Genomic DNA, 72,089 nt, shown 5'->3' with positions numbered 1-72,089 from the left:
TATCTGTAGTAACACAATGTAGACCTCAAATGTTTTATAAATTCCTTTCCCGCAGTCAAAAAGAGTCCTTCATTTCTAACAGCTTGCTGTAGACAATACCCCCAATATGCTGAATAAAATGTCTCAGAAACACATAATCAATATATATATGAAAACACAATACAACATTTTCTTATCCTAGATTCTCCTTAGAACTTTGCTTCTAGAAATAGCAGATATGAGTTTGGCAACTTTGTAGGTAGCTTTGATTTGATTGTCACTTGTATGTCATTGCACTCTGTCCATCTTGTTTGACATCTTAGATATATTGTGGAGTTATATTAACTCCTTCATGAAATATGATTGCTATAGCTGTGAATGTTCTTTTTGAGATAGAAATGTGTGCAGTTTTAAAGTTTGTGATTTCAGTTCCTAATTGAGTACCATCCAGTCTGCATCATTGTAGCATGACATATTTTCCATACCTTTGTAGAAACAACATTGACCTAAGTTCTGATCTGCAGTTTTTGACAGGTCATATCTTGATGGGCATTTGTAGTTAAATTATCAAATGGCACAGCGTTACAATCTGGTAATGTTAAGTAGAGGAATCGTTCTGTATTGATTTCAATGCTAGGCATAAATTCACAATATTCACAGTTATGGGTCGATTTATAAGTTAAACAAAATAATTCATTGATATTCAGATCTCTTCATCTAATAGTCCTAGAATTTCCATTAAAAATTCTTGAGCATCCTGCCAAAGATTTTGAGAGAACACTACTGCTTCAGTACAGTCATCTGTGAGTTTTATTATTTCAGTAGCAGAATGTTTAATACTTCTGTCACTTTTTAATGCTTTAAGTAAACTACATAGTTGTGAAGATATTCTTGTATCTACATTTTCTCTAATAGAATTAGTAAAATGCGGTAAATTATATAGTTCATTTAGCACTACATTTACTCAACATTCACTCCAGATTTATTATCAACGTGACAGCCTTGTATTTCCTCATTATACTGTAGTTTTCTTTCCTTCCTGTTGATTTACTTTTTGTTAATTTTTTGTTCAAATCTGATAGACTGCTTTGATATTTTCTGCTTTGGACACAGTATATCTTTTCTAACCACAGGATACTGGCCTAAATCAGGAGCATATTGAGCTCTTAACCGATTATACTCCATTATACAGCTCACATCTGAAATTACTTTCTTCTCATCAGAATCAATCACAAATAAGCCAGAACATTTTCTAATTTGTGACAAAACAACATAATACATTCCTTCTTTGAATACACTGCTACCAATATTAACAAGACCTGTATCTACGCTTAAACCTTGTGATTTGTGAATTGTTATTACATACGCTAAAGACACTGGGAATTGCTTTCGCTGGACATACAAGTCTGTCAAAAGTAGGAAACACACAACGCATCTACCAATCTGCTTAACTTCAGCACTATCATCAAATTTTATGGCTAAGCATTCTGCATCATTTCTGTTTGGATAATTAATACATTTCTTAATTTCACCCATTGCTCCATTCACTAGCTCTTCTTCAACATTTAAATTATGATGTAAGATTACACAATAACTTTTACAGATACGTTATTGTTTTTCTAATCCTGTAGTGTTCGACACAGACTTTTTTAACTATCCAATTTCAATTGCAGTTTTTCTAGTTGTAGCACTGTAACTCCTTGATATACCATTTTGTCATTTGCTCTAATTTTGACAACCTTTTCTTTTTTGAGTTGCAATAATTAATTGAATTTACTGCACTCCTCGAGAGTTGGCATCGAACAAACAATATACTTCTCTTCCGTAACAACATTATACATTACTTCAGCAGCTGAAAAATTACTTGGAAACACATTTTTGATAAGGCAGGTTTGTAATACTGTCTTTCCCTCTTTTGTGAGAACTCCCACTCTAGTATCCTTTAGTACATTTGCATAATGCATATCTGATGCTTGGCGCATTTTTTGGATTAACTCTTTGTATTGAAGGTTTTCCCAAATGTTTACGTTTCCAATACTTCCTAGTGAATTCCTTGTTTCATTATGTAGTAGTTTCTTGAATATAGGTTGTTCTTTTATGGGAGTTAGTTGTAGCAGGTGTCCAAAGACTATTAAGTGTTTTCCTCCAAAAAGTACATCAAAGTCAGTTTTTAACATTTGCTGTATTCTTAAATGTATAAAAGCTAGCATTAGGTTAGCCACCATACTGACTACATCAATATGTCATAGCTTCAATTTCTTTAATACTCTCCTCACTTCATGACAAACATCACCAGATAATTTGTTGCATTGCAATTTGTTGTCATGTTAAACAGGCAGCATTAATAATCGATGAAGGGTAACTCTTTTAACAGTATGTGCAGCTAAGCATATTGGTGCACCGACTACACACGACAAAGTGAAATCTGTTTTCTTCTGTAGGTAACTTGTCAGTGCTTTAATGAAGAAGCTTTTTCCAGTTCCAGCGTGACCACTTAGAACTGGTTTGCATGTAGAAAATGCATACTTTTTTTTCATGGAGAAATCCAAGTTCTACTATACCTTTTACCGCTAAAAACATTTCTTTCTGACCTGCCTTCAATTTGCTGTAGTAGTCCTAGAACCACAGTTTTCCACTGCATTTTTAGTTATTACAGCTTCATTTTCAATGAATGGCTGTCCAAGAGGATCTTGACTTCCAGGTGCTGCACTTTGACTGCTCTGAGAACTCTATCCTGCTATCTCAGCAGCAATTATTACTTCTTATTCAATCTCAACTCTCAACATTTGGATATACACTGGAAACACATCACCCAATGATTTCTTTCAATGCATTGAATGAGGAGTGCTCATAACAGTCAAATTCTCTAAGTAGCTCACTTTTAGTTTGCCATGGCTTAAACAACTGTAACAAGGCTAAATAGAAACACTCTCTTTTGTCTCGAGTTTGGCAACTTAGCTTTTGATGATTGATTACATTTCCTTTGCTATGTCTCACATGCATCCTTTACATCCGACCACAGCAACTTTACCTTCATCTATGTTTCACTGACATTACTTCTGAAAGTATTTCATAGAGACACATCCTTTCCAGATGCGATTCCTTAAATGGTAGGTGCACCAGAAATGAATATGAAATAGCAATTTTAGTCCATCATCTTCCTTTATTTGTAAATGAATTAAAATCAGCCATCAGCCAATGTGTTTCGTTCCTATTACATTAGGAACTTCACCATGGCTAAAACAATCACATAAAACACAGTATAAATTGTCACACATAAAAACTTATAAAAGACATGACATATTAACATATATACATATGCACAGATTACTAGTCCTTATCCGTCACATTGAAATTTGCTCTATTAGGATAGAAGTATGGAGCACATGAGGTTCTGTATCAGAGGGTCACACTAAATGTAGTTAAGTCGCTAGACAGCCCACAATACATATACATATACAATATTTATAATAAAAACACACAAGGGAAAAACACATTCATATAAAAACACGTATATTAATAGTACATAAGGAGAAGTGCGAAAGAGAATAATGTGGATTTATTTAAACACCTACGGAAAAACTTTCTTCTTAGGTTGTATGTATTTTTCTGTGAATTCCTTGTAAGTGTATGTCTCACTGCAGACAAAAAGCTGTTAACTCTTCATTGTGAGATGACAGGTCCTGGGACTCTGAAACAACAACTTGTATAAAATGTCCCTTTTGCTCTGGAATTTTGCAGACAGTTTTTTTCACATCTATGATTTTGGAATCGTAGAACTTGTTGTTTTAATATGTAGTCTACTCTCCTTTGGGATAGAGAATGTTACATACTTCTCAAAGACAACACAGACTCTTCACTGTCTGTTCCCAATTTTGAGGCATCTTTTACCCACAAAAGCATGTGAATATGGGGAGCACCTCTGGCTTGGTACTCTTACACCAACAACAATCAATCGCTCCACCAGTAGGAAGTTTGTTTTGTTCAAGATGAAAGACATCCTAGCTTGAAATCTGTGATTTAAAATATCTGCAAAGATTTGCAGGGTCTAGTGAGCACAGTTGTCATGGGATATTCAGATGAATGTCTTTTGTATTTGAATTTGCATTCTGCAAGAATTCTAGCACGTCATCCTACGCATGTTCATCACAACTTAGAGTCAGGAACCAAGTAGGTGCTCCAAGGTTCCTCAACATGCACTTAAGTTCAGCAGGACGCTAGGTTTATCAAATTCTATTCCAAGTGCTCATCTTTTCCTTCAACTTTCTTCAAAAGTTATCTTGCTGATAATATTATGTAAATTAATTCTTGAGGTCTGACAAGTCACTCTCAAATAATAGGTGAACTATATATAAAATACACTGACGAAATCTCGGGTCTTCTGAATAAATTCTTCTACATCTATACTTAGCTGCAGGTATTTGCACAGGCCGCTCATAATACCTGCCACCTACTTCAGTAGGAAAAGGTTGTGGGAAACAACAAGCTTCTAAACCTTTTTCCCACACTCTTAATGAACTTCCTTTTGCTTCCTTCATCGAAATAGATCAATGACATTACCAATGACCTCTTTAGAATGCAAAGGGTGGATGCTATAATGTTCATACATTTCTTCTGTTCTGGACTGACCCACCTTCTCAATCTGACCTATTGATGGAAATGTGTGATCCTCCCTATGTGTGATATCTTGCAGGTTTTCCACATTTCTATAGTAAACATTGTTTTGTACCAGACATAAAGTTGCTTTTCATTTAACTTTGGTAACATCTACTAATTCCTGCCATATCTTCTTGTTCTGGCTAGGCACACCATTTAAAAGAATTACTAGTCCTTCCTATAAATCTCTATCTACCTCTAAGGTTTCAATTTTTTTTTAACATCTAATGGCAAATACACTATTCTGCCTTTTAGACTTTACTGCAACCCTTTTGGGCTTACTTCCCTATCTTTGGCTCCATACATACTGTAGCCTGAAATGGCTGTTTGGTTTGGATAAGAATGGACTCATAAATATTTAAACCTTGAAGTGCTTCTGGAATGGGAACTAGTTCTAACTTTATATGCACAGGCATTTTATTGTTCTATAATTTATTGTGGTACAAATGGGGGTGGTGATGGACGGAGCATCTGAACCAATCAAACACTCACACCCAGTCAAGAGATCTGGGTTTAATCCATCACCGTTTTTTAGCCCACTCTGCTACCCCAGTTCAGACATGGCCATATGATACATAATTTATTGTAGCAGTACTAAAATGTAACTTGTTGTTTGGACAAGTCAAATTTGTATGCTTTCTCAGCTTTCAATGATCCAAACCTTGTAAAGCACTTATTATGTGCATTTAACTTTGCCTTGGAAATTTACCTAGAAATGTCATTAATATATCAATGTATTGCTGGCTAATACTAAAAATAGTACTACAATTCCCTTTGTTTACAGGGGCCTGGCTCCTCCTTCCTTGTACCGCTTCTGTAATAACTTCTTCTACATTACTAGGTATCATCATCTCTTTTGTTATAGGACTACTAATCTTTATTCCATAACATTGTCCTCTTTCCTCAATGCATGAGCTAATCCGTTATCCTGGAGATAGCTTTCTTCAATAAAGAAAGGCTCTTTATTAGAAGTATGTATCCATTCTCCAGTAAAAACTGCACAAAAGTTATTTCTATTCATTAATCATTTCTTCTGGTTTTGTCTCCTTATGCACAACACTATTTTGTCAGGAGTCTTTATTCTATTTAGAATAAAAATGAAAAGAGTCCTCTTCAAAGCAAAGGCCTTATCACCTATTCTCACAACTCTTTCTTTCTTCTTCAGTGCATCTCTCCTTCTTCTATACTTTTTCAAATTGTCAGTAGATTAACAGCCACTCTACTATGAAACATCCTGACTCTTATTTCTTTAAACTGCTTCTGTCTCCTGGTTAAGGTTTCTTTATTTTATAATCTTTTTAAATGCGCATATATATTTTTAACAAATGGCTTTGTCCTCTTACTTGAAGCTTTTTTTTTCCTTCACCACTTTTTCTGCATTTTGCTCCTTTTGTAACTCATTTCTGCAAACATACTGCAGTTGCTTCTGTTGTTTTTTCATCCAAGCTTTTGTAGGCATTCTGTGCATAGTTATGTAGATATTGTTCTGTAAAAGAAAATCATATTTAGATTTTCAACCTAGCCAATGTACCACCTACTTTACTTCTGACTTGCACATAATACAAAAACAGTTTTCATGTTATGTTGCCGTTTTAAATCTACAGACCAACCTAGACATATTTAGGGGTGGGCGGAAGTCACGGAAGGGACTATCGTGGAGAGGCACGGAAATTGAAGCAATCTCCGTGCCTCTCCGTGATATTTCCGTTTCGCGAACCCGCCCGCTGCCCGCCCGCCTCCCGCTTCCCGTCTGCCGCCCGCCCGCCTCCCGCTTCGCACCCGCCTGCCTCTCGCATTAATAAATTAAATTGAAAGGCAAAATATAAGTTTAAAGCAAACTTACCTTATTGCGCCCCATCTTCCCGATCCCGGCTTCATTTTTGTAAACTGCGCATGCGCGGGAGCCTGCGCTTGCGCAGTGTAGCATAAAAATCATTAGCTGGGCCCAGTCGCAGACGTCCACTCAGAGCAAATTTCCAGTTGAAGGGGGCAACCATTTAGAATACCAGCTTGTTAATAAAGTTCCGGGAAGGAAGGAAATCTCTTTCTGGTATCATGCTATATTGAAAGAGGTAGATGGTGAATTTCAACTGGCCAATAATCTCTGGGGCCACTCCCTTTTGGACCATGATAGTGAACGTCTGTGGATAAACTCCTGTAAGACCTTGTGGGAGGTAGTTAAACCAGCATGGCTCCAAAGGAACCATCTCTTCACCATATACAGGGCCTATTATTCACCTCAGAGACTATCAAAATTCTCAAAGGGCCCCCCTGTGTCTTGCATGAGGTGCGGGACAATAGCTGCTTCCGACATCCATATGTTCTTTGATTGCCCAGTTCTGTCTTCCTACTGGGACTCTATTGGCAAAATACTGACAACATCTCTTGGCTGCCCCATCATAATCAATCTTCCGTTGGTTATATTTGGCTTGGTGGAGGGCGTGACAGGCCCCGCTAAACAACTTCTTTTTTATGCCATTCTGTTGGCCAGAAGAGAAATATGTAAAAAATGGAAGGGACCCTCATCTCCCTCCTTTTTGGATTAGCAGGCATTGGTATTACAGGTTTCCAGATTGGACTTTATGAGATCAGGCAATCAAAACAAGCGAGCCTTCTGGAATCTTTTGAAATGGGGGCATTTACAGAGACAGTGGAAACAGGTTTTTTTCCCCTGTCCTATGATTACGCTGCCCTACTACTCTGTAGACACTTCCGGAGCCATCAGGTTGCGCCCTGATACGACTACGTTGGTAAAGCCCGGTAAGGCGGCTCCCCATAGGTCTCCATATAAGCCCCTGAGTATCCTTTAACACTGGTAGGCGAGGGTCGTCACCTCCAGATGCCTACATGTCCAGTATGCTGAGGCAGTGTGTGGATTTCTCTAGGGTAGATTGGAGCTAGTTGGGTAGAGAATGAGGACAAAAAAAGAAGAAAAAAACCCGTAATCGGACGATAAGAGTTTGGTTCCTCGCTGTTTTTACCTTTTTTAAAAAAACTAACTATATTGCCTTGTCTAAAGGACTCTGGTATCACCCCACCTTCTAACATAAAATTTACTAACTGAAGGAAAAAGTCTGAAACTGAACTATAAAAAACTTTTACAAATTCAGCCGGGAAACCTTCTTGACCACAGGCCTTACCATTTGGTAGATTCTTAATAACCCCGTCCAACTCATCCTTTGTGAAAGGCCTTGCCATGATTGATTTTTCAATATCAGAAAGTGTCGGTAATTCGTTTTTCTTCAGGAAGCCTCTCAGAGATGTAATATCAACAGTCTGTTGCTGAACATATATAGACCCATAATGCTGTAGCATTATATCACTCATTTTTACTGGGTCATCCGTGCGATAGGCAGTTAAGGGGCATTTTAATGCATTAATCTGATTAGAAGCAGCCTGCTCCCTAGCCTGCCAGGCCAAAAACCTACCCGTAAAATTGCTTTCTTCGTATGTTTTTTGCCTATAATGTTGAAAAGAGGATTCACTTTGAGTGTAATATTTTGTGCTCAGATCACATTTAGCCTGATCCAGATGGCGCTGGTTAAACACAGTAGGATTGTTAAAAAATACATAGTAGGACCTTTGTACCTTCTGCTCCAGGATTCGCTTATTTTCCTTAACTTTCTTTAAATTTTCTGCATCTTTTCCAATAATTAGTCCCCGGATAAAAGCTTTAAGTGTATCCCAAACCACAATTAAGGGTGCAGAGTCGTGATTTCATAAGAGAAATTCCCTGATCTCTATCTCAATAAAACCCACCCAATCTTCTTCATTTAAATATTGCCTATTTAACGTCCAACTTTTAGGGGTCCTAGCACGATCCCCTAGTTGTAGGTCAATTACCAACATAGCATGGTCTGAGAATCCGTTATGCAGGATTCTCTGATGACTAAAACGTAATCTCCGAGAGCCCAAAAAAAAGTTGATACGTGATGAGGTGTGGAATCTACCTGATCAACAAGTATAAGCTATTTTTGTTGTAAAAGCCATACGCCATGGATCCTGTAGCTCCAGTGTTGCCCCATAATGTTGTATGGTTCTTAAGGTTTTGGGTTTCAATTGTTTTATAGCCAGCTCTGAGGAGTCGATTTTAGGATTCATGAGAAAATTAAAATCTCCCCCCAGAATCAGCTCCCCGGGTGTTTGAATTAGAGATGAAAAGAGATTCTCATATACTTTTGGGTTATCATCTACTGGGGCATATATACTGGCGAAGGTTATCGGTCTCTGTCTAAGTCCAGCAATGCAGGTAACCCAGCACCAACAACCATACTGATCTTTATCAAAATTGACGACCTCCGCCTGAAATCTTTTACTTAAAAATATTGCTGTCCCTCTATGGGAAGATGAAGAAAATCCCCTATAGGCTGCCCAAGACCTAAACATAGAAAGGTCTGACAGCTTCACCACCGGTATAGGGGTCTCCTGCAATAAAATCACCTCTGGATTTTCTGTTTTAATCTACAATTCAATTGCCCGCATTTTCTTTTTGTTATTGAGACTATTGACGTTAAAAGAGACCACTTTCAAAATCTACTTTCTAGCCATAATTAAAAAAAAGCAAAAACAAATTTAACCACCTAAACAGCATCCCACGCTTTATCTGACAGAGTATCAATCTAAAAAATGTATGTATAAAACCGGAATGAACTTGAAAAAAAGGACTTTGTTTTTCCCTTATGCTCCCATTCCAACCCTTGTGACCCCTCCCCCTGAAATGTGGAAAGACCCCTACCAACCACGCTAACCACATTTCGCCCCTCCCATCTAACCTGGGTGTCATGTGATTACACCAGAGTGACACTATCCCCGGCCCCCCAACAATACCTTGATACTATCAACCATTAACGTGCAAGCAGGCGCAATAAAGGAGGAAGACCCCTTTCATTACCATTTAACAAATCAACATTAAGATGTGGCTTTCGGGCGAAAGAGGCCTTACCCTGCTATCTTCCCCTTTCACGACTAATACATTTTCATTGAAATAATTATTTTCCTTCTAAGCCCGGGAGCCCTGCAAGATCTCTTTCAATAGTTCCTGGGCTTCATCAAAGTCAGAAAACATAAAGAATTTACCCTTGACTAAAACTCTAAGTTTTGACTGCTGAGCGATAGATGCTTGAGCACCATTGGCTTTAAACTAATGAATGATCTTCACGAACTCCTTTCTCCTACGTGCCGCCACAGCAGTCCTATCGGGAAAAAATACGACATTTAACAGTTTCATTCACTAAAAACTGTCTCTGTTGGATTGTTTTTGTCAGAATTCTTTCTTTTACTCGATAGTCTGCAACATTTAACAGTATTGTCCGCGGCATCGTAGTGTTGGGGAACTGACGGGCAGGAACGAGGTGAGCCCTGGTGATGGTGAGATCTCCTTCAAACTCTGGAAGGACCCTTTGTTTGATAAACGAGTTAACCCATTGCAGTGTTTGGGAGCCTTCGATGCCTTCGAGAACTCCCACTATCCGGGGATTGGACCTCCGGGAATGATTTTCAAGAACCTCGAGTTTGTTTTCCAGATAGCTCTTGTTTTTGGCCGCCTCTTTAGCGTCCCCTATTACCATGGTCATCTGGTCCTAAAGAACTGAGATCCTGGCTTCCGCCTCCTGGAGTTTGATAGGAAAACATGACATTGTCTCTTCGATTTTCCCCAATCGCTGATGGAGAGAGGCAATTTCAATTTTCTGGGTTCTCTTCATCTCACAGACTTCCTCCAAAATTAGGTTCAGCTTATCTTTAATGCTCAGCTGATGTTCACCTGCTAACTTCGTATTTGGGCTAGAGATATTTTAAGGTGAATCAGCACCAGGAGACGTATTTCTGACCATTATTCTTTCAGGAGACATCAGGCCATTTGATGCTTCCAAATCCTGCAGTAGTACCGGAGGTTGTATCTGTACACCGGCTTGGGAGATCATCGAAATTCCAGAGATGGTGGAGGCGGTCTGATCAGTTTTTTCTGATGTTTCTTGTTGCTGAGATTGTCTCACAATTTGAGTAGTTGGTGCCTTTAAAGTAGTTAAGGAGGTCATCCCACCGTGGTTTAGGTCTTGACCCATGCATGTCTCCACGATTGTGAGGTGATCGGGCTTCAGATTGCATTGCGATTTTTCCTAACTGTTGAAAACCAGATCTATTACTGGTGCTGGCGACACTGAGATTCCTGAGGGCTCTTTGCATAGGTTTCTGGGCTGGGCTGGAGCCTGGAGAGGGGGATTGCAAGGTAGCTTTCTTCAGGAATAGTGCAAATTGTTTTGCCTCTTTCGCCTTTTTAGGACCCTCTGTCACAGGGTTATCCTGTTGAGATGTAGCTGGCATAGCTGCAGTTGTGCTCTTATTTGCCTCGTCCACCTGGTCCGGAGACAATGCAGAGGGCAGATCTTCCTCCGAGCTCTCAAGAGTGCTGTCAAGTCCATACAAATTCGAGGTGAGCTCCTTACTAGCCAGTCGTGCTGCCTCTTTTACCTCCTTAGCCTGAGCTCGGCGGGTTTTAACCTTAAGTGGGGCAGCAGAGTCGATTTTGCCAATAGCATTCCCGTGCTTAAGAAGTTTACCCATTTTGGCCACTTCAATTTCTTCTAACTTTCTCCAACGGCGATCTGTCCTTTTTCATGACCTCGCAGCCTCGCCTTTGCCTTGATTCACCTTTAACTACCTCTATTCACTATTTTCTATGCCGTCACAAGAGGGTCTCCAAAGTGCTTCAGGAAACACTCTAATTTATTTATTTATTTATTTTGTTTATTCTCCGCTGTAATGATTGAAGACTTTATTTGCTCCCCATTAATGCCTCATATATCTGATGCGTCTTAAAATAGATTAGGGAGCTTCGCCAGCAGTGTGGATCCGGCTGCTACTTGATTGATACTCCTTAATTGATGCCCCCGTCTCAGGTCGCACAGAAATCCAGCCACCCCTTAGGAGAGCCGCCTCCTCCTCACCTTCACCTTTACGTCTGCAGCTGTAGCAAATGGCCTCCGACAGCTACTCACACCTTGGAATCACCTTGGAGTCACGGGGTTCCCAGCCGTCGCCGCTGCTTGGGAAAGCCACCTCCCTCTCAGTGTCGAGCCGGAGCTGGAGTTAAATTAACACAGTGCGGGGAGACTCGCTCCACACCTTGCCTGGTCCTGATATCGAGATAAGGCCTTGAGATGATGCCTTTCCTCTCGAAGGAGAAACCCGCCTTCACGCCGCGGAATTCACCGGGAGTGCCGTAAACGCCGAGAGCGCCAGCCTGCAGCAGAAGCAAACCACCATTGCTAGGGATGGGGCAGCGATCACATGTGGCTATTCGGAGGCGTGGTTCTCCGTAGCCATCCCCCCATTTAGCGGTCCTGTAGAATATATTGTTGTTATTTTAGCTCTTTCTGGATAGTTTTCAACTGTTAGGATTTGTAAAAACTAAGCACAAGAATGGTACACCACTCTCATACAAAGCAACCATGAAATGGCAAACTCCTCAACTTTGCGCTCTGTGATCATGAGAAAGGCAACAAATGAAATCATGTCTTTCATTTTAGACTACACTATTTCCACTTGTGAATGGTTAGTATCTGTTAACCCTTTACCTATCTTTCAAAAAGAGATTCCTATGGGTGTTTGCAATGTATTCAAGATGATGGCAGTGAAATCTAAAAAAAAACAAGAGTTCAAACCTATATCTAGCTTAATTAAAAGACTACACAACAGTGTTTTACATAGTTCTGAGTTGGACATTAAAGCTTGCCATCACTTAAACAGTGTCATCACTCCTCAACTTAAAAAAAATGTTCTGTCTCTTTAACACCCTCCACCTCAAATACACTCTTAGCTCAGTGTACCTAGCAACCCGGTGGGACCAGTAGGTCACACGTTCACAGCAAATTCTAGAAGGAACAGGCTGCTTCCCAATAAGATATAGCAGGTGTGCTTTACTCCACAGTTCCGAAAGCATATCTATGTCTGCATTACATTTCTTTTCTTAAACAACAGCCAATAATAAGACTTCTTACTAAGGCATCTAGCACACAACCTAATTTTATTCACTTTCATGCTGACAGCATCCAATGAAATATATCCTTTGAAAAAAAGAAACAAACACCTCAATTTTACAGGCTTTTCCTTTGGAAAACTACCTCATTCAGCTCCAGCCTTCTTCTGACTATTATTGCTTCTTCACTTCAAAATTCTTAGAGTATGGATTGTAGGCCACAGCTATATCTATTAGGCTAAAGAGGCCACAAAAAAGAAATTTATTAACAAGGACTTGGGCTTGCCAAATGTGCAGATTACTTGGTTTGGCCAGAGAGGGTTAAAGTATCATCAGTTGATGGCTTTGGTTAAATCCATTGTAGATTCCCAAGATCCCCACCTCATGATAGTGCACTGTGTTGCCAATGACCAAGGCACATTGACTGGGGTAGGGCTGGTAATCCTAATGAAAGAAACTTTTGCAGAACGGTTGTCACTTTTCCTTAACACTGTCTTGGTGTACTCTAATATAAGCCAAAGACAGAAATGGGAGTGGTCAAATCAATTCTGTCCACAGATTGACAAAGCCAAGAAACATGTTAATACAGCTTCAGAATTCCTCAGACCATCGCATGGGGTGTATCGCATGGGCTATATCTATAACAACAATATACGTTTTGACATGCAAAGAAATTATAGAAATGATGGAGTGCACTTTACAGATGAAGTCAACAGGGTGTAACCTGAAACTCTGCATCCGGTGTTATGTGCAGCAAGCCATTTACACACAACCAATGCAACAGCTCTTGTCAGAGCCACCCTGGTACCCAAGATATTGTGTAGTTTTTTTCTTTAGTTTTTTTTTTCTTTAGTTTTTTGGGATCTTCGCGATGATGTTGCGATGCCCGCGGACATTCAATGACCACCAACACATCCAAAAATAATGTGTAAAAAAATCCATTCTGAACATTGCACTGCACATATTACTATATACATACTGGCGGATGATTCTGAGCGTACTTTATCGGAATTTCCACCTTTATCGATCACTGCGTCGCTTGATTTGCTTTTTCAGCTTAAATCAGGTTCACCTGCTGACCCGTGTCCTGCCAGGTTTTTGGCAAGGATGGCGGAGGTGGTCAATCCACTTGTGAATCCTGTGCTGAATTGTTCTTTGACCAGTGGCGTTGTTTCTGGTGTCTGGAAAGAGGAGAGGGTGGTTCCGCTTCTCAAAAAACCGGGCCTCGATCCTGACCTTCATGCTAACTATCGCCCGATCTCTATCCTTCCTGCTTTTGCTAAAATCGTCGAGAAGCATGTCCATAAGGTCCTCTCTGCCTTTCTTGAGTCACATAGCCTGTTGCATGCCTCCCAGTCTGGCTTCCGTACCAACTTTAGCACGAAACGGCGCTTCTCGAAGTCAGTGAGGCTATCAAGGATGTGCTGGACTCAGGGGGTAGGGCCATGTTGGTCATGTTAGATCTGTCGGCGGCTTTCGACACCGTCCCTCATGAAGGTCTTCTCCGCAGACTGTATGAGATAGGTCTGCGTGGGACGGTGTTGAGGTGGTTTCAATCTTACCTGGTTGGTCGCCGGCAGGTGGTCTGGGCCCCCCTTTACTCAGCCGAAGTGCCGCCGCTGGAGGTTGGAGTACCGCAGGGCTCCGTGCTGAGCCCGACACTCTTTAATATCTTTCTGACCCCTTTGGCGGTGCTGGCTGAGTCCTTTGGGGCCCAGATAATATCATACGCCGACGACACCCAGCTCCTTTTCACGTGTGCAAAGGGGGCTGAGTTCGATGGAGAGAGTATCCGTGGCTGTTTGGGAGCTGTATTTGAATGGTTTCAGGGTAATAGTCTTAAGTGCAACCCTGGAAAATCTGAGGTGCTCTTCTTTGGGTGCCAATCTGACCCGAGTTGGCAGGAATGGTGGCCGCATGATATGTTTCCTCCGGCATCTTCCTCCACGGTGGCGAAAAACCTGGGGGTCAAAATTGATAACGGCCTGACTATGAAAGCCCAAGTTCTTGGCCTTGTGGACGTCTGCTTTGGCTTGCTTAGGATGCTGCGGAGGTTTCTCCCGCTGCTCTCATTTGACCATCGAAAGATTACCGTCCATGCCCTCATTGGCTCAAGGCTGGACTATTCCAATGTTCTCTACCTGGGTTTGCCCGACTACCTGCTGCAGCGTCTTCAGGTAGTCCAGAACTCGGCGGCCCGAGCCATTTATGGTCTCCCCCGCCGTGCCAGTGCTTCTGACCTTTTATCCACCCTGCACTGGCTCCCTGTCAGAAAGCGAATTGCCTTTAAGGCCCTTACTTTGGCCCACAAGGCCCTCTATTCTACTGGTGCGACCTATATCCGGAAAAGGCTAGCCTTTTATAAACCTACCAGGGCTTTGAGATCAGAAACTCTCTCTCTTGCGGTGGTGCCAGTGGTTAAGAAGGCCCGGACTGGGGGACGCTCCTTCAAACGTCTTGCTCCCCAGCTCTGGAATACTCTCCCCTTATCTCTCCGCAGCACTGCCAATTTGCTTGCTTTTAGAAAGGGACTTAAAACCTGGTTGTTTTGTCTCTAGTCTTCTGTTTTCCTTTTCCTCTGGTCCTATTTCCTGTTGTGTTATGTGTTAGTTGCTGACCTGTAGGTCTGAAAGCGCCGGGACACTCTTTCTGAGTAGCTGAGCGCTATATAAAACCCCCCCATAACATAACATAACATACTATTTCAAAGCATGTTTAAACTCATGTTTTTGTACTAAGTTTCTTTAAAAACCATCTTTCAGACCTATTTCCCATTTCCACGGTTATTCAGAACATAGCAATGACGTTGTTAACCTCAACGATCTTTCCTTTTCCAAAAAGTGAAAACCCATATATGCACACATATTACAGTATTTTACACACTAGAGTTTTTTTTTACAGTATTCTCTTAAGGCATGTTTTTCTAGAGAGTTTCTATATAAACTTGCTCTATGTTTCTACTAAGATTCTTTAAAAGCCATCCTTCAGTTTCTGTTTTCAAGGTTATTTGAGATGTCGTGATGCCACCGTTAACTGCAGCGATTGCGCCTTTTCCATAAAGTGAAAACACATATATGCACACATATTACAGTATTTAACACACTGAGGGTTTAATATTGTACAATTCAAACTCATGTTTTTCTGGTGTATTTCTAGAACAACCATCTCTAAAACCTATTTTCGTTTTTTGCTGTGAGGCTGAAGATTGCGATGACGTTGTTAATCACGATCCCCGTAGTTACGTCGTGAAGGTGGAAAGCAAAAGCAGGAATTTAATAGCCACCACCCCATTAAAAAATGAGAACTATATAATTAATTCTAACCATCAAAGTGCATAACTCACTATATCAATAACTCTGTTATAACATTTATCAAAATTTCATTATCTCTATAACAATGTATATTAATGATTCACTGATATATTTTTCTATATTTCCACCAATATTCGCTACAAGGTTGACGGTCGCGATATCCCCGCGATGATACATGGTGGGGGCATGCTGGTGGTCGTAGCATCTTCACGAATATTGCATGCGATAAAAAAAATCTATTTTGGGCACATAACTTGTGTCACTAACACCCCCGTTCCTCAAACAGGGGGTCAGAGTTCTTCTACTCTGACCCCTTATGTTAGCTTTTTCAGAAATTTTCAGCCCTGGGAGCCATTCCTGAGCAAGAAAATGGTGGCTGCAACTTTCTGCTCATGTTCCGTCCAGCCAATCAGAGCATTCCCGTTGGTGCGTGCATTCACGAATAATCCCGAAACCACTGTGAAATATGCGTGGCCAGAGATATCACTATAATTTTAAACTTACATTTCTCAACAACTACTGAATGGATTAACTCCAAATAAGCAAAAGGCACTTCCTTGAACTCCCTCCAAAATTTCTTGTAAGTTCTTTCAGCGGTTCAGGCTGTAGAGGTGTCTAAAGGCTCCTATGGGGATTAACATTACAAATGTACCCTTATTTCACACCTCAAATTCTTGGTCCCGGTGCGTGGCTTGGACGGCAAGCATGGCGGACGCAGCCTAGTTGAGCTCCGTCCCCGCCAGCCGACCATCCGTCGAAATATCCTGTTCCTCCCCATCAGACTACGGCCCCGAGAGCAGAGCTTGGTGCGAGGGGCCGCAGGGCTCACATCGGCGCACTCCGAGCCGGTTCGGCGCAGCAGGAGACGAGTGCGGGCAGACAGACGCGGTGCGGCCTAGGCGGCCTCCAGAAGCCGGGGAGCTCGAGTTTGGCGACCCCGGGGTACATCACGCGGAGGCGGCCGGGACTCGGCCGGAAGGCGGCAGATCTGCAGCGGCGGAGGGTCGCGCCTGGCCATATGCATCTGGGGACGCCTCGGCCTTGAACCGGGGGAGTGCCGGACTTGATATAGTGGCCCCGCAGGAGGCGGCGGAGCACAGTGGCCCGGCCGGGGGGCGGAGAACATGCCGGTGCGGAGCGGCCCAGCGAGTACCCCTCTTTCTTCTTCGGCCCCCTCCCGGGCAGGGAAGGGGCAGAGTACTGGAGTGGTGGTGACCCCGGGAAGTCCATCGGCGGAGCACAGGCCTGGAGCGGCGGCAGCAGCCGGGGACCTCGATTCTTGTGCGGCCCAGCAGTGCGTCAGTGAAGCAGCCCAGGGCCTGGCAGTGGAGGACGCCGGCCGGATACCATCGTGGGGCCCGACTGGCCCAGCCACCAACATCGAGAGCCCCTGCAGAGCGGATGAGGAGTGGGAGACCCGACGGCCCTGCATTGAGGTACATGACAAGGGGCCCCCTAGGCAGCAGCGGGAGGATCAGCGACACACCAGATGAAGGTCGGCGGTGGTTGAGGTCTGGTTGAGGGACACAGGGACCCAAGTTATGCACACCACTGCCGGACCAAGACCTTGAGGGGCGCAGTTGGGGCCAGTGAACGCCGTGGTGAGGTGCCGGGCCCGACTACTCGGCGGTCGGTTCGGACCGCGGTGGGTCCCCTGTTCGGTGGCATAGTGGGCGGAGATCCGACGGTGCCCGCTCGGCGGCCTTGGACATTAGCGCAGAACACTAATCATGACCCGTGGGGCAGGGGGAGGCGGAGGAGGCCCTAAGCAGGGACCCATCGACAAGTTCATGGGGCCGGGGGACAGCGCGGGGGCCTCCGGTGGATCCCAAGCGGCCGGGCCAGACAATGCGGCACTAATGGCAGCCATCACCCAGTCTCGGGACGCGTTGGAAGCCAAAATTGGAGAGGTGGGGTCAGATGTAACGCTCCTTCGCCAGGACTTGCGGAATGCGGTCTCCCGCATCACAGAAGCCGAAACTCGGATATCTGGGGTGTAAGACGACGTGGTGACTCTCAAACGCAAAGTAGCTACCCTGGAATCCGCACACAAGGGCCTGGCGCTTCGAGTGGAAGACGCAGAAGGGCGCGCCAGGCGCAACAACCTTCGCTTTGTAGGACTGCCCGAAGGCTGTGAGAAGGGGGATATGGAGGGCTTCCTGAAGCGGTGGCTTGAAAGCTGGGTCTCACCTGAAGCCCTGTCCAGTTGCTTTGTAATAGAAAGGGCGCACCGGGCCCTGATGCAAAAACCGTCGGAGGGAGCGAGGCCGCGGCCGGTGATTGCGAAGCTTCTCAATTACCATGACAGAGACGTAATCCTCAAACAGGCCAGAGCGAAAGAACCCCTGCGGTATGAAAATCGCACCATCTGGATCTTTCCAGACTATACCCGCTTGGTACAACAGCAGCACCAGTCCTTCACGGCGGCCAAGGCCCGTCTGCGAGACCTGAAGATACAATATGCACTTCTTTATCCAGCCCGCCTGAGAGTTATATTTCAATCTCGTACACACTTTTTTGATTCCCCGGAGGATGTGTTTCTATGGACAGACGAAATTAGACCGGCGAAAGTGCACACTCCCCCGGGGCGAGATTCCGACTCTTCACATGATGATGCGCAGACGAGATCCTCCCGACGTAAGGACAATTGGAGATCCCGACAGCGGTCAGTGTCAAGTACTGCTTCGGAGACGGCGACTGGAGTGGCCGAGAAACAGAAGTAGGGCACGTGAGGGCGCCTGGAGTCATATTGCGGACAGATTGACTTAATTCCCTGCTTATCTGGGGACAGTGCTCCCGAGGAGAGCGAGGTGTTTGTGCCATGCGTGAGACCAAGTGAGCGGATGAGGGGTGATTGTGGATGGGGGGGAGTACATGGGCGGGGGGGTTCCTCTCAGGTGAGGGTGGGAGGGAGTAGGTGTTGGGCAAGTTAACTGCAGTTATGGGGATCCATTGGTGGGGTGGGTTGTCGGTCTCATGTTGGAGGCGGAAGCTGCGCTGCACCGCAACAGATACTTCATCGTTCTTTGAGGTATGGGGTGGGGATGGGGGGGGAGTTCTGAGGAGTTGGGGGTGTTGCCATGGGGGGGGACTGCACGGCTCTGATGCGATCGAGATGGTGGCTGGAAGCACACACAGGTGGTGAGTGTCATGGTTCTTGGCTGCGAAGGGTCCTTGATGTCGAGCCTGGATAGAGGGGCCGTTGGGCCTGGGGCCACACTCCGGGTCCTTAGCAGGAACGTGAGAGCGGTGCTAGACAAGATCAAATGGGGAGCGGTCCTGAAACAGGCTAAAAGAGTGGGGGCAGATGTTGTTATGCTGCAGGAAATGCATCTTTTGGGGACTAAGACACTATGCCTCCACCGCTTTGGCTACAGTCAGGTTTTCCATGCCGGTATTGCCAGGGGATCCAGAGGCGTGGCCATACTGGTGCACCGCAAGGTCCCATATGTACACTCCACTCACTGGATCGACCCACAAGGTCGATACGTTTTTGTTCAAGGTACACTTGGGGACGAAGAGGTAGTGTTTGGCTGTGTGTATGCCCCACCCCCCTTGCAGTGGTCCCTGGTGGAAAAAATCTTGACGGTGTGGACGGATATCCCGAATGTGTTGGCTATCATTGGGGGTGACTGGAATGATGTGATGGATCAGGCGCGTGACAGATACAGGCCTGGAGGGGGGACAGTAGCATCCGGACATACCAAATTGCATGATATGACCAGGAATACGGGGTGGGTGGACACATGGAGGTATATACATGGCACACAGCGAGAATACACTTTCCTCTCGGCAGTCCATCACTCATTGTATAGGCTGGACTATATCTTTGTCCCCCTGGCGGCTCAGGGTAGGATAGAGGCCGTGGATATTTTGCCACAGGGGCTGTCGGACCATTCTCCGGTGGCAGTTACTATTAGATTAGACCGGAGGAAACAGCAGTTTCGTTGGCGCCTTTCGGTTTGGCATTTACAGCTGGGGGATTACCAGGCCCACATGCGGAAAGCCATTGCGCAGTATCTGGCTGAGAATGCTGGAACTGTGGTGACTAAGACGACTCTCTGGGAGGCCATGAAGCCTACACTGAGGGGCATAGATATAGCGTGGTGTGTGGCGGCCAAGAGGCGGCGTAGGGAGACTCTTGATCAGGCAGAGGCGGCCATACGGGACTTAGAGCGGCGTAGTGGTTCAGGGGAGGAGGACCGGGCGCTGGAGCAACTGCTGCTAGCGCAACAATCCTATGCTTCATTGCGCGGCAGATGTGGCTGGCGACCCACAGCTGGGTGTACCAATGGGGGGACAAATCTGGGACGATGCTGCATAGGTTGTGTCAGGGCCAGTTCCAAACCCAGACCCCACCGAGAATCCTTGATGAGTCCGGCGCCCTGATAACCGATCCCATGTTGCTGTCGGAGGGCTTCGCGACTTATTATGCCGACCTGTACTCCCCGCATGAATGCATTGACGAGGAGTTGATTGACAAGTTTATAGCGGATCTACCGCCGCGGGCGCTTTCAGATGAAGCCCGTGATGGCCTGGATAGACCATTGACGGAGGATGAGCTAGGAACCGCTCTTGGGGAACTAAATACAGGGAAGGCCCCCGGCCCCAATGGCTTCCCCAGTGAATTCTTTAAGAAATTTCATCTCCAGCTAGGAACCCAGTACAGAGCAGTGGTAGAGGAGGCACAGGAACTCGGTTACATGCCCCAGGACTGGAGACACGCAGAGGTGGTGGTCTTTCACAAACCTGGTCGCCACCCCCAGCAGTACGCGTCGTATCGCCCGATCTCCTTATTAAATGTGGAGGCCAAAGTCTTAGCTAAGGCATTGGCCAATAGATTGTTGCCATACATTTCCGATCTCGTACATCCGGACCAAGCCGGCTTTATGCCCAAACGGGCGATGCGGCACAATATTAGGCGGGCCAACATTGGGGTCGCGGCGATCCAGTCATCTGGGGTACAGGCGGCGCTGTTTTTGGCAGACATGGCGTTCGACTCACTCAGCTGGACGTACCTCTTTTCGCTACTACCGCGGCTGAATTTAGGGCCGGTCTTTCTGTCATATGTGAAACTCCTTTATACTGACCTCACAGCCTCTGTTCGGGTGGCGGGGGCGGTTTCACCGACTTTTCCCATCCAGAGGGGCACCAGGCAGGGTTGTCCCCTCTCGCCTTACTTATTCACCTTAGCCATGGAACCCCTAGCCGCCTGGGTCCGAATTGACGCACAGATGAGGGGCATTGAGTGGACTGGTGACCTGTCGTACCGCATCGCACTTTATGCGGACGACATTCTGTTTTTCCTCACAGAACTCAATAAGTCCGGGCCACGCCTCATGCGCATCTTACAGATCTTTGGTGAGACGTCGGGCCTATACATGAATCCACGTAAATCCCCTCTCTGGGTGTTGGGGAGAGGTCTGCCGATTGGAGACTGGGCAGCAGAGCTTCAGAAGGCCACAGGAGGGATTAAATATCTAGGGGTGTTCCTTACCGAGATCCCAGCTGTTGCTTGGGAGCGCAATGTGGTGCAGGTTTGGGATCGGACTCAGGCAGACATTAAGGTGTGGTCCCGTATGCCGTTGACCATCTATGGCAGATCGGCCATATTTAAGATGGTAGCCCTGCCCAGGCTGCTGTATCAATTGTAGAACCATCCATACCCGATCCCACCCTCGTGGATTAAGCGAGTGAACACGGTCCTGGGACAGTTCCTCTGGGAGGGCGGCTCCATCAGGGTGGCGCTGCGCACATGCTTTCGATCCACATATGGAGGGGGGCTGGCGACCTCAGACGTTCTTTCCTATTACCAGGCGTCCCATCTCCTCGTTCTGAATGAGTGGTGGTATGGGGACAGGGGAGACCCGGCCTATGCGCTGGAGAGACATCTAATGGAGCCACACACACTACACACGCTGCTTTATGTGCCAAAGGAACGCAGGGCCTTGCCGACGGTGACGCAGGTTGTTTTTGACATCTGGCGGCGAGCACTGAGGCGGATGGGATGGTGGCAAACCTTGACCGAGGAGACCCCCCTATGGTGCAACGGCCGCCTCCCGGGCCTGGCAACCCTGGAGGGATTCGCGGGATATGACGCCATCGGCATCTCCAGGCTGGGGGATGTTATGGCTGGGACGATGCTTAAATCATTTCAGGAGCTGAGAGTAGAGTATGACATGCCCCATACGCAGTTCTTCCGTTACTTACAATTTCGAATCTTTATCGGGGGGAGTTGGATACTAAAAAAATTCTCGTATTTAGCAATCGTTGATCATACATTGCTCCTCTGATTTATGCTCCCTTAAGGAGAAATGGGAGGAGGATGTTGGGCCGCTGGAGGAGGAGGATTGGTACGAGGCGCTGGTGAGTCCTAGAGGCGCAGCCATCTCGATCCGCCTCCGGCTGATTCAATTTAAATACTTTCACACAGTATACTATACACGGCAGAGGCTGTGGAGGGCAGGACTCATTGCATCCCCAGAGTGTGCTAGATGTGGGAGTGAGGAGGGTACTTTCCTTCATACAGTGTGGAGTTGTGGGCGCCTGGATAGGTTCTGGAGTGGTGTTTGGAATGGTCTGGATGAGGCACTGGGCTGGGTGCTCCCGCGCACGCTGCGCTTGGGCCTGCTGCATGTATTGGAAGGAGTGGGGGGCAATCTGTACAAGAGACATTTGCTACTACTGGGTCTTACGATAGCCAAGCGAGACATAGCTAGGGCCTGGAAGGACCTGCAGCCCCGTCACTTCTAGTTTGGAAGAGAGGCCTGGATTTCTGTATGGGGATGGAGAGGCCCATATTTTTGGCCCGCGGATGCCCCAGCAAACACTACAAGATATGGAAGAGGTGGGCTGAATATAGGGGTCTTTGGCTAGAGTCTCCGATAGAGCAGGATCCCGATCCAGACGTATAAGTGAGTTCGATGATTGGATGGATGTGTGCGAGTGGCTTGATCGATCGAACGTCGTGCGGGGGGGAGGGATCAGGGTGGGATGGGAGGGGGGCTAGTTGGGAGGGGTTCAGGGGGACGGGTGGGGGGACTTGTTCACTGTAATTGTTCCCATTGATTCGACTGCGAATGTAATGACGGATTGCGTTATTGTATAAATATATAGATACCTTGCAGATACCTCTGGGATACAGAGATCTGTGGCTACATATGTGATCTGTCAATAAAATCTGTTTTGAAAAAAAAATATATTAATTCTTGGTTCCAACTGCATAGATCACCCCCGAACTTTCCATGACAACCAGACACTACCTTGACATATTGTGGGAAACAGTTGATGATGATTGGTCAAATGATACCAAAGTTATAGGCTAGCCAAAAAATGCTTTTCCTGTGGAAAGTATGTTCAAAAAAGAAAATATATATATAATAACCAGTTGAATGTTTAGTACAATGGGCAATTGTTAACTTGGGAGGAGATACAATTTTTGAAAACTGATTTCCCTGTCCTACCAACATTATATCTGCTTCTGAAAATTCACAAATATAAAACCTGTCCACCAGTTCGACCTATAATTTCCTCTAAAAACAGTCTGAGAATACCTTGGTATATGTGGATCATTTCCTTGCCCCTTTTGTGAAAGATTTAACATCTTATGTAAGAGACACAAGAATTTCTAACAAAAATTGAGAATCTACAATGGGAAGAATCATACATAATAGTGTGCTTTGATATTGATCGTCTATATTTAAGTATCTGCCACGAAGAGAGTTTGACTGCATGTCATTATTTTCTAAGGGCAAGAGAGCTCAATCTTTTGGCACATACACATATGCTGGTGGACATGATTAACATTTGTCTGAATTAAAACATTTTTATATTTGATAAGGTCTTTTATTAACAAATACAAGAAAACAGCCATGGGGCACGCAACTTCATGACGCTAAATTCATTAGAGGTATTATACTGATAATGTAGAGCAGAACCGCACTCGTTTTTTTCCCATTTGGTAAAATGATTATTATTTCAAAAACAAACAATCACCCTTCCGTTTTTTGTCATAATTGATTATAAACACATTATGTGGAAATAGAGCTGCTAGTTTTGGCTCTAAGTGGCGGTCTCTATATTTTCCTTTCTGCCTATTTCGTAACATTAGCGCTAATGCTACCAGAGACCAGCCTTTTTCTCTTTCTTAACCAAATACCCGATGACATACTTCCAATATGGCCGCCATGCCCGGACGGGTCTAGTTTCTGAGGGCGTTTCCGTCTCAATGCCGAGACGGAAACAAACAAAACTAACGCGCCGGCTTTGGCCAGGTAAGATGCGGTCCGGGGAGGTGCCGAGTAGGTAGCAAAGCGCGATTTCACAAGACAGGATGTAAGTACATTAACCCTGTGTAAATGGACATCGTAAGTCCAAGCAACAAAGTGATCATTTTTCGAACTTAATGATCGGAGCGTTTTTCGACCTAATGAGCACTGTATATATTTACCGTCTTTTACAGCAGTGTATCCCATAAGTGAAATTGACCCCCCAGCGTGACCATGAAGCGTCACTTTTCGCTTCTATAAGTAACTATTGGAATTCCTTCTGTGTACCTATTACATGTTGTGTATGTCTATTGTTTGGTCACAAAAGTCCTGTCTTGTTTATATGTGTGAATTCACGAACATTTTTTCACGACTATTTGGACTAATGGTTTGGTAAGCATGCACGCGCCAGTATGGCGCCAATCATCCTTCTGAACACAGTATGCAAGTGGCATGCAGATGTACTATGTGTACCTTCCCTCAGGGAAGGTTTGTTATTAATATTATGCTTTATTTTACAGAACCTACTATTTGAGAGGAACGTATGTATTTTTTAAAATAAATGCATGCATGAATTCACTTTAATATTGTTACAAGATTCACGATCCCCACGATTGGGATTTAGGCGTGGCATATGCAGGGCTGGTCCCTGCATGGTCCCGATGAAATGCTAGGGGTAGCATGAAACATGTCGACCATATTGATCACTGAGTCAACCACATTACAGGTTGCCCTACAGTGACATTAACCCCACTTTTAATATACCTGCATAGGAGCTCAATAAAACAGTTAGGCCCACTAAGTATGGTATTTTTAACACACACACACCCACTCCACTTATTCTATTTGCACCACACATAGTCATTCACACTAACAGTGCTCCTGCGTAGTTCGTGAGTCGCAGCACGCCCCTTTTCGTAGAGAACTGGGATGGCCCCAATGATGAAGCATGTCACCGTGGGGAAACCCCGGTGAGTGAGGGGACACTAGAAAGATATTTTTCTTTCTTTAAGGCGTAGGGTTTTAAATCAGCCTTACACCTGAACTGAGCTAGGCCCCAGGGTCCCACGACTGGGATCCACACTGTTGTTTGCACGGACCTGTTTGGCCCCCAGTTATACCAATCAGTTGGATGGCTGGTGGGAGGAACAGGTTCTCTGGGAAACAGAGATGTCTCGGTCGTCTGACCAGATAGTTGCCTAGCTCAGGTACATTGATGTTGTTTTTTGTACTTGGAATGGTCAGGAAAGTAAATTGCAAGATTTTGTATATGACCTAAATTCCAACAGTGTAAATTGATGCTTAAAATGACCCAAAGCAAAAACAGTGTGGAGTTTCCCTATTTGAAACTAACAGTAATCAACAATTCTTTACAGTTAAAACTGTTTAAAAAAACACCACAGGGAATTCTATTCTTCATCCCTGTAGTAGTCAAGCTCCAAAGTTTACGTAGAGTATCCCCTTTGGAGAGTTTCTCTAAGCAAAATTAAATTGCAGCTCAGATAAGGAATACTTAACAGTCTGTGATCAAATGATTACCAGGCTTAAAGTGAGAGGGTACTCCAAGAAACATCTTGATATTGCAAAAAAGAAAGCTGACTCAGTAACTAGGAAAAAATTCTATTTGAACAACCAAAAGCCAACATCAGTGAAAAAAGTGGAATACATTTCATCACAAAATACTCTGAAGGAGCACAAGACTTACAGAAAATTCTAATGAATAGATTGGGTATTTTGGAACAGGATGCTATTCTGAAGATTAATCTAAGCGAGCACCCCATGATTACTTATCAAAGTAACACCCCACTTTATTCTGGAACACTGGCAGGCCATTACAAACAATGATGAAACATACAGTTCAGCAAGGCACTTCAATCAATGTCATGCAGGTGATTGCAAAGTTGCTAAATTCTTTGGGTTAGATACAATACCTAAACATCTCAGAGAGGGAAATAGGCAAGTCATCTTGAGGAGATTGTAATAACGGATGATTTTAGAGGCAGGCAGTTTGAGTCCGGTGGGGATGAATGCAGATGCAGAATTATCAGTACATTTATGAGATTAATTGGGGAGTACAAAACCTTGTTTCACCTCAGCAGAGGTATTTGTAACAGTAGATGGATTTTAGATTAGCATTATTCTAGGTGCTTTTTTAGGGTTTGTCTTTCTAGATTAAGAACTCGTTTTATTATTTATTTTTCCTTTTGTAGGGGATTCATTATTTTATCCTCTTTGAAGTTTCCCAAAAAGCATGTGGGGATCACAGTGGAATAATCTTGAACTGTTACATCAGCTACTATAGCACGACTTGTGAAAATTAGAATGTAGAATTTGTTTTTGTTGGATACACTTCACTTTTAATAAAATACCACATCCTACATGGAGGGATCTTAGAAAAATTATAAATGTCTAACTCAGACACTGCGGTTTGATTGTTGTAATTTAACTTGTTAGTACTATACAATAATTCAGTAGTTGATGAATTGCGCTATTTGAGAAGAAAATACAAGCCCACATGGAGTGACTGGAGAGAAAAAAGATGAATGTTAAAATTAGCTACTGCAGCTTGATTTTATATTAATTATAACACAATCAGTGAATGTCATCCATAGCGTAACTAAAGCTGAACTAACATGTGATGAATCTCACTGTGTGGAATAATTTGAATCCAAAACAATTATTTCTTCGTTATCTATCATAAATGTATCTCATGAGAATTCCATTTGAGCTACCTCCTGAAATTAAGTGTCTAAATGTGTAAGAAGAGGTTTAGATTTAATTTAAATTGATAGTGTTGCTTTTGCATTGTTTAGATATTTTGAGGCACTGAAATGCACAGTTTTGACGAGTATATCTTTAATTTCTATTACAAAGTACGGATACCTTTGAAAATACTTAATGGCAGCTAGCTGTCACATGATCAAGACCGAGTGCGTTCAAAACTCATTGTCCTTCTGTGCGTTACTGACTGTGGCTTGTTTTTCTGAAACAAAAGAATTACTGTTGGGATGACAGATAATATATATATATATATATATATATACATATATATATATATATATATATATATATATATATATATATATATATATATATATATATATATATATATATATATATATAATATATATATTCATTGAAAAAACCATAGGTTTCACACCAGTTATAGTTAGCTAAACATTTTACTCATACAAAACCATTGAAATTCCCACGTTATAGTTAGTTGGACTCACTATAACTCGTGCGCCCGCAATCCACTGCTGATGATGTCACATATTACATCAATCATGACATGGTCAGTGACATTACTGCGTAGCCGCGTGATGCGTCTTATGATGCACGGTGTAAGCGCACCCGGAAGCGCCTGAGCGCATACCGTCGCGCAACGTAAGCGCCGCAGGGCGCGCCGCGGGGCGCGTAGCGGGGCGCGTAGCGCCATCGCGTCGGGTCATGTGACCTGAAAATAACACTTTTCATTGGTTGCTAACAGTTTTTTTTTTAGAAAGAATGAAATCCCCACCCATTTCCTTCACTTCTTCTTTCACTTTTGTGACTGCAAGACCTCTCTTTTTGCTGTCGGCTCTTTGCTAAATTAATATCTTGCATTACCATGGCTGCCAGAGCATCCAGCAGTGAAGATGAGTTAGAGGGATTTCTGGATGAAGAGGTTCCTCAGCCGAAAATAAAAGAACACTTCATATGGAAGTTTTTTCCATTCCACCTGATCAAAAAAAAGTAAATGCTCCAAAGGTGGAGTGCAGGATTTGTAAAACTGTCCTGTCACGGGGTGACCCCAGAAAGAAATATTCATTTGGAAACTCGACGATGATTCGACATGTCGAGAGGAGGCACCCCCAGAACTTTGCCCGGGAGAGTGTCAGGGCTCTGGCACGAGAGGCTCCCAGTGCTGGGGCCTCTACTTCAACCGGAGGACAAACTGCATCAGGGAGGGAGCAATCACAAGAACAGATTCCCAACATCCAGCCTGCTTTTAATAAAGGCGTTATTAAATGCAGATATTGCGATAAGTTACTTTGCTATGGGGAACAAAGTGTTCTGCTCATGGTTCGAGCATTGGATAACCATCGCTGCCGTTCCCAGACCTAATTTTGTTTTGTTTTTTTGCTCCTGTTGAGCAGTTTCCCATTTACTGTTTTTGTTTTTGTTCTAAAAAAAGAAAAAAAGAAGCAAAAAAAAGTTCTTTTCAGAACTACCTCCAATTCTCATCAAAGAGCTGTGTTCTTAACAAAATTAAAAAGAGTAAGTGAAGTGGAGTGCATTGATAAACGAGAAGAAAATGAGTGAGAAAGCACAGAAAGGGACGAGAGGAGAAGGGAAGTGAACTAGGGGGACTGAAAGAAGGTGAGTGTGAGGAAGGAGAGTGAGGAGAAGGAGAGTGAACATGGGGAATGTGGATATGCGAAGAAAATGTAGTAAAGGAACGGGGGTGTGGAAGGGTAAGAAAAGAGCAGTGGCTTAAATTATTATTTTACTGTTTCACTGGGTTTTCCCCATGGTACGCTCCCCGGTGCGCGTACCGGGCGATCCCCCGTGAAAATCAAAAAAAATAAAACATTTTTTTTCCCCCGCGGGGCCCTTTTATGGCCCCCACATCAAACCTAGGGGGGCAGGGGGGGTCTACCCTGCCCCCTTTTGGTAATTTCCCCCTTTGTTTTTGCCACCTCTTGTGTCTCGATCCTACCGAGACACAAGATGGCGGCCGCTCCGGACTGTTTGGAATGTTGACAGTACACCCGAGAGCCAATCAGCTTTCCGCTCGCATACTCGCGTAGCGCTCCCGGTGCGCTCCCCGATGCGCGTACCGGGGCGCGCTTATAGATATATATATTTTTTTTAACCTAAATTACTCCAAATCCTCTGGAGCACATATCTTGAGACATAGCAAAGGCACATCGGGCTACCAGTCCCTACAATTTTGCCAAGTTTGGTGGGAATCCATTCAGCCGTTCGGGCTAAAAGTGAGTCCAACCGCCCTATGGAAATTAACATGGAGAAAACACGTTTTGGGACCCCCCTTTTATCTCGGCCCCCGCTTGACGAATCCCCCCCAAACTTTCAGGGAAGGAGCAGAGCGGAGCGGGCCATCTAATTTGAGAAATTCGTGAAAATTCGTCCACCAGCGCCAAAGTTATTCCTAATAGAATGTTGCGGATTTCCTATGGAAACTAGGTCCTAACTATAACTACCTACTGGCGACCGCCAGTAAGTAATATATATATATATATATATTTTTCTCCACCAAAAGCTCTTGCGCTTCGGGAGGTCACTCGCGCTGTCTCTGCTCTCACGCTTAGTTGCCTCTTAACAGCTTCCTTCCTCTCTCCAATTACATTCACAGAATCCCGACGCGTTTCGAGGCCACACCGCCTCTTCATCCAGGGGACAAAGTAGAAGCACACAAAACAGCTCACCTCCGTGTTTCCTCTTTTTATTAATTGAAAACTGCCGCCCTCAGTGGGCGTGGCTCATCACTGGCACCATCAGGCATGATGGTATTTGTAGTCCGTGAGGTGAGTATCACACTCCCTATAGTAGGTTGTATGCTCTTACAATGTTTTTATAGTCCTTCAATCAGCTTGGGATAGGAAGCCGTGCTTATTTGTTGAGACATCGCACACAGCAGTTTTCAATTAATAAAAAGAGGAAACATGGAGGTGAGCTGTTTTGTGTGCTTCTACTTTGTCCCCTGGATGAAGAGGCGGTGTGGCCTCGAAACGCGTCGGGATTCTGTGAATGTAATTGGAGAGAGGAAGGAAGCTGTTAAGAGGCAACTAAGCGTGAGAGCAGAGACAGCGCGAGTGACCTCCCGAAGCGCAAGAGCTTTTGGTGGAGAAAATTACAGACGGCTTGCCTTAGCCGTTGGGAGGAGCACCGCTCTGCCCACAGATACTGCAACTGTGAAGCAGAGATGCCGTGGTGAAGAACGGCTCTTCACCCCCTGGTGCGATGTCTCAACAAATAAGCACGGCTTCCTATCCCAAGTCTCCCTTCCTACTAAAGGTGATTGAAGGACTATAAAAACATTGTAAGAGCATACAACCTACTATAGGGAGTGTGATACTCACCTCATGGACTACAAATACCATCATGCCTGATGGTGCCAGTGATGAGCCACGCCCACTGAGGGCGGCAGTTTTCAATTAATAAAAAGAGGAAACACGGAGGTGAGCTGTTTTGTGTGCTTCTACTTTGTCCCCTGGATGAAGAGGCAGTGTGGCCTCGAAACGCGTCGGGATTCTGTGAATGTAATTGGAGAGAGGAAGGAAGCTGTTAAGAGGCAACTAAGCGTGAGAGCAGAGACAGCGCGAGTGACCTCCCGAAGCGCAAGAGCTTTTGGTGGAGAAAATTACAGACGGCTTGCCTTAGCCGTTGGGAGGAGCACCGCTCTGCCCACAGATACTGCAACTGTGAAGCAGAGATGCCGTGGTGAAGAACGGCTCTTCACCCCCTTGTGCGATGTCTCAACAAATAAGCACGGCTTCCTATCCCAAGTCTCCCTTCCTACTAAAGGTGATTGAAGGACTATAAAAACATTGTAAGAGCATACAACCTACTATAGGGAGTGTGATACTCACCTCATGGACTACAAATACCATCATGCCTGATGGTGCCAGTGATGAGCCACGCCCACTGAGGGCGGCAGTTTTCAATTAATAAAAAGAGGAAACACGGAGGTGAGCTGTTTTGTGTGCTTCTACTTTGTCCCCTGGATGAAGAGGCGGTGTGGCCTCGAAACGCGTCGGGATTATGTGAATGTAATTGGAGAGAGGAAGGAAGCTGTTAAGAGGCAACTAAGTGTGAGAGCAGAGACAGCGCGAGTGACCTCCCGAAGCGCAAGAGCTTTTGGTGGAGAAAATTACAGACGGCTTGCCTTAGCCGTTGGGAGGAGCACCGCTCTGCCCACAGATACTGCAACTGTGAAGCAGAGATGCCGTGGTGAAGAACGGCTCTTCACCCCCTGGTGCGATGTCTCAACAAATAAGCATGGCTTCCTATCCCAAGTCTCCCTTCCCACTAAAGGTGATTGAAGGACTATAAAAACATTGTAAGAGCATACAACCTACTATAGGGAGTGTGATACTCACCTCACGGACTACAAATACCATCATGCCTGATGGTGCCAGTGATGAGCCACGCCCACTGAGGGCAGCAGTTTTCAATTAATAAAAAGAGGAAACACGGAGGTGAGCTGTTTTGTGTGCTTCTACTTTGTCCCCTGGATGAAGAGGCGGTGTGGCCTCGAAACGCGTCGGGATTCTGTGAATGTAATTGGAGAGAGGAAGGAAGCTGTTAAGAGGCAACTAAGCGTGAGAGCAGAGACAGCGCGAGTGACCTCCGGAAGCGCAAGAGCTTTTGGTGGAGAAAAATATATATATATATATACATATATATAATATATATTTATATATATATATATATATATATATATATATATATATATATATATATATATATATATATATATATATATATATATATATATATATATCATAGTAGACCCCATTGTTTCGCACTTTTATTTCTTATAAATTGAATCTTTTTTTATCATGTTTTTAACTGATCGTCTTTACTTTGCATATTTACACCGTTATCTTTGCATTGTTTTTCTGAAACAAAGGAATAACTGTTGGGAAGACAGAGAATATATCAGAGTAGACCCCATTGTTTCATACTTTTATTTCTAATAAATTGAATCTTTTTTATCATGTTTTTAACTGATTGTCTTTACTTTGCATATGTACACCGTTATCTTTGCATTGAATGCTCCAGTCATCTGTTCTGACAGTATTCCTTCACGATTTATTCTTTTTTTAAACTCAGTATTTCTTGTCTTGTTTTTATTAGATTGCTGCACCTTTTTTCGTGAACTGTTTTTTGCATCATTTTCTGTGGACCTTTTGTTTTTCTTTCACCAGTTGTTAGTTATAAGTATTTTGGTATACTTTGTATTTTAGGCTAAGCGTTTGCATCCAGCGCTTTACAACCCATACCCTTATATCTTCTGATTCACCCTGTTATATACATTATTTTTTGCTCTGTATGTTGTGCTCTGTGTTTCTCAAATTTTTAGATATTGTATGCTGGTTTGTACTTTGTACGCCGTGCTGGCTTAACACATAGCTGAGCGCCTATATTTCTTGCATGTGAGGTGTCTAAAGTTCTAACATATGACTCCTAATTTCTGAGTTACTGTTTGATCTGTAAACAAAACAAGCCATCAATAGTGAGAAGCCCTTGATTGTTCCTCTCTGGTTCATACATTTACTCATAGAAATTCCGGGTTATATGTTTACACCTTAGACTCCACGCATGCAAAAAAAAACCACAAAAAAAAATAGGTCGTCAGCTCTGCACTGAATCAGCACAGCCCAGCATTACAAAGGCATCTATGTTTTTTTTTGCAGTTTTAGCGCAAACTCAACCTGAAGGTATTGGAGCGCTTTACATGAGCACCAGTTACAGATGGACACATTTATTTTTGGTAGAATGGGGAGATTGAGGGCCATATGTATCATTAACAATTGCGATCACAAATGCCGAAATTCGCAGAATTTCGCCGTTTGCGATCGCAATTTAGCTGAGTGGTATGTATGAAAGAAAAACTGCCTCGCAAAGTAAGGAATCGCACATTTGCAATTCCCTATTTTGCTATTGCATTTAAGGAATCGCAAATTGCGAATCCTTAAATGCAATGTATGAGGCCCAGAAAAAGTGTAATTTGGCCATGAGGAATCGCAAATTACCACCAACTTCAAGTTGGTGGTAATTTGCGATTTCTTTGAAAAATTCACTTTTTGGCATTTTTCAAAGTGCCATGAGGCGCACATACATGCCCTTAGAGCATGTATGTGTGCCACATGTGCACACATGCACATTTCAGGGGTACAACAGGGTGTCCTTTTGATACCCTGGCACCCTTGAAATTGCATTTTCAATTTGCGATTCTTTAATTGAGAATCGCAAATTGAGAATGTCTTCCCATTCATTCCTATGGGCCTCTAGGCCCATAGGAATGAATGGGGAGGTATTCCTTAATTGCGAATTGCAATTTGCGATTCGCAATTAAGGAATATGTAGGATTCGCAAAATTATTTGCAAATCCTATATACATAGCATTTTGCGATTCTCAAATAGCGATTCTCACAAAATGAAAGTTTCATACATATGGCCCATAGTGATTTGCCCAGAATCACAAGATGTTCCACAAATCCACTGTCGGCAGCTCTAACGTTACACCGCGTACTTTATATTTGCTCTCTCTTAAACTGCTGTTTAAAGATACTCCTGTAAAATATGTCATTAATCTTTCCCCCTACATTTGTCTCAATCACAACCACAGACACGGAAATGGCTACCCATCCTGCCCAAGTCACCACCCCGAGTGCCGCCGCTCCCCCTGCTCCGACATATGTCCCAACCACAGGCATGGATTTCACTACCCATTCCATGTCGACACCCAAGAACACTCACTCCATTGAAAAAGATGGGCAAAGGATAACCATAGAGCCAACAAATTATGCAACCAACGAGACCACAAATGATGAATTCAAAGGTGAGTGTTTGGACACATAGACTTATTTTGGGGAGAAGGAGGGGATAGAGAATGAACACAATATAAGGAGGAAGCTAGTGCCCTTGTCTATTAATGAGAACTCTGCTCATTCATTTTTGTTATAGAAAAGTCAACTGGATACCTTTTTGGTATCTATATTAGGCCCCTCTTTATCTGGGGCGTCCCCTGTGTCAGTTCAATATGTATTCCCATGTACAGTTAACTTTGACAGCACCTCTTATCTACAAATATCTTTCATCACACCTCCCTTGCTCAGATGTATTCAATAGCATTTCTTAATAAGAGATTTCTTCCGTAGCACCTCATCCATACTAGTTTTTAAATTGTTTTGCCTAAAAGCCATGCAGTGTAAAACAAACACAAAATACATTTAAAATCGGTGCATCAGATTCAAATTTACAGCAGAAACAATACAAACAAGCATTGGCGTAGCCAATCGGTCTTAACTTTGGGACTTTAAAAGTATTTAGCCATGCAGCACATTATCCTGGGTGGTACAACATCTACTGTTCTTTAACGTGGAAGCTTTGGAACTAATGAAGAAAAAAAAGTGTTTTCGTGAAATAAATAACGGCGTCGGCTCCTCTGCTAAGCCAGAGGGGCGTCACCCTACTGCCATCAGCGCTGCAAAAAAAGGAAAAATAAAATGATAATAACGCAATGTTTTTTAATCGGGAAACAACCATTGCAATGCAGTCATTATAATGCGCTACTTTTACAATGCAGCTGTTACAATACAGATGCCTTTACATTGCATGCCATTACAGCGCATGCCATTACAACACATGTCACTACAATGCATGCCATTACAACGCATTATAAGGCAAGTAATCGGGATATTTTTAATTTTAGGGTGGGTATGGGTTTTGGGGTACATGGGGATAGTATTTGTACCCCTACACTATCCAGCACTTACCCTACTGTTGCACTCACTGGAGTAAGAATAGTCATTTTTATCCCTACACTATCCTATACTTAGCCCACTATTACCCCAAAAATATTAAGCGTTGTAATGGTATGCGTTGTAAGGGTAGTTTCTAAAAATGCATTGTAATGGAAGGCGTTGTAAAATCGTGCATTGTAAAGCCATGCATTGTAATTGTTTGCATTGTAACATCATGTATATAATTTTATTTTTCCATGCTGCTGCAGCTTTGTGGGTGGCGGGGTGCTGCTCTGCTCACAGAACAGGGGAGGAGTGGTTTGCCCTCTCCAAGTGAGCATGAATGTTTGGCTGGCCCTCTTGGGTCAGCCAAACACTCATGCTGAATGTGCATGTTCTCCATCTAGGCTACATTACAGCCTGGGTGGAAAACATGCCCCAGATTTCCATTCCCTGGCTGAGCTCTGAACTACGGCTTTCAGACCAAGTACAATGCTGCAATGGAGTGTTATGATTGGTCAGGGGAGCCTGGGTGGGTGCTTCCTGTTCCTGCTTCCTGTTAGGCAGAAAGAAGGAAGAGGACACAGAGGACCGAGGAGAGGCAGGCAGGTAAGAGTTTTTTTTAACCCCCCTGTCCACTAATGCTATTTTGGAGCATCCACCACTGATAAATAATTTGCCTGATAATACAATTTAATGGAGGAGGTGACAATGCGGCCAGATTTTCTGGTTTCACTTAGTACAAATCAGCCAGTGAATAGGTATTAATGTTTCTTTCCCTACACTAAGGTTTGTTTTGATTTTAGTACACTTTTCAAAATAAAGTGCAAACTCAAAAAGAAGGTTATTGGAGCATTTTACACGAGCACCCATATCATCACATACACTCCATTTGCAACTCTCAAGCAATGCACTCAATCAATCAATAAGGATTTGTAGAGCTGAGCTGCTTTTCCCGTGAGGGTCACAAGGCACTGTCGGATAATTCTGCCTGTTCTCCAATCGGTTGAACATCCATGTCTTGAGGTCCTTACCTGAATTCCTGATCTTTCTGCTTTCTTCCCTTGAGTTATGATGCGATCCATTTGAGGGCTGCTCCTTGGATTCTGATCTGGTGGAGTTTGTTATTAGTGTGTGTTGGGATACGGTGTTGAAAGCTACTGAGAGGTTGTGGAGGATGAGGGCCACTGTTTCTCCCTGGTCTATCAGCATTCAGATGTCATCTGTAGCTGTGGTTAGATCTGTCTCAGTAGACACGTTTCTCCTGATGGCTAGGGAGCTGGATGTTGATGGCCTTCTTGATGACCTTCACTGGGAAGGGGAGAAAGAGAAGGGACGGAAGTTATCCTGAGTACGCTGATGTCCTCTTCAGCAAAGGGTTCACGTCAGCATGTTTCTAATTCCGGGGAAAGTGGGCAGGTTCGGTAGGAAGCGTCTTACACAGGCACGATGGGACGATCTTCGGGACGGCGACGATCTGAGGTGCGGCGGTGATGCACGGCACAGTGTCGAACTTCTCCTCTTGTGTCCCCTCGATGCGATGGCTCTGCGACGATGTTCATTGCAACGTGATCGTCCGCAAGTAAGCAGTGCGACAAACTCACCCAGCGACGACAGGCTCTGTGACGATACTCGCAGCAACAGGAATCTTCCCGCACTGGGGCGATTCGCTCCGCAAGCAAATGATGCGTTGGTTCTTGCAGTGGCAACAGGCACTGCGACAATCTTCGCGGGGACAGGGATTTTCTCGCGCTGTCGACAAGGCGCTCCTCAAGCGAGCGATGCATGAAAATTGTGGATCTTCTTCTTTTTTTCTTGTCCAGCTTCCCAAACAGCAGGCACAACGTCCAGAGGCCCCACAATTGGATCAAGCACTCTAGGAAGGGCAGAACTCACTCAGCAAAGTTCAGGGGGGAAGCTGGGGGTGAAGTCCTTTTGTTCCTGGGACTTCTTAACAGGAGGCCAGCTCTCTTCAGGCCCTTGGAGATCTCTTCATGCAAGGTGACACAGCAAAGTCCTTCCCCTCTCCTTGGCAGCAGAGCAACTGCAGGTCAGCCCACAAACACACAGCAGGACAGTTCTTCTTCTTCAGTCTTCCAGCTTTCTCATTGGCAGAGGTTACTTCTTGATTCCAGGACGATCTAAAGTTCTGGGGTTTGGGTATCCCTTTTTATACCAATGCTTCCTTTGTTCTCTGAAGGCAGAGAGGCCTTTGCCTTGTCCAAACTAGTTCTGGTCAGTCCTGGAGCACTTTGTTTACCTGACTCCTTCCTTCCTTTGAGAGAGAGGGGCAGGGTCGTCAGCCGCCCAGCAGGGGTGGAGCCAACATTGTGGAAGGCAGGCACAGCCCTATTCAGGCCCAAGTGCTATCCCCTCCCACCACTCAAGATGCAAATGGAGCTATTCCGCCCTGGGCTGACCCAGCCAGCCTCCTGGAGCCACCACAGCCCCTGTCACTCACAAACCTGACAGTCAATTCACAAACAGGCAAAGGCACGCAGAAAGGCTAGACAAGGAAACAGCTACTTTCTAAAAGTGCTGTTTTCAAACACTGGATTTGAAAACCATCCTTTTTAAAAGATGGGTTATTAAATTCTGAGTTCAGGGATACCAAACTTTAATTTCCTATCTTGCTCCTATGGTAAGATATGCAGGTAACATTATACACAGCATTCCCCATTACAGCCTATGGGCAAGATAGCCCTCTCAATAGTGAAAAACGAAAATGGCTGTAATTCACTACCAGAGCATGTCACACACACTAGTACATGCTCTACCTTTCATATACACTGCACCCTGCTCAGGGGGGTACTAGGGCCTTCTATAGGGGTGTCCAATGTGTATAGAAAGGGAAGGGTTAGGCCTGGCCAGTGTGGACACTGGTCAGGTCAGCATGACAGTTAGCAACTGCACCCAGGCACCGCGGTGGCAGGCCTGAGACACCATTTTAGGGCTACTCATGTGGGTGGCACAATCAGTGCTGCAGGCCCACTAGTAGCATTTAAATCACCAGCCCTGGCACACTCAGTGCACTTTACTAGGGACTTCCTGGTAACACAAATATGCCAGTCATGGATAACCAATCATAACAACAATTTATACAGAGAGCATATGCACTTTAGCACTGATCAGCAGTGGTAAAGTGCCCAGAGTCCTGTTGCCAACAACCACAGGACAGGAAAAATAAAGAAGGAAGAAGCAAAAGGTTTGGGGATAACCCTGGAGGTGCCGGGTGCACGTGCCTGTACCACAAATTATCTCATTGTATACGTGTGATCACTATGTATTCACGAGGGCCCTGGGCCATACCACATCACATCATGCTATGTACAGCATGCGCAACATTGCCACCTCAGGCAGTGGTGTAGACCTTTGGCATGTAGCTGTGCAGACCCCCCTGTGAGCGTAAGTGAGTTGGCCGGCGGACAGCAGTATGGTGTGGGGTGTGGTCTTTCGACACATGGCTCTGGACGTGGTTGAGATTAGGCTTTGAGAAAGAGGCAACTGATGTGTGTGTGTCTGGTGTGGTGTCGGCACCACCCGTCACGCATTGTGCGATGTTTGCTTCGTGGCATGCCCATGGCGTACGGCCTCGTCCAAGGGGTACAAGAGGGTGAGCAAGAATGGGGTCTGGGAACATACATGCCAACTGTTGTGTGTGTCGCTATTTCCGCAGCATGGGCCAGAGGGCTACACTCAAGCGCAGGGCGAGTTCGTCTAGGCATGTTCCCTACATCTGTGTCTGCCCTGTCCTTAACCATAGGCTTACACACACGTGACCGCACACCTTCAGCAAACTACATCACTGTGTCAGTGTCAGGCTTGTGGACATGCGCAGACGGGCATGGCAATGGTGTGCTGTGGGGTGCAGGTGATGCAACCGCGCTGCGCACACTGGTGAATAGGCTGGGGGGAGGGAGGAGCAGCAGTTAGGCTATGTAAAACACGTTGATGTTGCTCATGTGCAACAGGCAGTACATGTCATACAGGAATCACATAGTCACACATATTACACACCATTGACACAGTGATTCTGCCAACACATCATGCTGAACCAACTGTTAACTCGTGTCTCTCTGCGCTGTCTCAGGTAACCAGGGATATGCACTCTGCGCTTGGATGATGACACCCCTCCATGACTCGAACACACAGTCCCAGAGGCAGGACAATGCAGCCCACAAACGCACCGGGGCATCGTGGAATGCCCATTTGGCGTATTGAAGTCACGTGTCAGGTGCCTGGATGTCGCTGGTGGACGGCTCCTGTACAGGAGAAACATTGTGTGCAAGATAATTGTTGCATGTTGTGTGTTGCACAACATATGTGTATGCAGCAAGGCACCATGGATACCAGTCCCAGAGGCACCGTATGATGAGGATGAGGCTGAGGCAGGTGGACCACGCACCACTGCAGCAGAAGCAGGAATAGCCTGCAGGGACGACATCATTACAAATTTCTTTAGATGATCAAGTCACATTGTGACTGTCCTTGGTATTCATGGGACATCACAGAGTGACCACAGGCACAGAATTTGCAAATAAATGCCTTACAAACCTACATTCACTAAGTGCATGTCATTCATCTGTACCGGCACATCAGTCAGGTGTGAGTGTGACATGTGTTGATGGCGAGTTTGTGATGTGTTCATGAATGCTGGGTGTGTCACCTCTGTGCAGTGGTGCTGTTTGGGGTGTCACATATTCTAACTGCCAGTCCTGTATGTCACAGTTGGTAGTGTATTCCACTCTTCGGCATTTCACATGTGTCTAGAGTCATTCCATTTGGCTGCCATTTCTGGCCTACAGGTGACATCAGGGCTCATTGTGGGGTCAGTTATGTACCACCGTGATGCAGGGATGCCCCCTGTGACTTAAATCCCACAACATATGCAACATGTACGAAATAGAGAAATGGATGAACTATACTCATACCTTGGCTACGACTTTCTCCGCCCCAATCAAATCTAATTCAAAGCAGGGACATGCTAACTTTACCATGCAACAAAATAGTAAGATAAAATCCATAAAAAAGGCGTCAATCACTCTTTGCGGCAGGTGTGCCAGTATCCAACTGACATCACAAAACTTGTTGAATTGTGACAACAGAAACCATGCTTAAAGCGAGCGCTCTGGGAAGCCAGGCACAACAACGAGGATACCCTGTGGGCGAAATTGCATGCGGACACTAAACTAAAAAACAGTGCGAGATTTTGGGAAGCTATAAATCAATCAATCAATCAATCAAGACATTTGTTAAGCGCGCTACATACCCGTGAGGGTCTCAAGGCGCTGGGGGGTGTGGGGGGGGGGGATGGTGCTGCTACTGATCAAAGAGTCAAGTTTTGAGAAGACGTCTGAAGGCCAGGAGATCTTGGGTCTGTCGTAGGTTGGTGGGGAGGGTGCTCCAGGTCTTGGCGGCGAGGAGGGAGAAGGATCTGCCGCCGGCGGTTGTTCTTCGGATGCGCAGCACTCTAGCGAGGGCAAGGTCGGCAGAACAGAGCTTGCGGGTAGGGGTGTAGAAGCTGAGGCGTTTGTTGAGGTGCGCTGGGCCGGCGTTGTGGAGGGCCTTGTGTGGGTGTAAAAAGATTTACTCACCCGACGCACAAGGGCCTGTCTTCAAATATATCTGAAGAGGACTAGGCCACTTTCCTTAGAAACCACTTTAAGCAAGGAAGAACTGTTTCGCATGCTGAAACTAGCATAGACTCTACAAAGCGGCATATGACCTTAAAGCATCAAGCCAATGAGCGAAATGTAATTTCTGAGGAACTGTAATGAAGGAGAATCACCGGGTCTTATTCCTTTAAATGATTATGCAAAATCAATTAATAAGTACATCAAGAAGGGAAGGCAAGCAGGGGCTCCGGGGCCTAACGAAATCCCACCCGTGCTCTACAAACAAAATATAGAATACTGGGCAAAGGCTCTTAGTCCTTTGTTCTGGGAAATAAGAACAACAGGCCGACTACCTCCATCTTGGCGGATCTTGATAATTTCACCAATCTTTAAATCAGGTGACAAGTCCCATCCCATCCCAAAAGTTATCGGTTAGTCGCCCTCTTGGACAACAATGCAAAATACTTTGCTGGGACACTGCTGGACGAGCTGCAACTTTGGGCGGAAGATAACTCAATCATTCCCCTAAATCAAACAGGCTGCTCTAAATCTGTGGGGACCTCGACAAATATAATAACAATGGCTTTGTTAATTGATAAGGCTGAGGCCACAAGAATGCCACTACATTTATGCTTTATTGATTACCGGGCAGCCTTTGACCATGTGAACCGACAGAAACTCTGGTTGAAACTAGCAGGCTGGGGCATCCCCCAGGTTTTACTGAACCTGTTAATCAACTTGCACACTGAAACTTGGGTGCAAGTAAAGCTCGGCAACGGGTCAACGCTATCCAGGAAAATTCCAACAACAAAAGGCCTCAAGCAAGGCTGTGTACTGGCCCCAATGTTATTCAATCTGCTTCTTGCAGATCTGATTCCGCTATTAAATGCCTGCAACACACACTCCCCAAAGATTGGGAATCTAGTACTTCCATGCCTGCTTTACGCTGATGACCTAGATTTGATTCGTCAAACGAAGGTGGGTCTGCAGCGTCTTCTAGACATCACGTTCCAATTCTCGGAGGCTAATGATTTAACCATCAACCTGGAGAAAACCAAAACCTTGACAATCAAAAAGAACCTTAAGGAAAATACCTGTCTGGTTTTGGAATAAGATTCAAATAGATTCACTGTCAGAGTATAAATACCTGGGGGTGACCATTGATAAAGGTGGGCATTTTGTAACCCAAAGAAATGTAATTAAAAGGAAAGGCATAGCCTTAGCCGTCTCAATCAGAAACCTAAACTCCAGATTAACGGGCCCCTCACTCCCCCCTTTGGCTGAAGTTATACGAGCACAACTTCGTACCCACAATAACCTACGGGAGTGAGGCACAGAGATGAAGGGATTCGAAGCTCTTGGACACCGTGGTTGCTAAAGTATATAGAATGGTCTTAGGTCTCCCTACACGAGTCTCTCCAGCACAAATCAGGCTTGAGTTTGACGTGCAAAAACCGACCATTGCAAGGAAAGGTGCAACAGTTATTTTCTGGGACAGACTAAGGAAATCTAAACCAGGTACCTTAAACTGGCACTTATGGACTGAGCTACAACAGAAACAGTCATCTCCAGCAGCAAAATATTTAGCTACTAATGTGCCAATCCTGGGCCTTACTGATCTTTCGGCAACTCCGACAAGTCACTGTCTTCTCAAAAAAGCTACAAAGAAAATTGTAAAACTGGAATCTTCGATTGAAGATAAGGCAGCCCCAACAAAGAGGTTGCATGGCTGGATGACCCTGGGCACCTATTCTTCTCAGGCTGCAAAAAAGTACTTAGCTTTCGGCTTCGCCAAACATATAAAAATCACATTTTTAAAATACAGATTAGGTTTGTTGCCATGCACAAAGCACTTTCCACATTGTCTGAAAAAACAATCTGATTCTAACTGCCGTCTGTGTGGGACAGCACAAGAAGATATGCTGCATCTCATCTGTACGTGCAAAGATCTAACAGAGGAAAGGAGACAGCTTTTAAAACCACTTTTCAATCAGAGAGGCATCTGTACACGGAGACAGGCCGTGTTAGCGTGCTTTGCACCTGGGGACATGCAGCTCAACTGCAGGTTTGTGAAATTTTTAGGAAAAGTGGAGAAGAAAATGCTACATCAGATCAGCATTGCAGCTGACAAGGAAAGAGACTGACGCTGCTAGAATAATTACTTGCTTTTTTTAATGGACTGTAAATATTATAATGTCTTTTAATCGATTTTAACTTTTTATGTTGCAATGACTTATTTGTAGCAATGGTTTTAAGTAACTGCTAAATAAAATAAACTTGAAACTTGAAATTTGCACATAAGCGGGAGTCACTGCCTCTACATTCGTCCACGCTGGAATGATTGGTTGCTCATGGTCATGACAACTCTGTGTGCAGGAGGGGTTGCTTGTCTCTCTGCAATGCCGTGGGAAAATTCGGTTTCACTGCGTGTTCCAAGCATGTGTTTGCATTGGCGCAGTTTACATGCAGACTGCGTGTCATTGTACATTATGACTGTGTGGATATGCCTATGTGATGTGGGACGATAGTCATTTGTACTACGTCACAGATGTGGGAGTGTGCTCGTACATTGTCATTGTGCCGTTTTTGTGCTCTGCTTTTATGTTGCGTTTTTCCCGCATGAGGAGTGGGAATTGCAGGCCTGTCACTGGTTATCGCTGATTTTTGTATCGGGGTTGGCTTCATCGCTACTTTTGTGGCGTTGGTGTTTTGCATTGCTATATGTAAGTTGGCTCTAGCTTAAATGTGTGGAACTATATGACTTTTGTGTTAGTTTGACATTATGGAAGCTATTTATGTTTGTATTGTTTAATATGTCTTATCTTCTTGTTTATGTTTTTATGTAATTGTTTACAGTTTGCTATTGGCCTAAAAAATATATAATAATAAATAAATAATTAAAAATATTTGAAACATAGCAGAACTACAATGGGAAAACGCCAGTAAAATAGAAAGGATCATTTAGAACTAGAATAGAGAATAGACAGTCAGATGAAAATGATCATTAAGTAGCTTAACCACTCCCCTGTCACGCGAAGGCAGATCAAAGCTGAGGTGAGCACCCATCCAACAGTACTGGACTCAAACCCTCACTATTCTTGTAAAAAAAATCTTTTTTACCTAACAAAGAATGTTTCATAACATGTTTAAAAATTTGGGAAGGATGATCATTTTGAACAAACAGATATGGCAGGGGTGGCTCCTCCTAATCTGTTCATGTTCTCTGAAGTGGAGAAGTAACCCATTGCAGTTCCATTCCCAGAACCCCTTACTGCCTCCAGGGAATATTGCTCCCACATTACTTAACACATTGCATGCTTTTTGGAAGGGACAATTAGTAATTAGCACTGTCTCTCACCTGTAAATTGGTAAGAGAACCCATTCGCTCCAATCATTACAGATTCATGATTGACACTGAAAATGTCCCCTGTATGGTCAATGTTTACATGTGACTAAATATCAAAGGGACAGACTGTGGTCATTCCAGAGTGGGGACCTCGGCAGAAAGTGGTGAACATCCACAAGGGTGCAAATTTGTGGTTATTCACAAACCTCATGCAGGTAGTTTCCCCACCCTAAATAATCAGACATTTTAATAAAACCGTTTTTAGGATGAGAGAGAGGAGGAAATAGCTCCAAAATGTTCTGAGGTATATATAGCAGAATGGGGTTTCTACACAAACGTTAGTCACAATGCAATTGCAACTTCTGTGTTATGTTTAAGCATACAAACATATAATATAAACACATTTCTATTTTATATATGGAATTTATATTGCCTTGGGACAGATTAAATATCACTTAAAATGTTAGAGGCAGAAAATCAAAGTCGGGGGAATGAAAATTCTCTTTAAAGCAAACGTTTCAGTAAAGAAGAATCAATAATCATGAAGTCAACACCAGCCTTGGTCTATCTTGGCTGTTCAGGCTGGAATGTTCCTATTGAAGCAGGGTAAAAACTGATTTGCATATCACTGGGTCAAATATGAGGCGGCATGCTGAGCAAAAGAACAATGGGTTATAATGCTGCTTCCCGAATGATTGCCAGTGGCTAGACTTATTGTAGATTTCCACCCATCCCCCCACCAGCAGTGCGCTGGGAGGCACATTTGCAGAGTGGTGAAGAAAGGGGGCTTGGCCTCAGACCACCTCTCAGCAATCCCAATGTGTGGGGCTTACTGGAGGTCTTGTTGACCCCTAAGTACCCTCAGCAGCCAACCAATCCATCAATCAATCAGGTGTCTGTTAAGCGCGACTACTCACCCGTAAGGGTTTCAAGGCGCTGCATCAACGGTGGGTGCAGGTTCCAGTCCATGAAGGAAGGGGTCTGTCAAAGAGCCAGGTCTTGAGGTCTCTTACGAAGATGGGAAGTGATGTTGTCTGTATGAGGTGGAGTGAAGGGCGTTCCAGGCCTTGGTCACAAGGAAGGAGTAGGAGCGGCCTTCTGATCTGGTTTTTCTGGTGCGTTTGACCACGGCATAGGAGAGCTGGGCTGATCGTGGGGTCCTTTGGGGTGCGTGGAAATTGAGTCGGCTGTTCAGGTATGCTGATCTGGTGTGGTGGAGGGTCTTGTGTGCGTGGGTGAGCATCTTGAAGGTGACTCTTGCCTCGATGGGGAGTCAGTGGAGTATGTGCAGGTGCTGGGAGATGTGGCAGTGTTTTGGCAGGTTGAGGACCAGTCTTGCGGCGCGTTCTGGATGTTCTGTAGCTTGCGAGTGAGGTTTTCGTTTATTCCAGTGTAGAGTGCGTTGCCGTAGTCGAGTCTGCTGGTGTCCAGGGCTGTGAGTGACAGGCTTTCTGTGTTCAAGGGGATCCATTTGAAGGTCTTACGTAGGAGGCAGAGGGTGTGGAAGCAGGAGGATGAGACGGAGTTGATCTGGTGGTCCATTTTGAGGTCAGAGTTCAGTATGATTCCCAGGTTGCGCGCGTGGTCCGTGGAGGTAGGCGGGTTTCCGAGGGCGGGCGGCCACCAGGTGTCATTCCAGGCATCGGGGTTTGGGCCCATGATGAGTACATCCGTCTTGTTGGTGTTTAGTTGAAGTCAGCTGTTTTTCATCCATTTGGCGACGGCTTTGATTGCTTTCTCAAAAGTTTTGTCTGGTGGTGTTGTGTTCGTTGGATAGGGAGAGGGTGAGTTGGGTGTTGTCTGCATATGACACAATGTTGAGTCTGTAGGTTCTGACAATGGGGGCGAGCGGAGCCATGTAGACGTTGAAGTGCGTCGGGCTGAGGGAGGACCCCTGAGGGACTCCGCAGGTGGTCGGTGTAGGGTCCAAGAGGAAAGGGGGGAGTCTGACCCACTGTGTTCTGCCGGAGAGGAAGGAGCTAATCCAGTCGAGGGCCTTGTCCTGGATCCCTGCTTCGTGAAGTCTGCGTATTAGGGTGCGGTGGGAAACTGTCAGATGGCGCTGAGAGGTCGAGGAGAATGAGGACTACTGTTTCTCCTTTGTCGAGTAGGGTGTGCATGTTGTCTGTTGCAGCGAGGAGTGCAGTTTCCGCACTGTGGTTTTTCCTGAAGCCGGAATGGGAGAAGTCGAGGATGTTGTGCTCATCGATGAATGTGGCGAGTTGGCTGTTTGATGGCTTTCTCAATGACTTTGGCAGAGAACAGGAGCAGGGAGATGGGTCTGTAGTTTTTGAGGGCGTTAGGGTCTGCAAGGGTTTCTTCAGGAGAGGGATTTTGCCTCCCTCCCAGCAGCGCCCAAGAAGGTGCATTTGCAGAGTGGTCGAGAAAAGGGGCGGGCCTCAGCGATTTGCATGGCTCCCCTTCCCTGGACCATTTTGAGCCTCATGGACCCCATTTCCCTGGCCATGGCTTATTTTTTCTGATGCTGAAAAAAAGGAAGGGGCAGTGCAGCACCCCTCCCCAGACCAATGTCAGCCTCGGGACCTCATTCCCCAGGGCCAGGTCTTCGTATGTATTTTCTTTTATTTTTAGAGAGGAGGGTCCAGTGCGGTTCCACTCCCCCGGCTGATTTTGGCCCTGGGGACACCATCCCCAGGGGCCAAGCCTTCATGGTTTTTTCTTCCGTAGCCAGCTCGTTGGGATCCCTGCTGGATTCCCACCTTCTGTGGGAGCCGGCATTGCTTTTGGACAAAGGGTGCTGCAAACATGCAACTCTCTCTGTCCAAAATGTATTCTGCTCCCCTTCATGGAAGCAAGAGCATTTTCCATGCTATTGCTTCCTTGAAGCGGACCAGGATTCCCTATGGCTTGGCAGTAGTCCGCTCTCGTCAAGCCGTAGCAAACTGCAATGTCCAAGAGGTGGGCACCCCGCAACATTGCTGCGGCCCTGCCCTGGGGGGTGGCAGTCCCTAGGGCCATTTACGGTGCCACAAGGGGTGCTGTGCGGCCACCCTCCAACAATTATTAAGGTCCAGGTGTTGGTGGTCCCTGGGGCTGTGTTGGGGGGTCTTGAAGCCCCCCTACACATTATTTATAAATATAGCCTCCGGGAGGTGGCGTTCCTGGGGCTGAGGGTGGGCTTATGGCACTAAACCCATAACCTTCCACTCTAGTGTAAAGGAGCCATTCAGTGAACTATGTCACAATAGTCCACACAGGCGAACCAGGGATTTTTAAACAAAGGGACACTGTAGAGCCCTATTGTTGATGATTGACATGTGTCAAGGGTAGGGGGACAAGTTCTGTTTTCTTTTCATTGGATTGCCCCTTTAATGTATTTGCTATTCTACTCATCTTTACTGCCTTTTCTCTTTATAAAAACAATCAAAAGCAGTGACGTGAGGGCTATGGAAAAATTTAAATAAACGAAAATCAAATATTACCTTGTAATTCTGATGACAGTTGATGAATTTTTAAGCTGTTACAAAATTAATGTTGAAATCTACACTCCTTTTCAAATTGTCTTTTAGGGTCTGGTTTGCAATTCATCCTGCCCAAGGTTGTGCTCACTGCCTGCGCCATTGCAATCGGGTATGCAATCATTTACGGTGACTTGTTGAGTCAGATAAATGTCTACCTCTGGTGGCTTATAGAAGAGATCCTCTTACCTTCTTTGGTAATTGAAACTTTCGTGATGTGCCTTTTTAAAAGAATCATCTTTTATCATCTGTTGTACTTCGTAGTGGATATTACAGTTGGGTCAATAAAGGGATACTTGACTGTGTGCATTGTATTGGCCCTGCATCGGCTTCAGATAAACGTCTCCCACCAGATGTTCCTACAAAAGATCCTTGGAGGTGCTTTGGAAAAAGGAGCTGTTCTGGCAAGAATTTTGGGAATAATCATCTTCTATCATCTGTTGTCCGGGGTCATTTATTTGATTTGTGGGGCCATCTTTGTATGCTGGCTTGTGACCATCCTACTCTCCATGTGTCAGCATTAGATAAATGTTTATCTCCAGTTGTTCCTCAAAGAGATCCTAAGCCATGTTTTAGTATTAGCCATTCTCATTGCATGTGGTTTGGAAGGAATCATCATTAATCATCCTGTTCGCAGAACATCAATGCTGACCAAGAAACTGCTACTTTTGGTGAGAAGCCTAATTTTAGTTTTGTTCGGATCATTTGAATGGCTTGTGATAGGCGCGTCATCTTGGGGTTTACTATATCCATCTCATGCATGTCATGCTGTATCTCTGTCTCTGAGACAGTGGGTCCTCATCAACAAGGCATGCTGGGGTCACTTCTTGAGACTGGGAGTATGACGATTGATATTTTACACATATGCATTGATTTTTTACTTATGGGATGTAAAGGAGGGCTAGAAATATGTTTGGATTGGCTTTTGTGGCAAGCCCTATTCAGCTTTTCAGTATTCTGTTCCTACCATCTCATCCTCCAAAATTAAACATGCAGTACCAAAAACCCCATAAGGGAGTTATTCCATTAGAACACTGAAGAAACCGAGGAGCTTAACCCTGAAATCAATTGTGAGTGCCAATATTAATTTATTGATCTCTTTTGCTCAAGGGACAACATGAGGATGAGAACTTTGGTTGACCTTGGTTTAGACCTCCTTCAGCAGCTAATTGGCCAACCCAATGTCCTTTACTGCTATGCATCAGTGAGATTTGGCTCTGTGGGTTTCCAGCGTAATTCTTCTGCCATTTTGACCCCCATTGGGCTTGGTGTGATGAAGTTTGTTCCCACCGTGGTTGCCATGGGCTGAGCGGACAAAGCTGGAGGTAGAGTCCTGCAGCTTGCCGGATGTGCTGTGACGTCAGTATCGGTCACTGGAATTGGCTGAGCAAGTTTCTGAATCTCACTGGAGTCCCGCAACAGCAGCATCAGAACATCAAACCTTTCACTGTACATGTTGAGTGGTTCACTAGTTTCCAGTGACTCCCAGGGCAGACCACTACTGACATTCTAGAGGTCAGGAGAGACTCCATCAATCTGACTGTTTCAGTGGCTTGATCACGAGCCCTAACATAGACTTGATCAGCACTGCAAGCTTAAGGTTGTTTGCATTTTTTTTATTATGCTCATAATGTGGGAGACCTCATCCAGCCACAGGAAATAATGCTACAAAAGAAGCATATGGTTTGTAATAGCACACACTTTCCCGAGCTCTGAGCTCAATCAATGGCACTTGTGAGTGCGTTTTCAATTGGGTTTGGGCCAAGTAAGTTCAAAGTTTGAAGACCTTGTGTTTTAAGCAGCTAAACCTTGTAGTAGAGAGGATGTCTAGCCATCAAATAACATGCCACTATGTGCCAGTCTCATGCATTACAAAATGACGTTCGTTTCGGATCTTGTTCGCGCTATATAAAACTTTATCAAATAAAATAAATAAATAAATGTATGGCCTTTAATAGAGTGTGTTTTTATTCAAATCATCATGAGCGTGAGAAAAATATGGCCTTTTTTTACGTTTAATGTTCATAACATTGAAAAGAATTTGTACAATTATTGTTACTGTATATGAAAATGTCAATATCGAGTGTGGTCAGAGGAAAACAACTTGGAGGCATGGTTGCTCGTCTCATTAGATCTTGCCTATAAGGCAGCGCAAGTAGTCTGGTTGCGAAAGACCTATTGTGGGCTTTCTTACACCTTACAGGGGGCTCATGGCTTTCCTATTGCTTGCGATTTGTTGTTTTTATTTTCACACCTATTTGCTTGCATCTAACTTGCTTGCAGTGGCTTTCCTGTCCCCTTCTGGTCCATCTTGTGTTTTTCTCTTTCTCATAGCATTGCCACTTTTCTATGCTTTTGCTCGGTTGCCTTCTATTGGTCTATTGCTCACTTATGGTGAACTCCTTTTTACTTTTTGGTTAACCACTGCATTGAAAGCGCATGTGTTTTCCGGTGTGTTTTTCCTCTTGCTAGAACGCAAGCCCCTGTGCTGCATGTTGATCTCTCTCTCAGGTGTTACTCTCTCTGATGTGTGCATTTCCACCAACATAACATGCCATGAGTGTTTTTTCCATGCAGAGCATCCCGGCCCATGTGCTCTGTGTTTCTTGATCCCTGGTGGGCTACAAATGGCAAATCCCACCAGCAGTGTTACTCTCTCTATCGTGTGCTTCTCCCCATGAAAATCACCCACCCCACAAATAAAAGAGGGGGTTAAGAGGTGCTTATTTGGATACCTTCCTCACTATCTTAAGTGGGTGAAATGTTTCAGTGCTTCCTATAGTATACATCTGTGGGTTTTCTTCAGGAGCAGAAGACCCCTCAACTATCTCTATCTTTCCTATTAACCAGGTGGAAAAAAATAAAGGTTAAATAACCTACCTGTTAATGTTAGCAACATAGATCCTCTACGGTAACCTATAGGATAAAATCAGGAAAATAGCATTGCACATTACAGACTGGACTAGCATATGGTACAGCGTGTTATCTGTAGCTCATCGGTCTCCCTGTACCATCCTGGTGACAGAATAGAATACCTTGAAAATTCTGTGCAATATGCTCCTTAGTAATTTGGCTTCAGATCTAAGGCACCTGTGCAAAGGTACTGATGCACCCTTTGCCCTATCTATCCACATATCTTGGGCAATCGAGATGCCAGGTCGGTCAGGCTTCAGCCTAGTTCATTCCATGAGTTGAATGAAATATAGGAGTCAGGTGACACGAAGCCATGACCAGGACATAAATTCACATTTGACAACACAAATGCCACGGGTGTTCTTCCACTATGAGACAAATACACTACTCTGGATATAAAACACCATCATAAACATTTCAGAAAATGAAAGTGTGTGTGGTGGGTCCAGACAACAGTGGGACATTGTTGATGATTGGAACGTTAAGCAAGATCGGGATACACGAGATACATTGGAAAATCAGACAACTAAATAATACATAACTGCAGCTCAATTGGACGAATATGTCTTTACAGGCTATCTGAAAGATTTGTATACCCAAGTAAGACTGTTTTAGGGCCAGGCTGGTGGAAATTCGGTGTCACACCAAAAAAACAATCAAGAGATTCAAGCATACTGAATTAAAAAAAGAGGTGCATTCATTTGATCATTTCTCTTTCCGTTGAAAGTAAAAGTAACTGTTACATTAAAAAGGGGTGATTCTGCTATAATATCCAGTGGGATATTTTAATGTTATACATTGTCACATACATATTCTTTGCACTGTATGTAAAATCCTATCGAAGATGTCTATTTGCTTCTCAAAACCGCCAAAAGACACTAATGTCTGTTGTTCCAAACGTGAAGGTAAAGGAATATGTACAGTAAAGGAATTACCACAAATTTGTTATCCTTGACAAAGTTGAATAAATGTATAATTTTCCTGGATCTGATCCCATAATTCTGTGAGGACTTTGAAAATACTGCACACTTACCACAAATCAATCATCAAATGCATCTCTGGCAGTAGTTTGTTTCCGGGGGAACCTTTGCAGCAATATTAGGTAGAAACAATGTTGCTTCCGGGTATTTCCATACTTCTAAAGTGTATGCCTTAAAACAGCTGCTGGTAATTCTAGCAGCAGCTCTGTGCTCCTGGAAATCTGGCTTATGGGGGATGTCTGGAGTTCTCTGGTGCGCGGCTCAGCAGGTGAAAAGATGGTAGGACCAGAGGCATAGGCTGATCCTGTCACAAGTTTGCCACACATGTGCCCGACATGATGTGACTGACTCAATCAAAATGGCACTCATTAACCTCAGCCTTGACAAGAGACTGACTCTGCCACAGCCATACTTGCCCTTCACAGGCCCAAGTGTGACGTGAGGTGACCCCCCCCTCATCCACCATAATCTCAGCCTCTCATAAGCACCAACGTAATGTTTGACAAACTATCCCTATTGTCCTTCCAAAAGGAAGCAGCTTCACTTGACACACACTAGTCTGGCCTTTAGAGGTACCTTCAAGCCTCTGCATGATTCATTGGTATCAGACTGACAGAACACCCAGTCTGCCCAAACCTACGTATCCTTTCTAGGTAGCAACTGGACCGTGACGGATTGTCCAGTTCTACACGCCTTTCGAAGGGCACTGTCTTGCCATTCGACTAACTCTTGGCTCCAGTGTTACCAACTTTAAGAGGCCAAGGCCCAGATTCTGAAAACTGGCACAGACTGCAGTGTAGCCCTCAAAGAGGCTGTGCTGCATGGTGTGACAGGCAGAGGGTAGGAGAGCACCATATTCTCAGAGATGTGGCTCTCTCCTCCCCTTTCACTAGCACTGGCGCGGATTTCAGCTGCCCTGCGCCAGGCAGACATGTTAGCGCCATAGTGCTAGGGTGCGTGCCGGAGTCTAGCATAGGTTTTGTGCAGGAAGACCAACCTTCCTATACAAAATACTATGCCTAGACCCACTTCAAAGCTTTTCCTACTTGGTATGTGTGCTGCACACTGCAGCACGACAGCAAAGTCTGAAAATGAAGGAGAATTTTTTTTTTGCCTTTCATTGCCTGCTTTACAGTGGAGTTAATCTTTGGCCCTAAACCCCAACTACTAATGTTAGTAAATAAGGTTTAATGTCAAAAAGCATGTAATGCCCCCTTAATGCAAAGTAATGCAAAGGAGCGTTTGACGCTGCTTTACGTTACTTTTCTATACAAACCAAGGCTAATACCAATTAGTGTTGGTTTGCAAATTCCCCAAATAGGGTTAGCATCGGATTAGCATTACAAAGTAACGCTAACCCAACGCTAAACCTATGTGGATCTGTGGACCCTGGTCTGTTGAATTGTTCCCCTGTTTTAAATCAAGTGGTAGAAAAATCCAACTAAAAGCATTTTTAGGTCACCCACATAACATTTTAATGCAGGTCTGACAGATTAACAAAAAGAGTACATAAAGGACATCACCTTCCTCATACTGGGAAACGTAGGACAAAGAGGCAGTACAACCAGTGTTCGCTAATACTCTTAAATGCTTCCTAGTACATGATAAGGAACTCACTGATAAAATGTACCATATGTGGGTATTGAGCACTCATCATCCTGTATGAATACATGAAACTATGGTAGGTCTAAAACGGGTTTGCCTTTTTCTTGCAGCAGTTCTGTACTTCTTGGATGTTTGTTTGTTTACAAAAAATATACAACAGTCCTTTAATGTCTCTAACTCACTCAAGTGCGTTAGCTGCCTGTGTTGTACCTGTCTGGTATGTGTGACAGAATTGTCTGATATGTTTTCTGCTGCTGTCACCTGCCCGTAACTTATTATTCAGGAAGGTTGCACTCCAACTGTCCATGGTGTACCTTTATTGTGTTGTGAAGCTTGGTATAAAACTTTCCAATCTACATAAGAAAAAGAGATCCACATTGCCAGTGCTTGTATCAATGCATGATATGAGTGAAAGAGGGAACCCTGACACAATATGTAAGAAGTTCTTACTTTTGATTTTATGCATGAAACAAGCTGTTTTTTTTAAATGAAGTTAGTGACTTTGTACATTTTTAAAACATAGCTGACAAGTGGCCCCATGTCATGTATTATACCTCCAGCCAAACTGTTAAAAGGAAAACTAGAAGCTCCACAATGAAACCTGCAGTTGGAAGAAGAAACATTGAAGATGGTATCCTGTGCTGTAGCGCTGAAGAGCTGAGTTGTGAAATGCAAAATAAAATGTAGTCCTCCCTTTCTGCCTTTGTTCATTGAAAAAAAACAGAGGTTAAACAGCCCAGTGAGTGAGAGGGCAGAGAAAATGTTTCAGATGGAAATGGCAAGCATCTCTTGCTTGTAGGCTAAAATTACCACACTATGCAGTACCAGCTTACTGAAAGGACCTATTTACCAGAACAATGAGAGCATCTGCAATGGTTCTAGAGAAAAGAGAAATAAAAAAAATTACTACCTTTCACCGCCTCTTTTACAGCCCATTCTCGGGCGGTTTGTATGATTTAGGTGGCATGCTCACAACACCACTGTGATGCAAAGTGGTGCATGGGCTGTAGGTGCCGCCCCTGAGGGCAACTAGTGTTGTGCCATATACCGTGCCAAGGGTTCCTGAGTACTCTCCAACCAATCGGACCATCTGCACAGTTCAGGAAACACAAACATGATGCAACCGCAACTCTCTTCATAAAAACACTACTGTCGTAACATATTTTCAGATTTTGCTTGCTGCACCAATTTTGTGGTAAATTAGCAAAGTACATTGCACTCTGCAAGGAGTCAAATTATTTGGGAACATGGTGGAAAACTTCAGGAAACAGCGAGAAGCCATGCATTTCATATCAATCAGTGTACCCCCAAGTCTCTTGATAACAAGCATTGGCATAGCCAATAGGTCTCGCTTATGGGACCTCATCAGTATTTCGTTACACAGCACAATATCCTAGGTGCAACAACATCAACTGTTGCATGGCTAAACACGTATAAGGTCCCAAAGGCAAGATCTATTGGCTATGCCAATGCTTGTTTATTTACTGTAGTCGCCACCGAGTATTAAACAACAGAGTGGGATAAGGTCATAGCACGTCATCAAAAAGTATAGCGTAATGCAAAGCTTAAATATATTCAGTTTAACATATTGCATTGAACCTACCTCACATCTGGTAAAATGAACAAAATATTCCCATATTCATACACGGGCGTCTGATGGAATGTTGTATGCTCCGTCTATACAGATGAAAAATGGACAGTGACATTGGAAACGTCTTCCTCCGTGAGGTAGAAAGCCAGTGCACCGCCAACCTTCAATAACTGGCTGAAAGGGACACTTTCGGGCACATCCTCACATTCCAACGCATGTCTCCCAGGAGATGGCACCTTCTGTAATGATGACTCTTCGCCTTGTTTAAATATCCTCAGTTAACGCTCTCAAATCATTGTTCACTGAAGGTTTTTGACCTGTGACTAGAAAACTAAATATAACGAAAGCACAACATGTAATACACGTATATACGCATGTCTATGTCCTTTTAGTAGCCAATGTTTGTAGTATGTTGTGTTTCTTTTTTTTTATTGAGGTTGGGTTTCATATCGACTTAATTAAATGTTCTCACCTTTGCATCTCTCTTCATACCCGGTTTGTGCATTGACCTGCCACAGCCACAGAACCTGTGGGATAATACAAAAACACTTTTGAAGAAAATGACGCACAATGGCAATATGGGGAATGATTTGGATGTCAGAAAAAGAAGCTGTCTACACATTTGACCAGTTTGTTATTTCATTGCATGATTTATATAGACATAAAGAAAACTCTATAAAATATACACTTTATATACATACACAGTTTTAAAAAACAGGTGTTTGTGTGTCCCAGTGAAAATATCATAGAACCTAAACTACACAAGTGACATTTACAGTGACATATGGAAAGGAAGGTTTCTATTTTTGATTTGTTACATCAAGTAAAGGCGACCATGTAATATATGCAATTGATCAACAACAATTTGGAAAGTAGGCAATTGTTGTTTGCGGTCTAGTTCCCTTGTTTCACCTTCCACAGCCGCATAACCAGCATGTTCTATGCGCTCCAATACACTCACTTCCTCAGATTTAAAAAAAAATGTTTTTTCCTTTGACTCTCAGGATGCAGTCACAACACAGTAGACAGAGCATCGATGCAGCCAGGGCGCAGGGATATGCGAATAACTCCTAAAGTAGTTCCCTCAAGTCTGACTGGCTACTGTTGCGTTTTTTTATGCGGGAAGTGTCGGTTGGGGGTTGACTGTGGCTATGGACTGTGAAGTACTTTTTATGCACACTCTGAGTAAGAAGCTCAAATCAGAATGAAAATGACTGGGGAGTGGAGACCGCCGTGGCTTGAGAACAAATGCCAGATGACTGTTCTCAGAAGCACCTAGCGGGCTAGTGTCAGGGTGTCAGTGTTAGTTTAAGGAAACACACCCATCAAACTGTTTGTCAGCTTAACGTGCCATGTCAGTCAACTGGACTGCCCTAGTCCTGGGACCAAAGAGAGAAATTAGTCAACCAAGTGTCAGATATTCACAATGTACTCAGCTGTTTCGTCAAAGGGGGAAAAAACGTAACAAGAAACGTCGCCCCTTCCTCTTCTGAAAAAACAAAACACAGACGTCTCTTTTTGGAAGAGTGTTGCCAGCGCTCAAAGTGCGGCTCCCCCAAGTTTGAAAGCATCAGTGAGTCGCTGGAGCTCTACAGGCAGTTGTAGCGTCACTTGGTAATATGTGCTTATCTCACTCGGGCTGCGTGTGTTTGTTGCACGCAGCAGTGAAGTGACATGTTGCCTATAGCTTGGCTATTGTATGCCACGGATGCTGAAGTTTGCTCTACGATTAGACAGTGAATTTTTACCCAGGAGGATGAATGGCTGCTCTGGTGATGCAGATGTGAATGCGACAATTCCCACAACAGCCCTACAGCGAGTAGCATGTGATGTGATTAACATGTGCTTCTCCTGAACGGTATCTCAGTGTTGTGTGCTGTTTAGAAATGCCTTTATTAGCATAATTTTGTCTAAAAGAATTAAGGGACTAAACAACATTCAAAACATAAGTCTTTGTTACACAATCCATATGATTTCTTGTTTAATACCTCTAAAAGTACCCTGCTTTGCAGTGACTGCCGCAGGGATTTCTTGTCTGCTCAAAGCAGCCTGTATGCCAGCATTATGTTTGCTGGAAGAAGTCTATGGGAGATCTTCTCTGTGGTTAAAAAAAGAACTGACCCACAAAGCTTTTCCCCTGCTGGAGCGAGCAGGGGTACCATCTGTTTGAAAGTTAATTACAAACAGATGCCGCCAAAGCTCGCTCCCGCAAGGGAATCACCAAACATGCACGCGTTGATTTTGAAAGCAATGCAAAGTGTGCAGGTGTTTGGGTGAAAAAGCAAATCAATTCCAAGAGGTCAGACCTAAAAATGGTACATGACGTGAGTAGCCTAGAGCCTCCGAAAGAAAAGGGCCCACCATCCAACATGGACACATCCATTTTTTTCACAGAAAATAGACCTTTTTTACAATTTGGTTAGCTGTAGATTTTGGGCCCTAGCACAGCCAGCAATTAGAGAAACCCATTAAACATGCACGGTTCAGAAAAGTAGACACCCTGGGTAATGAAGGGTGGCATGACTTGCGCTTCTCACACCAGGTTGTTTTACCCTAAAGTGCTTGCAAAACTACTAGACAACACCAGTTCACACACACTCCAACCAAACACTGGTCCACATACACTGCTGGCATAATGCCACTCAGACATCACCATGAAGCTCCACATCAATGAATCTCTAAAAAAAACTCCCTAGAGGAACAGATTACATAAACAAAGCACATACATAAAATATTAAAACATCCAACTAAAAGCAGTAAATTATTTTCAAATTTAAAATAATCCACCTATTGGTAGAAGATAAAAAAAATTATGATTCCATGAACAACAGGTGTAACTAAACTCAACAAACTGTTGCCAACCTGGTGACTCAACAGAAAATATATATCGATACAGACTATAGTCCGATGACATTTACTCTCATGGTTGCTCACAATACTTGAGTTGCGAATAGTATAGTTTAAAGATTTTTGGCAAACATGGGCCAGTATTAGAACAACACTCCAGGATGTACATAAAGCTCTCCTTTCGTATTCCTCTTCAGACACAGACTCTACATCTCCCATAAGGAAAGTATTTTTTGGGTGTTGGAGGAATGATTTAGGAACCTGGCAATCTAGCCACATCTTTAACCAGTCCGATTCTAGGAACACTTATTTTCTCTACTACAGCAAACTTCCTATTAAAAACTACTGAAAGTGAACAAAACTCATCTTGGAATCTGGAAAATCATCTTTGAAAACAATGTTAAGATTTAAGGTTTGATAAATAAAACAAATGAAAAGGCATCTCTTGCACCAGATGTATGACTTTTGAGCAGCTTTGGAAGGCTCCAAACTTTGATCTACTGTATCTACACCTTCCAAAAGCTTCTTGAAGCCTAGAATGCACACTGGCTTGCATATGGCTGCTACCTGACCCCAAACAGTCACAGGTGCAGTGCTTTCATCATGAATAGGTTTGAGCATGTGGACATATTTTCTGTCTGAAAATTTCAAAACAAGTAGGGCATTAACATTCAAAGCACTTCTCTCTCCCCTTTGAAATTTTGTACACTCAAGCTCTTTATAATAACCTCTATGGTGGTAGCGGATTTTGCACATGCCACAGTGCTCAATTTGTAGAAGAAATTGCTCTGGCAAGTTCACACACAATGTTTTCACTTACTCCAAAGGTAGAAGGACAGCCAGGGTGGTCAATTGAAGAATGCCTAACCGTGTATACTCTAAAAGCATACGCATATTCAGTGTCACTTTCACACAACATATACAGCTTAATAACATAAGGAGCTCTCTTACTAGGTATGTACTGTCTAAAAACCAAATGGCCCATGAACAGTGCCAGAGAGTCATTCACAACTATTTCTTAACCTGGACTACAGATCTGAAAAACGATCAACTAAATGGTCAAGGTCAAGCCAACTCTTGAAATGACTTTAACAATCAAGGTGACCTTGTGGCAGTGCAGTAGCATTAACTACAAAATGCTGCATCTGTTGCAGAAGCAAATACCAATCTTGGTTCAGGGGTCCTGGGAAAATAGCAGTTCTCATCAAGGGACCAACAGACCAAAATAAAAGGCAATGGTGGCTTCCTTAGCAATCCCAACTTAAAATCCCAATCAAAACTGCTTAATTTTATGGAGATTTGCAGGAGTCCACAAGGTAGCTCTACAGTGGTCTTAAGTGGACACTGTTGTCCCTCAAATACTGTTCTGTATACAAGTTTGTTTGTCGAACAATATCATACAAAAACCCATAATAAAGAAAGAGCTGGAAGAAATTGAAAGGCAAAATGTTTTCTGTACTAACTTTACACTTTGCAGCACCACTATATGTTGGCAAAACAGGCTGAACTATGTTAGGAGCAACCAATGGTCCTGCACTTCTAATGGGATGCTTCCCAGACCCTGCCTGCAATCCAGATTTCTCATTCTGCACTGCAGGAACATCAATGTCTTCCTCTAAATGAGGCACTTCATTGGTGCAAATAGTGAATTTATCATCAGATGATTCCTCTCGCACAGAAAACTCACTTGCAGAACTTTGCACTTTGTCCTCAGCCGCAGAGTGAGTCTCAGAGCCATATTTGGATGCAGATTCAAAAAACAAACCAACAATCCGCTGTCCGGACAGCCTGCAAGCTTACTAATAAAACTGTCACAGAAAATATACTATAAACAACACTGTGTCAAATTAGAACTCAACAAATGTGAATGTATCAAATGGTAAATAAAGCTTTTGAAATATAATGATCTTGAAATAAACTGTCATGAAAAACAACACAATGAACTTTATCTTACAAAAAGATACATTGACACTTCTTACTTGACATGGACAGCAAGACTGAGGATTGACTGCACCTAGTCTGCACAGACCCAGCAAGCACCATTAGAAAAGCATCCCAGTAGAAAGGAAAACACTCCCAATACAATACAGGGGCGTAACACAGACCCTGCATGCCCCGCGGTGCGGGGGGACCCTCACCCTCCAGTGGGCCCCATTAGCACCGCACTTCAGCTGGGGAGCTCTAGATTGAGTCCGGAGGAGGCCCCTTCACGTACCCTGCAGGGGGGCCCCCTCAAGGTTCGTTACGCCACTGATACAATATAGATCTTGCACAAATTCAAATGTGAATTTGAGAGACAATTAAACATAAGCTAAATATGCTAAAATGAATAGAACAGTAAAAAAACATTTAAGCAGGACAATGATAAACATTTGAAGAAAACATTACAAATAGGTTTCCTCATTAAACACATGCAATTATATGAACTACGGATCTACCAATGCCAAAACCGCAAGCAGGATATACCACAAAGAAAATCCAAAGCGTTGCACTGCAAAAAAGAAGAAAACGTTAAGGTCACAAATTCACATTATAAGAAATTAAACAGTCAACATTATATAACACAATGAGGTCCACTACAACGACAGGCCGGAATCAAAAAAGGCTGACTTATCTGCAAGGGGGCACAAGGCAAAAAAATTGGCACCCTAGATGAGAATGACCCTTAACTCATGGGCAGCTCCCATCACATACAGAAATGTATTTCCACAGGCTAGTGGGTTTCCACCCCCCTCACATGGCAGATTGGCCTAAAAAATGGCCAGTCTCATTGGATGTATGATGGCAGTACGACTAACTTTACAATGAATTCCTTTACAATAAAGGCTATACAACAAAAAGTCTTTACCACAAATGTCTTCAGAATGAATTTTTTACAACGCATATGCCTTTAGCATGAAAATGTACATTTTCCTGGAAAAGATATGCATGGTGAAGGCATGCTCGTGGAGTATATATTTATATATATATATATATACATATTCACTGAAAAAAAAACATAGGTTTCAGGGACGGTATAGTTAGAAATTAGCATTTAAAAAACCTTCGAAATTCACTGAAAAAACCACAGGTTTCAGGGACATTATAGTTAGTTGGACAATTCTCGTTCAAAACCAGAGAAATTCGGCAGTTATAGTTAGTTGAGCTAACTATAACTTGCGCTCCCAAAATGCACTGCTGATGACATCACATAATACATCATTCATGACATGGTCAGTGACATCACTCACTCATGACATCTCAAAGGACATCACTGATGACATCATCCAGTGACTGTGTTTCTGTAAGAGAGGTACAGAAAGAAGCAGAAGAGTGCAGAAAGAAGGAAGAGAAGTGCAGAAAGAAGCAACAGAGATGCTAAAAGAGGCCCGAAAAGGCCCGAAGGGTACAGAAAGAACAAAAAGAAGTATAGAAAGAGGCAAGAGAGTTGCAGAAGCAGGCAGGAAAAGTACAGAAAGAGGGAACATGGGTATAGAAAGAGGCAAAAGAGGTGTAAAAACAGAAAAGAATGGTGCAGAAAGAGGCAAGAGGGGTGCAGAATAAACTTACAGAGGTGCAAAAAGAGGCAAGCGGATTGTAGAAAGAGATAGGAGAGGTGCACAAAGAGACAAGAGAGGTACAGAAAGAGGCAGTAGCAGTGCAGAAAGAAGGAAGAACAGTACAGAAAGAGGAAATAGAATTGCTGAAAGAAGCAACAGATGTGTAGAAAGAAGCAAGAGAAGTGCATAAAGAGGCAAGTGAGGTGCAGACAGAAGCAGGAGCAGTACAGTAAGAACCAACAAAGGTACAAAAAGAGGCAAAGGGGTGTGTAAAAAGGTAGGAGAGGTGCAGAAAGAGACAAGGGAGGTACAGAAAGAGGCAGAATGGGTACAGAAAGAAGGAAGAGAAGTGCAGAAAGAAGCAACAGAGGTGCTGAAAGAGGCACAAAGCGTGCAGAAAGAGCAAGAGAAGTGCTGAAAGAACCAACAGAGGTTCAGAAAGAGACAAAAGAGGTGCAAAAACAGGCAGGAAAGGTGCAGAAAGAGGAAACAGGTGTGCAGAAAGAGGCAAGAGAGGTGCAGAAAGAGAAAAGAGGGGTGCAGAAAGAGGCAAGAGAGGTGCAGAAAGAAGCAAGAGCAGTGCAGAATGAACCAGCAGAGGTGCAATAAGAGGCAATACGAGTGTAGAAAGAGGTAGGAGAGGTACACAAAGAGACAATAGGGGTGAAGAAAGAGGCAGGAGGGGTGAAGAAAGAAGGAAGAGAAGTGCAGTAAGAGGCAAACTAATTGCTAAAAGAAGCAACAGAGGTGTAAAAATAAGCAAGTGAAGTGCAGAAAGAGGAACATAAGGTGCAGAAAGAAGCTAGAGCAGTGCAAAAGAACCAACAGAGGTATAAAAAGAAGCAAGGGAGGTGCAGAAAAGTGTATGAGAGGTACACACAGAGGCACGAGAAGTACAGAAAATATAGGAGGGGTGCAGAAAGAAGGAAGAAAAGTACAGAAAGAAGCAACAGAGGTGCTGAAAGAGGCACAAAGGGTGCAGAAAGAGCATGAAAAGTACAGAAAGAACCAACAGAGGTACAGAAAGAGGCTGGAGAGGTGCAGAAACAGGTAGGAAAGGTGCAGAAAGAGGCCAGAGAGGAGCATAAAGAGAAAGAGAGATCCAGAAAGTGGCAAGAGGGGTGCACAGTGAGGTGTAGAAAAAGGCAACAGAGGTGCAGAAAAACACAAGAGCGGAGCAGAAACAGGCAAAAGAAGTGCAGAATGCGGCAAGCGAATTTCTGAAAGAAGCAACAGAGGTGTGGAAAGAAGCAAGAGAAGTGCAGAAAGAGGCAAGAGGGGTGCAGAAAGAGACACGAGAGGTATAGAAAGAAGCAAGTGAGGTATAGAAAAAGGCAACAGAGGTACTGAAAAAGGCAAGAGAAGAGCAGAAACAAGCAAAAGAAGTGCAGAATGAGGCGAGAGAATTGCTGAAAGAAGCAACAGAGGCGGGGAAAGAAGCAAGAGTAGTGCAGAAAGAGGCAAGTGAGGTGCAGAAAGAGGAAAGAGAGGTGCAGAAAATGGCAAGAGAACAGCAGAAAGTCAAGAGGGATGCAAAAAAGGGAAGACGCAAGGGAGGTGCAGAAAGAAGCAAGAGAAGAAAGAGGCAACTGCAGTGCAGAAAGAAGCAACAGGGGTGCAGAAAGAGGAGAGAGAAGTGCAGAAAGAGGAGAGAGAAGTGCAGTAAGAAGCAAAAGAGGTGGTTAAAGAGGCAAGAGGGGTTCAGAAAGAGGCAAGAGCAGTGCAGAAAGAGGCAATGGAGTTTCAGAAGGAGGCAAGAGAACTGCAGAAAGAGGCAAGAGAGTTGCAGAAACAGGCAAAAGCGGTAGAGAAAAAGGGAACAGGTGTGCCGACAGAGGCAAGAGAAGTACAAAAATAGACGAGAGAGGTACAGAAAGAGGCAGGAAGTAAGCAGAAAGGACGAAGAGAAGTGCTGAAAGAGGCAAGAGAATTGCTGAAAGAAGCAACAGAGGTATAGAAAGAAACAAGAGAAGTGCAGAAAGAGGCAAGTGAGGTGCAGAAAAAAGCAAGAGCAGTGCAGAATGAACCAACAGAAGTGCAACAAGGCAAGAGGGGTGCAAAAAAAAGTAGGAGAAGTGCAGAAAGAGGCAAGAGAGGTACAGAAAGAGACATGAGGGGTGCAAAAAGAAGGAAGAGAAGTGCAAAAAGATGCAACAGAGGTGATGAAAGAGGCACAAAGGGTGCAGAAAGAGGAAGACAAGTGAAGAAAGAACCAGCAGAGGTACAGAAAGAGGCTAGAGAGGTGCAGAAACAGGCAGGAAAATTACAGACAGAAGGAACAGGGGTGCAGAAACAGGCAAGAGAGGGGCAGAAAGAGAAAAGAGGTGTGCAGAAAGATGCAAGAGGGGTGCAGAATGAACCAACAAAGGTGCAAAAAGAGGCAAGAGAATTACAGAAAGAGGTAGGAGAGGTGCCCAAAGAGGCAAGAGAGGTACAGAAAGAAGGCAGGAGCGTTGCAGAAAGAAGCAAGAGCTGTGCAAAAAAAAGCAACAAAGGTGCTGAAAGAGGCACAAAGGGCGCAGAAAGAACATGAAAACTGCAGAAAGAACCAACAGCGGTACAGAAAAAGGCAAGAGAGGTGCACAAATAAGCAATTGAGGTGTAGAAAAAGGCAACAGAGGTGCAGAAAGACGCAAGAGAGGAGCAGAAACAAGCAAAAGAAGTGCAGAATGAGGCAAGAGAATTTCTGAAAGAAGCAACTGAGGTGTGGAACGAAGCAAGAGAAGTGCAGAAAGAGGCAAGTGAGAGGCAGAAAGAGGCAAGAGAGGTGCAGAAAATGGCAAGAGAACAGCAGAAAGTGTCAAGAGGGATGCAAAAAAGGGAAGAAGGGTGAAGAAAGAAGCAAGAGAAGTGCAGAAAGAAACGAGAGGTACCGAAAGAGGAAAGACAAGTGCAGAAAGAGACAACAGCTGTGCAGAAAGAGACTACAGGGTGCATAAAGAAGCAAGGGGGTCTGAAAGATGCAATGGCAGTGCAGAAAGAAGCGACATGGGTGCAGAAAGAGGGGGAAGAGGGGTGCAGAAAGAGGAGAGAGAAGTACAGAAAGAAGCAAAAGAGGTGGTCAAAGAGGCAAGAGGGGTGCAGAAAGAGGCAAGAGCAGTGCAGAAATAACTAAGAGATGTGCAGAATGAGTCAAGAGAGGTGCAGAAAGAGGAAAGAGATGTGCAGAAAATGGGACGAAGGGTGCAGAAAGACACAAGAGAAGTACAGAAAGAGGCAAGTGAGGTGCAGAAGGAGGCAAGAGACCTGCAGAAAGAGGCAAGAGAGTTGCAGAAACAGGCAAAAGGGGTGCAGAAAGAGGGAACAGGTGTGTAGACAGAGGCAAGAGAGGTACAGAAAGAGGCAGGAGGGGTGCAGAAAGAAGGAAGAGAAATGCAGAAAGAGGCAAGAGAATTGCTGAAAGAAGCAACAGAGGTGTAGCAAGTAGCAAGAGAAGTGCGGAAAGAACCAAAAGAGGTGCAAACAGGCAAGAGGGGTACAAACAAAGGTAGGAGAGGTGCAGAAAGAGGCAAGGGAGGTACAGAAGAGCAGAAGAGGCAGGAGGGTTACAAAAAGTAGGAAGAGAAGTGCGGAAAGATGCAACAGAGGTGCTGAAAGAGGCACAAAGTATGCAGAAAAAGGAAGACAAGTGCAGAAAGAACCAGCTGAGGTACAGAAGGAGGCAAGAGAGGTGCAGAAAAAGGCAGGAAAATTTCATAAAGAGGGAACAGGGATGAGGAAAAAGAGGCAAGAGAGGTGCAGAAACAGAAAAGAGGGGTGCAGAAAGAGGCAAGAGTGGTTCAGAATGAAGCAACAGAGGTGCAAAAAGAGGCAAAAGAATTGGAGAAAGAGGTAGGAGAGGTGCCCAAAGAGGCAAGAGAGGTACAGAAAGAAGGCAGGAGCGATGCAGAAAGAAGGAAGATAAGTGCAGAAATAGGTAAGAGAATTGCTAAAAGAAGTAACAGAGGAGGTGAAAGAAGCAAGAGAAGTGCAGAAAGAGGCAAGTGAGGTGCAGACAGAAGCAAGAGCAGTACAGTAGGAACCAACAGAGGTACAAAAAGAGGGGTATGTAAAAAGGTAGGAGAGGTGCAGAGAGAGGCAAGAGACGTACAGAAAGAGGCAGGAGGGGTACAGAAGGAAGAGAAGTGCAGAAAGAAGCAACAGATGTGCTGAAAGAGGCGCAAAGCATGCAGAAAGAGCAAGAGAAGTGCAGAAAGAACCAACAGAGGTTCAGAACGAGACAAAAGAGGTGCAGAAACAGGCAGGAAAGGTGCAGAACGAGGAAACAAGGGCACGGAAAAAGCTAAGAGAGGTGCAGAAAGAGAAAAGATGGGTGCAGAAAGAGGCAAGAGGGGTGCAGAAAGAAGCAAGAGCAGTGCAGAATGAACCAACAGAGGTGCAAAAAGAGGTAATAGGAGTGCAGAAAGAGGTAAGAGAGGTGCACAAAGAGGCAATAGAGGTACAGAAAGAGGCAGGAGGGGTGCGGAAAGAAGCAAGAGCAGTGCAGAAAGAGGGAACAAGGGTGCAGAAAGAGTCACAAGAGCTGTAGAAAGAGAAAACAGGGATGCAGAAAGGGGCAAGAGGGGTGTAGAAAGAGGAAAGACAAGTACTGAAAGAGGCAACAGCAGTGCAGAAAGAGCCAACAGTGCAGAAAGAAGTAAGGTAGGTGCAGAAAGAGGCAACAGGGGTACAGGAAGATGCAGGAGGGGTGCAGAAAGAAGGAAGAAAAGTGGAGAAAGAAGCAACAGAGGTGATGAATTAAGTGTGAAGGGTGCAGAAAGAGCAGGAGAAGTGTAGAAAGAACCAACAGAGGTACAGAAAGAGGTAGGAGAGGTGCAAAAACAGGCAGGAAAGGTGCAAAAAATAGAACAGGGTTGCTGAAGTAGGCAAGAGAGCTGCAGAAAGAGAAAAGAGGGGTGCAGAAAGGGGCAAGAGGGGTGTAGAAAGAAGCAAGTGAGGTGTAGAAAGAGGCAACAGAGGTGCAGAAAGACGCAAGAGAGGAGCAAAAAGAATCAAGAGAAGTGCCGAAAGAAGCAAGAGAGGTACAGAAAGAGGAAAGACAAGTGCAGAAAGAGGCAACAACAGTACAGAAAGAGACAACAGGGTACAGAAAGAAGCAAGAGAGATGTAGTAAGAGGCAAGAGAGGTGCAGAAAGAGAAAAGAAGGGTGCAGAAAGAGGCTCAAGGGGAGCAGAAAGAAGCAAGAAATGTGAAGAAAGAAACAAAAGAAGCAGAAGAGGTGCAGAAAGATACAAGAGGGGAGTAGAAAGAGAGAGGAGGAATGCAGAAAGAGGCACAAGGGTTGTAGAAAGAAGGGACGGGGTGCAGAAAAAGGCAAGAGAAGTTCAGAAGGAAGCAACAGAGGTTCAGAAAGGGGAAGGAGGTGTAGAGAAAGAAGCAAAAGAAATGCAGAAAGGGGGATGTGGGAAAGAGAAAGAGGCAAGACGGATACAGAAATAAGCAAGAGAGTTGCAGAAAGAAACAAAGGAAATACAGAAAGAAGGAACGGAGGTGCAAAAAGAGGGAAGTGGGGGCAGAAAGAGGTACAGGAGTTACAGAAAGAAGGAACAGAGGTGCAGAAAGAAGCAATAGAAGTACAGAAAGAAACAACAGAGGTGGAGAAAGAGGGATGAGGTGTGGAAAAAGAGGCAAGAGAAGTGCAAAAAGAAGCAACAGAGATACAAAACGGGTTCACAGGGGTGGAGAAAGAGGCGAGAGGGGTACAGAAAGAAGCAAGAGAGGTACAGAGAGAAACAAAAGAAGAGCAGTAGGAAGGAACTGGGCTGCAGAAAAAGGGAAGAAGGGTACAGAAAGAAGTATGAGTGATGCAGAAAGTAGTAAGAGTGGTGCAGAAAAAAGCAAGAATAGTGCAGAAAGATGCAACAAATGTGCAGAAAGAGGCAAGAGTGAAAGAGGAGTACAGAAAGAGGTACAAGGGTGCAGAAAGAAGCAAGAGAGTTAAAGAAAGAGGGGTGAAGAAAGAGACAAGAGAGGTGCAGAAAGAAGCAAGAGAGGTGCAGAAAGAGAGAAGAGGGGTGAATAAAGAGACAAGAGAGGTGCAGAAAGAAGTAGCAGAGGTGCAGGAAGAGGGATAGAGAAATAGGCAAGAGGGGTGCAGAAAGAAGAAAGAGAGGTACAGAAAGTAACAGAATAAGTGCAGAAAGAAGGAACAGAGGTGCAGATAGATTCAAGAGGAGTGCAGCAGAAAGAGAAGATGGGTAAAGAAAGAGGCACAAGGGGTTTAGAAAGAAGCAAGAGAAGTATAGAAAGATGCAATATAAGTGCAAGACAGAAGCAACAGAGATGCAGAAAGAGGGAAGAGGGGTGAGAAAGAGGCAGGAGGGGTACAGAAAGAAGCACAAGAGGTGCAAAAAGAAACGAAAGAAGTTCAGAAACAGAAAAGAGGGGTGCAGAAAGAGGCAAGAGGGGTGCAGAATGAACCAACAGAGGTGCAAAAAGAGGCAAGAGAATTGCAGAAAGCGGTAGGAGAGGTGCTCAATGAGACAAGAAAGGTACAGAAAGAAGGCAGGAGCGATGCAGAAAGAAGGTAGAGAAGTGCAGAAATAGGCAAGAGAAGTGCAGAAAGAAGCAAGAATAATGCAGAAAGATGCAAACAAATGTGCAGAAAGAGGCAAGAGTGGAAGAGGAGTACAGAAAGAGGCACAAGGGTGCAGAAAGAAGCAAGAGAGGTAAAGAAAGAGGGAAGAGAGGTGAAGAAAGAGACAAGAGAGGTGCAGAAAGAAGCAAGAGAGGTGCAGAAAGAGGGAAGGGGTGAGGAAAGAGACAAGAGAGGTGCAGAAAGAAGCAACAGAGGTACAGAAAGAGGTAGGAGAGGTGCAAAAACAGGCAGGAAAGGTGCAAAAAATAGAACAGGGTTGCTGAAGTAGGCAAGAGAGCTGAAGAAAGAGAAAAGAGGGGTGCAGAAAGGGGCAAGAGGGGTGTAGAAAGAAGCAAGTGAGGTGTAGAAAGAGGCAACAGAGGTGCAGAAAGACGCAAGAGAGGAGCAAAAAGAATCAAGAGAAGTGACGAAAGAAGCAAGAGAGGTACAGAAAGAGGAAAGACAAGTGCAGAAAAAGGGCAACAGCAGTACAGAAAGAGACAACAGGGTACAGAAAGAAGCAAGAGAGATGCAGTAAGAGGCAAGAGAGGTGCAGAAAGAGGAAAGAAGGGTGCAGAAAGAGGCTCAAGGGGAGCAGAAAGAAGCAAGAAATGTGAAGAAAGAAACAAAAGAAGCAGAAGAGGTGCAGAAAGAGACAAGAGGGGAGTAGAAAGAGGGAGGAGGAATGCAGAAAGAGGCACAAGGGTTGTAGAAAGAAGGGACGGGGTGCAGAAAAAGGCAAGAGAAGTGCAGAAGGAAGCAACAGAGGTTCAGAAAGGGGAAGGAGGTGTAGAGAAAGAAGCAACAGAGATGCAGAAAGGGGGATGTGGGAAAGAGAAAGAGGCAAGACGAATACAGAAATAGACAAGAGAGTTGCAGAAAGAAACAAAGGAAATACAGAAAGAAGGAACGGAGGTGCAGAAAGAGGGAAGTGGGGGGCAGAAAGAGGTACAGGAGTTGCAGAAAGAAGGAACAGAGGTGCAGAAAGAAGCAAGAGAAGTACAGAAAGAAACAACAGAGGTGCAGAAAGAGGGATGAGGTGTGGAAAAAGAGGCAAGAGAAGTGCAGAAAGAAGCAACAGAGATACAAAACGGGGGAACAGGGGTGGAGAAAGAAGCGAGAGGGGTACAGAAAGAAGCAAGAGAGGTACAGAGAGAAACAAAAGAAGAGCAGTAGGAAGGTACTGGGCTGCAGAAAAAGGGAAGAAGGGTTCAGAAAGAAGCATGAGTGATGCAGAAAGAAGTAAGAGTGGTGCAGAAAAAAGCAAGAATAGTGCAGAAAGATGCAACAAATGTGCAGAAAGAGGCAAGAGTGGAAGAGGAGTACAGAAAGAGGCACATGGGTGCAGAAAGAAGCAAGAGAGGTAAAGAAAGAGGGGTGAAGAAAGAGACAAGAGAGGTGCAGAAAGAAGCAAGAGAGGTGCAGAAAGAGGGAAGAGGGGTGAAGAAAGAGACAAGAGAGGTGCAGACAGAAGAAACAGAGGTGCAGGAAGAGGGATAGAGAAATAGGCAAGAGGGGTGCAGAAAGAAGAAAGAGAGGTACAGAAAGTAACAGAATAAGTGCAGAAAGAAGGAACAGAGGTGCAGATAGATTCAAGAGGAGTGCAGCAGAAAGAGAAGATGGGTAAAGAAAGAGGCACAAGGGGTTTAGAAAGAAGCAAGAGATGTATAGAAAGATGCAATATAAGTGCAAGAAAGAAGCAACAGAGATGCAGAAAGAGGGAAGAGGGTGAGAAAGAGGCAGGAGGGGTACAGAAAGAAGCACAAGAGGTGCAAAAAGAAACGAAAGAAGTTCAGAAACAGAAAAGAGGGGTGCAGAAAGAGGCAAGAGGGGTGCAGAATGAACCCACAGAGGTGCAAAAAGAGGCAAGAGAATTGCAGAAAGCGGTAGGAGAGGTGCTCAATGAGACAAGAAAGGTACAGAAAGAAGGCAGGAGCGATGCAGAAAGAAGGTAGAGAAGTGCAGAAATAGGCAAGAGAAGTGCAGAAAGAAGCAAGAATAATGCAGAAAGATGAAACAAATGTGCAGAAAGAGGCAAGAGTGGAAGAGGAGTACAGAAAGAGGCACAAGGGTGCAGAAAGAAGCAACAGAGGTAAAGAAAGAGGGAAGAGGGGTGAAGAAAGAGACAAGAGAGGTGCAGAAAGAAGCAAGAGAGGTGCAGAAAGAGGGAAGGGGTGAGGAAAGAGACAAGAGAGGTGCAGAAAGAAGCGACAGACGTACAGAAAGAGGTAGGAGAGGTGCAAAAACAGGCAGGAAAGGTGCAGAAAATAGAACAGGGTTGCTGAAGTAGGCAAGAGAGCTGCAGAAAGAGAAAAGAGGGGTGCAGAAAGGGGCAAGAAGGGTGTAGAAAGAAGCAAGTGAGGTGTAGAAAGAGGCAACAGAGGTGCAGAAAGACGCAAGAGAGAAGCAAAAAGAATCAAGAGAAGTGCCAAAAGAAGCAAGAGAGGTACAGAAAGAGGAAATACAAGTGCAGAAAAAGGCAACAGCAGTACAGAAAGAGACAACAGGGTACAGAAAGAAGCAAGAGAGATGCAGTAAGAGGCAAGAGAGGTGCAGAAAGAGGAAAGAAGGGTGCAGAAAGAGGCTCAAGGGGAGCAGAAAGAAGCAAGAAATGTGAAGAAAGAAACAAAAGAAGCAGAAGAGGTGCAGAAAGAGACAAGAGGGGAGTAGAAAGAGGGAGGAGGAATGCAGAAAGAGGCACAAGGGTTGTAGAAAGAAGGGACGGGGTGCAGAAAAAGGCAAGAGAAGTGCAGAAGGAAGCAACAGAGGTTCAGAAAGGGGAAGGAGGTGTAGAGAAAGAAGCAACAGAGATGCAGAAAGGGGGATGTGGGAAAGAGAAAGAGGCAAGACGGATACAGAAATAAGCAAGAGAGTTGCAGAAAGAAAAAAAGGAAATACAGAAAGATGGAACGGAGGTGCAGAAAGAGGGAAGTGGGGGGCAGAAAGAGGTACAGGAGTTGCAGAAAGAAGGAACAGAGGTGCAGAAAGAAGCAAGAGAAGTACAGAAAGAAACAACAGAGGTGCAGAAAGAGGGATGAGGTGTGGAAAAAGAGGCAAGAGAAGTGCAGAAAGAAGCAACAGAGATACAAAACGGGGGAACAGGGGTGGAGAAAGAGGTGAGAGGGGTACAGAAAGAAGCAAGAGAGGTACAGAGAGAAACAAAAGAAGAGCAGTAGGAAGGAACTGGGCTGCAGAAAAAGGGAAGAAGGGTTCAGAAAGAAGCATGAGTGATGCAGAATGAAGTAAGAGTGGTGCAGAAAAAAGCAAGAATAGTGCAGAAAGATGCAACAAATGTGCAGAAAGAGGCAAGAGTGGAAGAGGAGTACAGAAAGAGGCACAAGGGTGCAGAAAGAAGCAAGAGAGGTAAAGAAAGAGGGGTGAAGAAAGAGACAAGAGAGGTGCAGAAAGAAGCAAGAGAGGTGCAGAAAGAGGGAAGAGGGGTGAAGAAAGAGACAAGAGAGGTGCAGACAGAAGAAACAGAGGTGCAGGAAGAGGGATAGAGAAATAGGCAAGAGGGGTGCAGAAAGAAGAAAGAGAGGTACAGAAAGTAACAGAATAAGTGCAGAAAGAAGGAACAGAGGTTCAGATAGATTCAAGAGGAGTGCAGCAGAAAGAGAAGATGGGTAAAGAAAGAGGCCAATGGGTTTAGAAAGAAGCAAGAGAAGTATAGAAAGATGCAATATAAGTAAGCATGAGCGGATTTTGCGTATTGGCAATCCGCAGATTTGCGGATTTGCGGATTTGCGTATTTCGAAAATATGCAAAATCCGCGGATCCTAGTGTATTTTTTTTGTTTTTGTGTTCGCACGGGTTTCTGCAAGTTCGCGAGGGTTTTATTGTACAAAACGCTCGCGAACGTGCAGAAAACCCGTGCGAACACAATGTGCCTACTCATGGGTATTGCGCTCGTGAAAGTCAAGGATGCAAAGTCTATCCAGCATCACAGCTGATTTTCCACGGTAGATTTAGGAAGAAGGCACACCTGTCCAGCCTCGACGACGCTCACGATTGTTTTTGGGCTAATGAATGAGTCACTGAATTTGAGCATCAACTAGTTCGAGCGACCATGTGTGTGTTACTATGCAATCGCCCCGAAGGGCGCAGGGGTCCCTTGAGTGAGCTGCTGTAGTATTTTACAATGGCGCCAGCAAGCTGCCAGCGCCGTTGTAAAATAGTTACAAAGTTAGCTTGCACAGGAAGCACTTAGATAAAATAAAGCAGCACCTGCTTCGTTTTATCTAGTGGTTCCTGTGCAAGCTAACTTTGTAACTATTTTACAACGGCGCTGGCAGCTTGCTGGCGCCATTGTAAAATAGTTACATGAGTGGGGGTTCAACTTTTGAACCCGTTACGCCGCGGATTTTTTTTTCAGATTTTGTGGGAAATCCGTAAAATACGCGGATTGCGGATTCCCCAAAAATCCGAAAAATCCGTGGGCGTAACTGATTTACCGCTCATGCTTAAATATAAGTGCAAGAAAGAAGCAACAGAGATGCAGAAAGAGGGAAGAGGGTGAGAAAGAGGCAGGAGGGGTACAGAAAGAAGCACAAGAGGTGCAAAAAGAAACAAAAGAAGTTCAGAAACAGAAAAGAGGGGTGCAGAAAGAGGCAAGAGGGGTGCAGAATGAACCCACAGAGGTGCAAAAAGAGGCAAGAGAATTGCAGAAAGCGGTAGGAGAGGTGCTCAATGAGACAAGAAAGGTACAGAAAGAAGGCAGGAGCGATGCAGAAAGAAGGTAGAGTAGTGCAGAAATAGGCAAGAGAAGTGCAGAAAGAAGCAAGAATAATGCTATAAGATGAAACAAATGTGCAGAAAGAGGCAAGAGTTGGAAGAGGAGTACAGAAAGAGGCACAAGGGTGCAGAAAGAAGCAAGAGAGGTAAAGAAAGAGGGAAGAGGGGTGAAGAAAGAGACAAGAGAGGTGCAGAAAGAA

The 72,089-nt window shown here is 44.3% G+C and overlaps 1 pseudogene; it reads left to right on the top strand.

The window, feature by feature from the left end:
• Positions 1 to 33,635: 33,635 nt before the first annotated feature.
• LOC144768983 (solute carrier family 2, facilitated glucose transporter member 10-like) lies at positions 33,636 to 48,822 on the top strand (annotated as a pseudogene).
• Positions 48,823 to 72,089: the final 23,267 nt, after the last annotated feature.

This window comes from Lissotriton helveticus, chromosome 7 (genome assembly GCF_964261635.1).
Source record: "Lissotriton helveticus chromosome 7, aLisHel1.1, whole genome shotgun sequence".
Lineage (NCBI taxonomy): Eukaryota > Metazoa > Chordata > Amphibia > Caudata > Salamandridae > Lissotriton > Lissotriton helveticus.
Note: the sequence above shows the minus strand (reverse complement) of the source record. Positions and strands in the feature narration are given on the sequence as shown.